Genomic DNA, 72,089 nt, shown 5'->3' with positions numbered 1-72,089 from the left:
TCTTTTAAAAATCTCAACATCTATGGCCAGCTTACACCATACTAAAAGTTAATTTAAAGGTGAACAACCCTATTGTTTGTTCATGGTTGCTTAAACTTGGTTGGGTCTTCAGCACAGATGTCGATTCCACTTGAGTTGAAGTGTATCAATATACAGTTATCTTCAATACTTTAGAAGCACGTGTGTTGCCTTTTTAATGTTTTCTCTCTTTTAATTCTGATCTTGCCAAGGCTGGGAGAGACAGTTTCTCTCTTCTCTTGTTAATGACATTAAATAACTTATGGAAAGCTCAAAGCCCTGTGGCTATTGAAAAGTACTGTACAAAAATGGCTGCATCTCAGTCTTCAGCCAACCGCTGGGGAGTTACAGTTCACAACATCTTGTGAGTCTTGCCGTGTGCTTGACGTTCATTCTTTGAGGCACGCGATGTTGAAAAGTGTGAATTTTACCAAATTAGTATTGAAATGGAAGGAGTGTTTTATTTGTTAACAGGCAACTTAAAGAGGTAACTTAAAGTATTCAACACACTAATCTAGCAGCCGGAAATGTGATGTTATATTCTCAGTTTTGCTTGGAAATAGTATTAGAATCTACACACTGTACATATACAATACTGCTGATTTTGTCAACTTCTTTGCACTCTTATTTTGACATTCATATACCAATCGCACATACACGTACCAAGTTTGTCATCCAAAATGTCTTTGCTAAAGTGCCTAAAGTGCTGTTGTTATTTTTATGTAAAATTGTTGGATTTTAAGAAATTTTTTATCTACTCTGATTCCAAAAAATCATGGCCCGGAGGTTCTATATGGTAAAAAAAATGCAGCAGAACTGTGGTGCTAAAATACTTCTGGGAAACAAGACTGTAAATGCTTTGTGGAAGACACGAGAGTGCTTAGATAAACCATAGCAAACAAAAACATAATACTTTAAAAATACATATATATCTAAATAGAACATCTGACGTGAACTTAAAACAATACAAAACTATTAAAGCTTGAATAAAAAAAATGCATAGGATTATAAAACTAGGATTATTGTGTGAGGACAGTATACCGTTAGGTAGATACGCTCAAGGATTTACTAGTGGGGAATATGTGAATTGTGTTAATCAAGGGTGATATCACATCTTTCCTAGAAAAATGGCTCCTTCTCTTGGTAAAATAATGTTTTGAAAACTGAAATACCTGCCTCACTTTAATAGATCACTCTAGGAGTGATAGTGAGTTAAGTTATTTATCTGAGCAGCGGAGGCTCCACCGAGGAGTGTTGAGTGGAATTATAATCCCAGGTACCAATTGCCTAGAAGTAGGGACTAAGTGTTAGTATATGCTCCACTTAGGGAAAGGCTGAAAGCTGGGAGTACCTTTGTAGATGCTGTGTACGCTATTGTCCCTGTGGGGACAACCACTGATACCAAACATTGATGCTGTGAATATATGCCTATCAACTGTTGTTCCATGTTCCTGTTTATCTCTTTTTGAACTCCCTTGTGGATTATTCTCTTCAATAAATAACTTCCATGTTTAAGTTGCAAGAACGAATAGTGCTCAATTATTGTGCATAGTATACAGTTACAGTTGCACAACACCCTGCCTCCACACCATTGCAAGGGCTCAACTCCTGAGGATTAAGGTCTCATCCGGAGCATATTATTGGGATAAAGCTCATAGTTAGAGAAACAGTGCCACTCAGTTTACTATAGCCTTACATAAGCATGGGGAGAACACATTCCTTGCAGATAGTGTCCTAGCTGGAAGTCTAATTGGGAAAGTTACCAAAATTGTGCCCCCGCCCCTTTAAAATCTTAAAACTCAATAACACTAAACTGCAGATCAAGTGCATGTGGATTTTTTTTTAGATTTCTATCTTTTCTTTTGCAATCCAGCAATTTCCCCTTGGTTTCCTAGGAAATTTGATTGATTGACAAGCTATTTCTCATTCCACAAGAACCCATTCAGGCCATTTCTTGCTCTGAGACTCTGGAATCTTTCTTCCAATTTCCAATATCTCTATGCCCAAAACCAACCTGCTAAAGGAAGTGTTTTTTCTAAAACTCTTAGTTTTTGTTAGCCAGTTCCGGCCAAAAATGATTTCTGTGTTTCTTTCCCCAGCTTTAATTAGATTGTAAACTATTTAGGACAGTGATATTTTTCTTTACTTAGTCTTCATCATTGCACTTATCCTTTTATTAAGAATCCTTTGTAAGAAACTCTTACCCTGGTGGTCTATTGGCCGGAGGAGACGACCCACCGTGCCTCCGGCGGGGATGCCCGCCACGTGCTTCTCTCTCTCTGAGTGCCGGTATTCCTATGGCGCGCAGCACTTCTGGGTTTTAAGCGCCGGCGTGATGCTGTCATCGCTCATTGGCGAGAAATTCAAATGTGTTTAAAGGGATTTCAATTCGAATTTGTTGCCGTTGTTGGGTCTAACTTGTTTCGTTCCTGGGTGCGTATTCTTTGTGAATCCAGCTTGTTATACTGATATTGACCCTTGCCTGCCTGCCTGACTACTCTGTACTCTGCAATCCTGACCCTAGTCTGCCTGACTATTCCAAACTCTCCAATACTGATCCTTGCCTGTCTGCCTGATTATTCTGAACTCTCCTATCCTGATCCTAGCCTGTCTGACCTTGCTTGAACTCTGCCTGCACCGACCCAGCCTGTCTGACCACGTTATTCTGTTTGGTTCTTCCTGAGTTGTGGCCTTCCGTCCAAAATCCTTGGTAAACAATCATGCCCTTTTGCTCGTCCAGAACTCTTGCCAGGCTCCTCTTTTATTAAGACCTGGCAGCATCCAATTAGCAGAGGGCTCCACCCGAAGTGAAAGGCGGCTGCTGGATTTAGGGTGCCGATCGTGACATCCTTTTTGTATTTAGAGATATATAAGCTCTATTTATACAGTTATATATATATTGACCTATTTTACATTGTCAACTTTCTGTCTAAGCTTAGTTTGATGGCAGTCATACATGGGCCAATAGCCATCATATTCGATAGATCACACCAGCAGTGACAGTGTTCAAGTGTATTGATGGCCAGTAGCTTTGGATCCCCTCACTTCTAGACCCAGGCTGGTTACATACTGTATACGATGAAAAGAGCAGATGAGATTCTACTGATCTGTCCAAACATCTACATTGTTCCAGCAATGGTAAGGCATTAAGGCCAAATTCTGGATGTAGCAAAGGACTCTACAATGGTATATAAACACTTAGACTGTAAGCTCTACAGGGCAGGGACCTCCTTCCTAGTGTCTCTCTTGCCACATGGCACTGAAGCAGCGTCGGACTGGAGGCCTGGAGGCCTGGAGGACTACTGGGGCTTCCGCCACGGGGCCTCCTGCCTCCTCCTCTGGGCTCCCTGCCCACCCTCTGGGCCCTCCTACCTCTGTGGCCACCCCCTTAGAGGCCTCCCGCCCAAACCACGACCCCCCTCAGGGATCAGGGAGGAGGGCAGGCTGTATGTGGGTGCAGTTCTGGGTCGATGGGGCCCCCCGGGTTTCTACCTGACACGTGCCCAGTCCGACCCTACACTGATGCTCTGTGTATTTATATATATTTATTGTATGTTACTTGTTCTCCTTGTCTGTGCTTTTATATACTGTAAGATTGCACAGCTCTGTTTTTCTTTACAGCTCTTTATAAATAATGTTAAACATACATACTGTACATACTCAAACTGATAAAAATATTAGTGTCACAGTTGTTGTTTTCTGAACTGAACTGATAGCATATTAAGCAATATTAAAGATAGTTTGCCTTCTGAGAAGACTGCTTGAAGGTTTCAGTAATTGGACAAATCATTTTACAAATATGAGTTGGTTTACTGGATCTTTAAAACTCTCAAATCTCACATTCTGCAATTAAATCACATCCAAAGGCATCATCCCTGCTCTTGCAGCACGGTAATTTACAGCAGACAAGAAACCTAAGTAGGGCCAGATCCACTTTTAACTAATGAATCAGTGAAATGTAGCTGTTAATTTGCCTAGCTGAAGGCATGATGCAGAAAAGGGCAAATGACACGTGCCAGAAACTGGTAACGCTTCCATTTCACACCATATTAAATATAAAAGAAAACAGACAATAAGGCAATAAAATGAGTCCATGTGTCCAAAATAATGAAACACAGGAGTACAGCACAACATAACATCTTCAAAGGGGACTGTAATTTCTCTATTAATAGAAAATGTTGAATATTTTGCTATGTACTAAAAAATGTCAGCAAGCACACGTGATTAAGAACAAAAAAGGAATTGTACCTGCTGGACTGTAATGTCTAATGTTGATGCTCCCACTCAATATCAGTAGTCAAACTCAGCACTATAAAAGATTGATAGGATGAGGGGCAATCTTGTGATTTAGGAACTGATGTGGATAAGTGCCTCTATATGTATACCGATATTCATAAGATTTTTGTATGTGGTTGCCTGGCAATCCTAATAGATATCATGTACTACAGATATCAATGGTTTCATGAATTGGGCATGTTTAGTAATGTATTGTGTCAGTGCTTCATATCTGCCAGTATAGGCTTCACTTGCAGATGAGGAAGTGAAGAATAGCCGTATAGAAAGGCAGATTGGTTGGCAGTGGTGTAACTTGACATTACTGGGCCCCACAGCAAATAACTTTGTAAAGTGCAAAATGTAAAGAGGTTGACATGTTGTATCAATATTTATTGGAATTGTATATGAATTAGTGCCTCATAGAGCCCCCTATACCTCCTGGGCCAACCTTGCAGCCGCAGGGTCTGCTTTCTTTTTAGTTACACTCCTGTTGGTTGGATATCATGCATGGTTGGCCCTTGTATAAACACTAGGGATGCACTGAATCCAGGATTCGGTTCGGGATTCGGCCAGGATTCGGCCTTTTCCAGCAGGATTCAGATTCGGCCGAATCCAAAATAGTGAATTTGGTGCATCCCTAATAAACACCTTCAGGTCCTTCTGTTTTGGAGATCAGCTTCACTCCATCTTTCAGCTAGCCACAAGCCCTCACACATTTTGGCATTTGGAGCACATTTTCATTAGAACTTGCATGTGGTTCCTGGGGCTCCAGGATGCAAAGAAGCCTGGATTGTAGGGTCTGCTGAATGGCAGTTCTCCATCTCCAGCCATTACAAACTTTTATGCTGCTGGAGATGGGTAGCGATGTAGTGGAAGGGCAAGGGGCTTCAGGCCTCCCTGTTGAAGATTTTTGAGGGGCTGGTGCGTTGAAGGAATGCCATGGTGTCCCCTGTCCACAGATTATTCAATGGAAAGTTCCCTGGTTGACGAATATTCTCAGCAATTTGACTTTCAAAATAAATGATCAAGAGAGAATTTTTGTGTGGGAGTTCAACTGGCATTGTTCTGTGTGCATCAGCCAGAGTTCTTTGCATTTAATAGCCTTAAGGTGGCCATACACGGACCTTGAGATGGGCAATATCGGGCTGAGCCGATCGTGGGCCCTAGGGCCCAACGATCGGATCCTACGGTGGCTTTACGGGCGGTTGGATCACAACAAACAGATGCAACAAACAGATGCGGCCGCGATCTGATGGGATTTTTAGTCCCATCCGATCAAGATCTGGCCGACTATCGGCCAGATCTTGATCGGGGAAGCACGTCACAGAGACACCTATGACTAAGCGCCGGAGGGTGCGAAACGCGTAAGGTGGGCCTTGTGGGGTCAGTATGTATCTGAGTTTTAATGCTAATTTAAATAAAAATATATTTTTTATATATATTTGCAGGGTGCAAATTCCAATTTCGTTCTCAAATCATCAAGTTTGTTTACATATTGTTGCCTAATTCAGGTGTAGTTGCTGGTTAGATTTGGATGCTAATCAGGTTGCGTCTAGTATTTCCAGGGGGGGGCGAGTTGCATTACTTTTGGATTACACAAAATAGTATTTGTATCCAATTCAGCAGTGTCAATAGACGCAGTTGTGCACTATTCATAAGAAACGGTAGGGAGGACACAAGGGAAGCCAAGCGCAGGAGCAGGTTTGGACACAAGTACCTGAATGAATTGTGTCAGTATCCAGTTTCCATTGCAATTCGTTTAGAGCCCTGGCACTTGTGCTACAAAACTCTTTGTCAGTAGCTCCAGGGATCCCCAGTGTCAGTGTTCGCAGTTGTGTAACATTCATCAGAAGAGGCAGGATGGGGGCAAGTGCAGCTGTGTGTTATGATGCAAATACTGTAATGAATTGCATCAATATGCATTCTCCGTTGCAGTTAATTTTATCTTCTTTTTATTACTACTATGAAGTGTGACTTTTATTCATATATAGTTTATAAATATAAATATCTGTGACTGTAGATAAGTTATACCCTGAAGCCAGTGGCATAACCGTGGGGGGCAGGTGAACAAGGAGCCCACGATGCATTACCATTACCTCACCATTACCTGCAATTTTGCATGTGATACGCAAGACATGCTAAATTCAATGTGACCCTTGATTTTGCACTTGTCATGGATCACTCCCAGTTTTTTTGCAAAAAAAAAAAACCCACTTTGCATGCCTGGGTGCCCAAATTATGCCACTGCCTGAGGCACATTGCCTCTATAGACTTCTTGAGGTCACAGCATGACAAGCGGAAGCTATGGAAGCAGTGTTGGACTGGGGTGTGCTAGGCCCATCAGGGCTGCAACTAGGGTTGTCAACCAGCCGGTATTGTTAAGGCCCCAAAATGTCTACAGGCTGACCTGTTTTACCAATATTTATTGAAATTGTAAATTAATTAAGGCCTCATGGGGCTCCTATACCTCTTGGGCCCCCATGTAGCCACAGGGTCTGCTTCCTCTGTAGTTACACCCCTGACCTTTCCCTCTTTCAGATTTCTTAACTTGTGACTGTAGACGAGCATCTACAGGGAGAGGATCTGGGTTGGCTGGAGCCCACCAGGTTTTTACCAAGTGTCCCGCAGGCCCAGTCCAACCATGTATGAAAGTAAAAAACACAGACCTAGCTGCTGTGCTTATAGACAATTGAACTACTGCCAAGGCAAGTCAGTCCCTTTCAGGCAAGAAATACAACTATTTAACCAGAAAAGCTGAGCTTTTATCTGTACAGGTATGGGATTTGTTCTATGGGATCTGGAAACTCCTTATCCAGAAAGTTCTGATGTACAGGAAGGCCTTCTCCCACTGACTCCATTTTAATCAAACAATTCAAAAATTTCCTTTTTCTCTGTAATAATAAAACAGTATCTTGTACTTGATCCCAACTAAAATATAATCAATCCTTATTGAAGGCAAAACAATCCCATTGGGATTTATTAATCTTTTAATGATTTTTTTTAGTAGAATCATGCATGGAGATCCAAATTATGGAAAGATACTTTTCTGAAAAGTATCCCACACAATTTGCCAGATATTTGTGCAGTGTGAAGCGGATTTTAAAATGTTTGGCTTGGGAGCATCCCTGCATTTTTTGTTTCCGATGCAAGCTATGAATCTTATACTGTCGCTTTAAGAAACGACCTCCACATCATGGGACCCAGTAAGTGCTTACCACGCCACAGAAATCATGAGGAACATGTAAGGAGCTTAAAAAGAATGAATATCCAGGACGATCAGTTGGATAACAAATGCACAGGAATCAGGGATATTCAAGGAATGAAACCTGGTACTAATCCTCTTTATTCCCTGATTTCTTAGGCCCTCGATGGCAGGAGTGGAGCAATTATAATTAAGCTAAACTACTGCACTTTGCTTTTAGAGAACAGCGGGATTGAACTGGAGAGATTTATGACATTGCTTTAAGTGCACCAAACATTTGAACTTGTAAAACTCATTTTAAAACGGCCATTCTAGGCGAGCCTTTGTGTTTTATTTCCATTGCCTTGTGTGATTTGACGTTAGTATTTTTGGTTGGATCTCGCTGAATGTACACGCTGGCTCCAGGCTTAGGTTTTCCTACGCACAGAAGAATCTAATAAGCGAATAAATCCAGAGAGAGGGGTTAGTGGCACAAAAGATCTGTTTGGTGTATTATAGAGAATACACGGTTTATCTTAATTTGTATACGTTACACAGAATTTGCATATATATCTAATTTTAGCAGGTAAATATAGCATAACTTTAAAAAATTGCCACGAAGTGAAGAAAAAGCTTTCTAAGCAATTCTATCGCTGTCTATTGTGTGTGTGTTGCAGTGGGGATATCATTCATTTCATGGTTAATGAGGTGGTGCCTCTTCATATTGCTTCATAGCGTTAGTAACAATTTTTTTTAAAAAAATGTAAAATTAAATAGCTCTAAGGGTCAGGCCACACTGGGCGTTTAGGGGAGATTTGGTCGCCTGGCGACTAATCGCCTCGTTTTTGCGGCGACCTAAAATGCCTTGAACATATTTCTGTGCTTGAACATATTTCTGTGCTTTTTTTCTGTTATTACAGTTTTGTTAATGAAGGTGAATTGCCCTTTAAGCTGTGAGTCTAACATTTCCCACGGGACCTTCTTATTAGTGATATGCGGGCCGGCCAGCTTTATAGCCACTCGCTTGCTTGCCCCGCCCCTTTTGTGTTGTCATCGGCGGGGTGGGTCTATAAAAGGAAGCCGGTAGGCGGGTGCGGGCAGGCACAGGTGGAGGGAGGTCGGGTTTCGGGCTGGCGTGGGTCGGAAAAAACCCCACCCACACATCACACATAAATTGTTACAATTACCTATTTGCTTATCTAAAAAGTATGTTAGTTGCACCTGGGCTCTCTGCCAAAAGCCAATTAAGTTAGAAACTTTTTTTCTATTTCTGGCTGTTCAGTGCAGAGAATGTCGGGACTTTTCAGTACAAACGCGGGACTGCAGGTTGAGCTGTCAAAAGCGGGACTGTCCCACTGAAAACGGGACAGTTGGGAAGTATGCGTTCATAATATAACAGGAAGAAGCGTGGGCACAGCTCTGTTCATTCATTGGCTCATGTAACCTAGCAAGCAGGCCCTATAAATTTTTCATAAAACAGCGCAACCTAATGGGGGCGGGTCCGTGATGCAGTGGGGACAGGCCATGACATCAGGGGCGGAGCTATGATGTGGCAATCGGCAATTGGATATCATAGGAAATCCTGGCCTGGTTTTCCTAATTTCCAGGCAGGCAGTTTTGACCCAGACAGCCCTTCAAAAAACCCTGCTCTCTAGGTAAAAACCAGACAGGTGGAAACCCTAGTACAGGGCTCCATTACAGCCTGCAGTGAAGAAGTGAAGTTTAGAAGTTGGGAGAGGGCCCCTGGTGACTCCCAGGAGGGCCCTTCCTGTCGCAGCCCCGTTGGGCCCCCAATGCTCCAGTCCGACCCCGGTCCTCCCAATTTTACTAGTCTTAAAGGAACAGTAACACCAAAAAATGTAAATGTTTTAAAGTAATGAAAATATCATGTAGTGTTGCCCTGCACTGGTAAACCTGATCTGTTTGCTTCAGAAACACTACTATTGTTCATATAAACAAGCTGCTGTGGAGCAATGACGGAAATTGAAAAATGGCTGTAAGCACAGGTTAACTAATGGATAACAGATAACACCATTAGACAGACACACACCAGTTATACCAGTGCAGGGCAACAGTACATGATATTGTAATTCCTTTAAGACATTTCATTTTTTGCTGTTACGGTTCCTTTAATGACATTTAAAGGAGAACTAAAGCTCAACTAAAGAAGTAGGCTAGAAATGTTGTACATTATGTTTTGGGCTTCTGCACCAGCCCAAGGGAACTAAAGCCCTTTAGCATTAAAGATCTGTGTCTCTAAAGATTCACTGCACTTGCTCTGTGCTGCTGTCAGTTACTGAGCTTTCGGGCCGATGCATAAGATACTGAATATATATGGTATAATAAAAATGTCACAAGCACAAGATACTGAATATATATAATATAAATGTCACAATATGAGGCTGATTAGTGAATAATTATTGGTACATGGCAGCTCAGAAACCAGCACAATTAGCATCAGATTTTAATAATCAGAGCTGTAGCATGAGCTTACATCACAGGCAAACCACATTTTCTGCTTAATTATTTGTGATGCCCCCTAAGCTTAGCGTCTCAACAGTTATTCAAAGCCCACTGAGCATGTGCGTGTCACTGACATTCCTGACAAAATCTAAGATGGGAAACTCATGTGACCACTTTAAATGCCTATAGTAGTAGCCTTTAATATATAAAATATGGCATTATAGCATTTATATTAATTTTTAGTGTTTAGTTCTCCTTTTAGTTAGGGGTTGGGTGCCTTTTTGCCTTCCCCTGCCTCTAATTAATACATTGGTGCCAAATACAGACACTGCTTTATTTATGGAGTGGACCCATGTTTGTCTACTTTGTCTTTTAACCCATCGGTCCCCAACCTTTTTTGCCCCAGAGACCTGTGTAAAGCCAGAATTTATGCCCAGGGGTGCGTCAACTGCACGTGCTGTGTAAAATTCGGGCGTGCCAGCGTCAAATTCGGTACATCCGCATAAAATTTGGTGCATCCTCGTCAAATTCGGTGCGTCCATGTCAAATGCGGACTCGGCTCGCTGGCCCAGTTCAGGCATGTCCGCAGCCTGGGGGTTGGGGCCCCCTGTTTTAACCTACAGGTCAGGTTGCAAACTGCAAAAAACATGGATGAATGGCCCGGTTTATATTTTTGCACCTAGCCCTGCACTTAGTAAATAACCACTAGAAGTTTATGCACTATAAAGTTTGCTACCGTTCTTATCACCTACAGCAACCAATCAGAAAGTAGCATTTTCTTATCTTATCGATTGCTATGGGTTACTGCCCCTGGGAAAATACTGTGCCTTTTATTACACATAGTATTTTCTATATGGGCTGTTTTATGTCATATATTTTATACAGACCTGCACTGCTCAGTGGTATAGCGGAAAGTCCACAAAATATAAAAAGGTTTAAACTCATGAATCCCTGCCTGCAATGGTAGATGCAATTCATAACAAGCACACGCAAGGTAGTACCCTGCTTGGACCTTGGAAATTAATTTTAATTTACAAAAATTGCCTCTGCTCTCAAAGTCCGACTGCATCAATCTTCCTACGGAGATAATAAAATGCCTCACTATATGGCAAAAGGTTACCGGCACTGACTGTGATTTTCAATTTTCAATGGAGCCATTTTAGCTGTTTGATAGTTGCCATCTTAGCAAGGTAAACACAGTCGGCGTGATGTCGATTCCCTCCCGCACCTAATATAAACTCTGCGAGCCGTCTGTATTTACTTTACTGTCTATAGCTGCCATTCTTTCAAACAAAAGCAGCATTCTTGCCTTTGCGCTCTTCATTAAGTGCATGTCAAGGTTGTGTGCTATGAATAGTTGGAGTTTCTATGGCAAACCAGTTTTTAATATCAGCGAGCACATCATATTTTCCACCGTTTCCGCGGCCATTTTGGCAAAAAGACAAAAGGTCAAGAATATTTTGACAACGGTTTATTGTGCATATCTTTAATAGACGCAGTCGGTTTTCACAGCCCGTAAGTATCTCAGGGAACAAATTTAATGTAAACCTCATCCGATCCGAGTCAAGGGAAGGCTGGAGCTAATTACGCCTTCTGCTGACACTCAAATTGTGACGCCTTTTTTTGTTTTTTTTTAAAGTAAATTTAACCATAAAAATAAAAGGATGTAAAGGTTTTGTATGATTTTTGTCTTCTTCTTCTCCACCCCCCTCTAGTTTTATGCCAAAAGAAATTGATTCTTGAATTCAGTCACGTCGCCACTGGGTAATTTTAAAGCTGAAATCTCTTGAAGTGGATGTAAAAGGCACTTATAGCAGAAACGCTGGCTTGCCGTTAATTGCATCATGAGGTGAGCACAAAGAGCTGATTTAGGATCTAAAGAGGAAATGTGTGTGCATGTGTTTTACCCAAACCTTGGTCACCTTGAGTGTGCATGTACATATCAATATAAACAGCAATATAAAGCCTACGGATACACAGAGGATGATAACATCTGCAGAACTAAAGTTGCCTACAGTAGGGACAGACATAACTAGTGATGAGATAACCAGCTTAAGGGGTTTCACTTTGTTTAAAGGTGGCCATAGACATAAAGATACAACATTGTCAAACGAGCGGATCTCTCCCTGATTTGCCCACATTGAAGTTGGTGATGTCTGGCAGATCCGATCATGGGCCCTAGGGCCCAATGATCGGATCATAATGGATCCGATACGGGCGGTCGGATCGCAGGACCGCATAAATGCAACCACAATCCGAAAGGATTTTTAACCTGCCTGATCGATATCGATTGGGGAAGCCCGTCGGATGGCCCCACACACACGGGCCATTAAACTGCCAACTCGGTCTGTCAGCAGCTTTTATCGGCCCATGTATGGGGGCCTTAAGAGTATGGAAAACTGGAGAAAATGTCAACAAAATGCATTAGAGTCACTGGGTAGCGATGAGCGATTTTTTACGCCAGCCATGGATTTGCAGAGAAATTCTGCATTTCACCATCTGCCAATTTTTTCACGAAACTGGCTTTTAAGTCGCCTTAAGAAAAAACGCCCAATGATTTTAATGCATTTGGACAAAAAAGTTGCCACAAGAAAAAACGCCGATGGACTTTAATGCATTTGGACAAAAATGTCGCCATAAGAAAAATGCCCATTGACTTTAATGCATTTGAACAAAAAAGTCGCAGAGACAAGAAAAACACTCCCATTGACATTAATGCATTTGGAGCAAAACAAAATTGTAAAACGCATAAGAAATGATCGTGTGTAAAAAAAAATTTGACTTCAATGTGTTCCAGAAATTTTTTGGCTAAGTGAAACGGAACAGATTCACTCATCACTATCACTGGGAAGGTGAAATTACATTGTAGTTAAATAACCTCTAATTTCAAATATGACTAGAATTGCTATATTTTATATATTGCGTTACTGCACCGGCCTAGAGATTTATCACTATAACTAACTAACTATATTAGAAACATTTTTTAGTTTGCACAGCCTATCTATTTACCCAGTTTTTATTTTTACACTGAACAATTCCTTTAAGCTTTGGTTCTTCTCTAATGAGCTTTAAAGGAATAGTTCAGTGTAAAAATAAAAACTGGGTAAATAGATAGGCTGTGCAAACTAAAAAATGTTTCTAATATAGTTAGTTAGCCAAAAATGTAATGTATAAAGGCTGGAGTGAACAGAAGTCTAATAAAACAGCCAGAATCCAACTTCCTGCTTTTCAGCTCTATAACTCTGAGTTAGTCAGCGACTTGAAGGGGGGCCACATGGTACATTTCTGTTCAGTGAGTTTGTAATTGATCCTCAGCATTCGGCTCAGGTTCAAAAGCAACAGATATGACCCATGTGCCCCCCCTCAAGTCTCTGATTGGTTACTGCCTGGTAACCAGGGTAACCAGTCTGTGTAAACCAAGAGAGCTGAAAAGCAGGAAGTAGTGATCTGACTGACAAGTTATACATCAAATCACTCCAGCCTTTATACATTACATTTTTGGATAACTGACTATATTAGAAACATTTTTTATTGTGCACAGCCTATCTATTTACCCAGTTTTTATTTTTACACTGAACAATTCCTTTAAAGTATGAAGATCCAAATTACAGAAAGATCCAAGTCCCAGGTTCCAATCATTCTGGATAACAGGCCCTATATCTGTACATTGTACATGCTTAACATTAAATCTTAACTGTGTAGGAAGCTCAAGCATGTCATTTATTTTGCTACAATTTTGTGGCTCACAATAAGGCAAATGCTATGATGTAGGAACCCTTTGGACAGTGTGCTATAGGGGCCCCATGAGGACCTTATTCATATACAATTTCAATAAATACTGGTTTAACAGGTCAACATCTAGACCTTTTGGGGGACTGAAAAATAATTTGCTCTGGGGCCCAGTAATATCTAATAACGCCACTGGACTCCCCTAAATCTACTGCCACCTGCATGTTTCCTAATCAGTGTAAGGACTATTGATTTAGCCCAATCCATACAGATAGGATGTCGAGTAATTTGTATAGTAACTGGAAACTGTCCTGGGGATATGTTATTTATTGTTTCAGCAGATAGCATCAAGCTTTACCATCATGTTTATATCAGAAGTGCAGTATTTTGGATCACTATCAAGATCCACTTTAGTGCACACATCATAGTAGTCAGTGTCGGACTGGCCCACAGGGAGACCAGGAAAAGTCCCGGTGGGCCCAGATGTCAGTGGACCCTCATGCTGCTAAACTTTTGGCCTATTTCATGACCATTCCCTATTTCTATGAGAACAAAGAGGCTAAATAGATGGAATAATAGATTATAGTATGTAAAAAAAAACAGACTAGGAGAATAGAGGTTGATTGAGGAGATAAAGAATATTAGTACTGAGAGTGGGCCCCTGGTGTCCCAGTCCAACACTGAAAGTAGTTCTTTATAATCATTCTATTATAATCATTCTATCTACTCTGGAAGAAAGGTCTGAGGGTGAAACAAATAGGGACACGATACAAAGAACGTATTTGAAATATTCTATATGTATGTGTGCCTTTGGAAAATGTCTCTGTTAATGGAACCATGACAGCAGGTCCAGCTCAGCAGTTATACCACTCTTTAGATTGTAAGCTCTTCTGTATCAATATGCAACCTTTATTGCTTTTTGTTTGCTACACAGGTATGGGTCATTTTATCCGGAATGCTTGGGACCTGGGGTTTTTTTTTTGGGTATGGGGTATTTCCATAATTTGGATCACCATACCTTAAAGGGGTGGTTCACCTTTAAGTTAATGTTTTTAGTATGTTATAGAATGACTAAATCTATCAAATTTTCAATTGGCCTTCATTTTTTTCTTTTTTTTCAAATCAATGCATGGCTGCTCGGGTAAATTTGATCCTAACAACCAGATTGATGAAGTGCCAAACTAGAGAGCTGCTAAATAAAAAGCTAAATAACTAAAAAAATAAATAAATAAATGAAGACCAATAGCAAATTGGCTCAAAATATCCCTCTCTGTGTCATATTAAAAGTTAATTTAAAGGTGAACAACCCCTTTAAGTCTATTAAAACACCAATGTTATTTAAACCCAATAGGATTGTTTTGCCTCCAATAAGGATTAATTATATCTTAGTTTGGATCAAGTACAAGGTACTGTTTTATTATTACAGGGAATTTTTTTTTAACTTATTTGATTAAAATTGAGTGTATTTCCATAATTCTGAGCTTTCTGGATAATAGTTTTTCCTGATAACAGATCCTATATCTGTATTATGATTGTAAAACTGTGTAAATTGCTGGCACCATATAAATAAATGATGATGGGAATATGCGTATAGGAAACTGTCATATCTTACCATTTATGGAAGTAGATTGGATTCACAGCCCATACGCACTTATTGGTTTTAGTTTGCCTTTTAGTTATCATGGTGGAAGCTCATTTTCCCCTCCAAGGTTTGTATCATTTTCACCTTTTATTGCTAACTGCACAATTGTTTTAGAACTGGGAGCAGTCGGATCTTTTCAAGTAATCTCGTCCTCTACCCTGAAATGAAACTGCCACAACGCTATGTGGTTTATACAGTCGGTTTTATAGCACTGCTGTCCAAGGCTGTTGGGGGCTGTAGATCAGCGTTGGAAGCACGTTGGATCCCATTGTCTTACAAAGAGCTAACCGCCATGCAGCTTTACTGCCTCTCTTTCCTAGCTATACAGCTGCTCTTTAGGGTGCTCCAAATGAAAAAAAATCCATATATATATATATATATATATATATATATATATATATATATATATATATATATATATATATATATATATATAAATAAAGATCAATTCAAAGCAGCTACAGCTGTTCGCTTTGCTACCAGCTATATCAGCATTTTTCCTTTTTATAAATAGCAAGCATTTTATATCTGAGATCTGAGCATCGCACCTCGGTATGAATCGAGGAAACGCGGAGAGGACTAAGGCTATACATTTAATGACTACCTCCTGCCTTCAGTGCCTGCAGCATTGCCAACCATTAACTAGAGAACCTCAAGTCTCTTTAGGGGATTTTTTTCCCCCTTACTGTAAGGGTGCTATATGCACTGGTCTATTTATGTAGGAATTCTACCCCTGCAACAAAGACATAAATTCATTTAGATACGGAATTCTACATGCAAAGAGGTTTTCTATTACAAAGTAAAATGGTTAAATGAATATGTTATCTTGTAGCAATGGGTTACTGCTGTGGAATGATCACCGGGGACACCTAGTGCTTTACAAAAGTAATGGAAGCAATAGGAACACAAATGGTTTCCCAAAATGTCATTGGAGGGCTCTACATTAAATTATAACAAACGGGTGGCCTTATAATAAATTATAATAAATTAAGAAAGAAAGGTTACAGAACAAAACAGTAAAATTAGAGCGACCTCTAGAGCGTTTTCACAGTCTAAAGGTGAGGGAACAATTAACTGGGGACTAGGGATAAAGGTATGGGACCTGTTATTCAGAATGTTTGGGACCTGGGATTTTCCAGATAAGGGAAATTTCCGTAATTTGAATATTCATACCTTAAAGGGGTTGTTCCCCTTTAAATGCACTAAGTATAATGCAGAGAGTGATATTCTGCAATTGTTTTTCATTTTCAATTATTTGTGATTTTTGAGTTTTTTTTATTCTGCAGCTCTACAGTTTGCAATTTCGGCAAGTCCAAAGTACCCTAATAACTATACATTGATTTGAATAAGAGACTGGAATATGAATAGGAGAGGTCTGACTAGAAAGATGAGTAATAAAAAGTAGTAATAACAATATACTGTATTTGTAGCCTTAAAGAACATTTGTTCTAAGATGGGGTCAGCGACCCCCATTAGAAAGTTGGAAAGAGTCAGAAGGTGGCAAATATTTAAAAAACTATAAAAAATTTAAGGCAGTTAAAAAGTTGCTTAGAATTGGCCATTCTATAACATACTAACAGTTAACTTAAAGGTAAACCACCCCTTTAAGACTATTAGGAAATCATATAAACATTAAATAAACCCAATAGGCTGGTTTTGCTTCCAATAAGGATTAATTATATCTTAATTTGGATTAAGTACAAGGTACTGTTAATTAGGAAATTATTTTGATAAAATGGAGTCTACGGGAGGTGGCCATAGCATCCTTTCTGGGTAAAGGGTTTATGGATAATGGATCCTATACCTGTAGTATGTTGACTTCTAATACAGCTATGTTTGTAAATCTGTTATGCTCTAATGTGCTTTGTTGTCTTTTGTCCAGACCTACAACTTAGTCTCTAATGTACTTTAGTGGATCCTCTGAGGCAAAAGGTAATTCGGGATGGATGGCCAACCTAAGGGCCTCTAAATGCTGCAACTCCCAACTCCCTTCTACGCAAAAGATGTGTAGAACTTACCCTTTTTACGTGCAGCAGCAGTTATTTTGTTCCTCTAGCATACCTCCCAACATTTGAAAAGTTTTGCTAATGAAGGTGAATTGTCCTTTAAGCTGTAAGTCTCAGTTCTCCCAAGAGACCTGTTTAACTTAAATAGTTACAACTGTTTCTTTGCTTATCTTAAATTGCTACAAATGTATCTAAGTGCAGCTGTCGAGTATTCCGGGCTCTCTGCCAAAAAAAGCCTCTTATTTAATGACATTTCAGAAACATTGTATATTTTTCTGGCTGTTCAGTGCAGGAGATCTAAGAGAAAGTTGGGATATTTCAGTAACAATCCAGGACTGCGAGCTGAGCTGTCAAAATCTAGACTGTCTGGAGAAAAACTGTCAGTTGGGTCGTATGCACTAGGGTGGTGTTAATTGACTTGTGAGTTTTAGATAAAGCAAAATTTGCTACTATTACGTTTAATCTGGTTACCAATATGAGATGCTACAAGGCTGCTGCAGTGTGTATCTGTACTCCAAGCAACCAAGGCAAACTAAAAACTGCTAATGGAAATGTTCCATAGCCATTTCTTAGCTCATTTTACCAAGAAGTAGAGGTAGAGAGCATTATTGTAAGCCACTGCTGGCATTCAAACCAGGGACCTTTTGGCTGACATTTCACCTGTCCCCTAAAATGGTTTCTCCCCCCATTCTGGGTATTGTAATGAATCCCAAAGGCCACAATGACTTATTAGAAACAGCAATTCAGCATTTGTCACTTGCCTTACCCTTGCTTGAACATTAGTCTGAATTATTTTAGCTCTAGCCCTTACCTGTGAATTCTTGACATTGGCCTGACTCATTTTTATTCCTTCACAGATTGTCCTGCAGGTTGCTTGCTCTGTTCTGTCCACCCTGTTCCCTATTCTTTCCTCTCTGGGCCTCTACTGTCCTATTGCCTAAAGGTCTTTAAAGGGCATGTAAAGGCAAACAAAATCCACTTTTACTATCTTTAATGAAAAAGAAACCTTTCTCCAATATACTTTAATTAAAAAATGAAATGTGTACTGTTTTTATAAGAAACCTGACTGAATGCAGTTAAAATCTCCCGTCATTTACTGCTGTGGATATGAAACTTCAGATGGTCCCTAACTGCTGAGCAGGGAAACAATCATACTTATGAACAGCAGGGGGAGCCCCCGCCTTACTTCCCAGCCATGCAGAACTCAAGCAGCTTTGTTTGTTTCCGTGTAGAGCAATCGGCGACTGTGTAGAGATTTGTATTGGATTTTAGTTTTGCCTTTACATCCCCTTTACTGTTTCAAACTCCAGCTGCAGGGAAAAGATCATAGAGCCATATTTAAACAGATAAACTGGGATTCTATTTGGAGGATTATTTTGCTGCAGCCACTGGTTGTGCAGAGTTGGAGAAAGTTTGTATAAAATAAAAAAACTATAACATCCACATTAGATTATATGACAACTCAGGACCCAGTGCAGTCTGTATATTCTGATTATTAATCAGTCTTGCTGTAACGGCTTCTGGCAGATATTATTTGACTTGTGTTGTTTTGATAATTTATGACGATCCCTAAGCAGCCCAGACCACACTGAGCTGAGTAATCACCCTGGCTATGGAAGGCAGGTAGAGTGTGATGGTAAGGTAGGGTTGCCACTTGCCCGGTTTTTAAATCTGCTGTGAAAATACCTGCCTGTCCACTGCTTTTATTATTATTATTTACAAGTATTTATATAGCACTAACATATTGCATAGCACTGTAAAGTAAATGTGATTACACAACTAAATCACATGAATTATATACATAGAACATACATCACAATCAATACCATTTCAAAAGGTGAGGAAGGCCCTATGCAAAGGAGCATACACTCTAAAGGGAAGGGAGTAATACACAAGGTGTGGGAGTGGGCAAGATCGAATTAAGTGGGTGAGAAATGTGGTACTGTACGTGGTGTTGCGTTTGGTAGTCTTGAAGTCTTGAAAGTAGAAAGGTTGGGAGAAATTCAGACAGACCGTGGGAGAGAGTTCCAGAGGAGGGGTGCAGCCCTTGCAAAGTCTTGAAAGCGAGCATGTGAGGAGGTAATGAGAGAAGAGTTGAGCAGCAGGTAAGTAGAGGAGCATAGCAAGCGGTTGGGTGAATATATAGAAATGAGTTCAGAGATGTAGGGATGCAGGGACTGCTTCCTGAGAGATATGGGCAATCACAGGCAGCCACGTCATCATCAGCCTGGCCCTTTGCATCCTGGCATCACTGGTGCCGCCCCACTATCTGGACTCCAAGGTAAGAAAATATGGCAACCCTATGGCCAGGCCTGGTTCAGGTAATATGAACAATAATCTAAGACAGTACTAGAAGATGCAACAACTTGAACTGCAAAAATGTATATTGTTCTGTAAGTATCGTTGACTGCACTGCCCTAGGAAATCAAGGTCCTTAGTCTATGGGAAATGTACCTTTGGCCTATACCAGCTCTGGTCTGGACATATCCTGTATCACAACTGAGTAGCACACGCAGAACACAAGTGTATGGGGAATTGTGACAAGTGCTGTGTAGATCCAGAAACTGCTCCATGAAGACCTAAAGACATTAAGAAACTAGGTTCAAACATGAAATGGAAGGAGAGGTCCTATTGAAGAACTAGGGATGCACAGAATCCAGGATACGGTTGGCCTTTTCCAGCAGGATTCCGATTCGGCCGAATCCTTCTGCCTGGCCGAACCAAATCTGAATCCTAATTTGCATATGTAAATTAGGGGTGGGTAGGGAAATCACATGACTGTCACAAAAGAAGATTTTTTTTCCACTTTTTCCTATCCTGGCCCTAATTTGCATATGCAAATTAGGATTCAGCTGAATCTTTCACCAAGGATTTGGTGCATCCTTATGAAGAACAAATTGACTTTACATAACCCCTTAGGTGAGTGCAAGTACAAGGCTAGATCCCTTTAAATGCACTTCTGTATCACTGTATGATTGTGTATATGTGGCTCTGGAGCGCCCTCCTGTGTTCTGAATGAACAACTTCAGAGGCATATTTTGATGCACAAAAACGTTTGCAAAACTGGCTTGCTGCAGAGGAAGGATGGATAATAAGCAGTCGTTTGGAAAGTGCATGCATTATGGATTTCATTAAGGATTGTCCTCTTTGCCGTGAGAGTCCATATATATGTATATTTACCCCTGTATATTCATTAATACTTCATACAAATTCTGTATCCACTGTGCTGAGAAGTGTATCTACTAACATTGGGCAAGTTTACCCAAGTGCAGTAACACGGGAGCTAATCACATTTCCTGCAGCTGCAAAGCACTAGTTATTTACGGTTTATTATGTTCTGTCCACCCTGCCCCCCATTCTCTCCTCTCTGGGCTGCTGCTGTCCAATTGCCTGAAGAACATTAAGCAATGTTAAAGGGCTGATTCACCTTTATTTTCTTTAAAGATCTTCTAGCAACTTTGCCATTGGTCATTTTTTTTTATAGTTTTTTTTTTATTATTTGCCTGATCTTTACAGCTTTCTCCTGTTTTTTTTTTTTAATATATACACATGGCACTTCGAACCACTCAATGACAGCAATACGCACTATTCATATACGCGTGTTAAACTTTGTAGCATTTTGTGAGGACCACACATCCATACAAGGGAATTCACTACAACTTCCAGAATTCCACTGGTTGTGCAGGCTGTAGTATGGAGACATCACACTACAGAGGAGAGCAATCTCAGCAGGTTACGGGATCATGACAAGCAGCAAACAAATTACAAGGAAAAAGCTAGGAGCCCCTCCTCCCGTAATACTCCTCAATATTGCCCTTTAAAGGAGAAGGAAAGGCTAAAATTAAGTAAGCTTTATTAGAAAGGTCTATATAAATACATCAGTAAACCCTCAATGTAATTCTGCGCCAAGTCCTCCGTCAAAAGAAACACAGCATTTCTTTCCTTCTATTGTGTAAACATGGGCTTCTGTATCAGACTTCCTGTTTTCAGCTTAAACCTCCAGGACATGGCCTTGAGCATGCTCAGTTTGCTCCTCTCCCCCTCCCTGCTGTAAACCGAGTCCAGAGCTATAGTGAGCAGGGAGAGACTGAGGCAGGAAGTGATGTCTCATAAAGCCAATATGGCAGCTGCTATCCTAAACAAACAGAAAGCTTCTAGAGCTGTTTACTCGGATATGGTAAAGCATTCTACAGAATAAATATAGTGTTATAGCTTGCACTATTGTGGCTAATCTATTGGCTTCAGTAACTTTCCTTCTCCTTTAATAGAAATCCGTAGTGATGCAGGGTGGGGCTGCCATTTCTGGGCACTTATTCCTGTCCCTAAATCTCTGGTGGCAACAGCACAACAAGTGAATGTGTAGCTGAAGTGATAACCAGATGATCAGCCATAAATACAGTCCCAGAGAATTAGGAAGCCAAGTGGCCAGCTCTGGAGGCCACCAACTGCACTCTGCCTTTTAGCACAGGTATGGGATCGGGTAACGAAAATGCTTGGGGCCTGGGGTTTTCCAGATAAGGGCTCTTTCTGTAATTTAAACATGAAACTCAAGATTGTTTTACCACCAGTAAGGATTAATTATATCTTAGTTAGGATCAAGTAGCTTTGTTCATACAGGGAAATAGGTTTTAATTTTTTTTAATTATTGAATTCAATTGGAGTCTTTGGGAGATAATCTTCCCATAACTTGGAGCTTTCTGGAGAAGGAGTTTCTGGATAACAGAGTGGGGTCATATTGGAAAGTGTGGGTGGTGTGGTATGAGAGGCATATGTAAACGTTCCTCGCCCTTTAACCAAAGCAATGCGCACATTTCCAGGATCCATTTACAACAAATTTCTGGATGAAGCGGAAATACAACACTGACAATAACAGATTTAAGAAAAGAAAAAAAAAAACTGGTTCTATTTTATCTTTTTTATTGATTTTTTTTTAATCTGCATAGTGATTTTTTATCATATAGTACAGACATGGTTACATTATTCAGAATGCACTTAAAGCATTTGTTAAATAGGTTAGAAAAACAAATGTCATTAAAAAAAATCTAATTGTCTTTAAACCTTTTTTATCATGATTTTCTTGTTTATTTTAGAAAAAAAAAAAAATAGGGCACGCGTTTGCTTTAACGGCATTGTCATGCATTTTAATTAATGGCCATATCCAGTGTTTTGAGGTAAATAGTTTTGGTTATAGACTCTATAGGTTTGATCTCTTTGCTTGAGCGGATGCTCCTAACGTTACCTCCGGATATTCTTCTGGGCTTGTTTCAATAACGTATCAAAATCTAGGCTTTCAAATTTGCTCCTAACGGGCGCTGGATCAAAGTCATCCTTGTTTGAATCTGGGACAAAAAAACATAGCATTTTTAATATAAATGCCGACTTACATTTTTTCAGCTTACAATAGTAACAGATGCAAAAGTTCCAGGTCCTTGCATACAACTGGCAGCTTCTCCTATTGGAGGTTGGGTTGCAGGGCATGCTGGGAGCAGCAGTTTAATAGCATGAGGACTGTAGGTTACAAATCAATTCTCTGTATATTATAACAGGCCGGGGACATCCCTCCAGTAAATCATGATGCTTCACAATAACAGACGGATATCTCTTACTTCATGGATCAATACCCAAGACTCTCCATTAGATGTAATGGATATTTAGAATTTATGGATCAGGAATGAATATTAAGTCACAGTGTGGAATTCTAACACGTGAATTGGTTTTCTAGTTGTTCAATACCCAAAACTAAATTTATTTTTTTAAAGGGGAAAAAACCCTGAATAAGATTGAGGAGAGGAAAAAGGAGAGGAAGGATCAGTCTAAATTACAAGCACCAAATACGGAGTAGCTTTAATTTCCCGGCTTGCCTTTTTCATCAAGAAATAAACCAGATTTCTTGCGCCAAACCTACTTTTTGAAAATTGTTCATAAGTCCTAGTCATTGTACAAGGGGGTGTACAGCCACTTTAAGTGTCCGATGCTTAAAGGGATTTGGTCATGATTTTTATGATGTTTTTATTTCTAAATTACACTGCAAATCTCTACCATATAAAATTTCATTCCTGAACCAGCAAGTGTTTTTTTTTTTTTAGTTGTAATATTGATGTGTAGGCAGCCAGCTTGGGTCATTTTGCCTGGGCATGTGCTTTCAGAAAGAGACAACACTTTAGGAAAGAACAGCTTTCTTCTGACAGGCTGTTGTTTCTCCTACTCAATGTAACTGAATATGTCGCAGGGGCACCTGGATTTTACTATTAAGGCTGTTATCTTGTGTTAGGGAGCTGCTATCTGGTTACCTTCCCATTGTTCTGTTAGGCTGCTGGGGGGGGAAGGGGGGTGATATCACTCCAACTTGCAGTACAGCAGTAAAGAGTGACAAGTTTATCAAAGCACAAGTCACATGACTGGGGCAGCTGCAAAATGGACAAAATGTCTAGCCCCGTGTCAGATTTCAAAATTAAATATAAAAATATCTGTTTGCTCTTTTGAGAAATGGATTTCAGTGCAGAAGTCTGCTGGAGCAGCACTATTAACGGATTGTAACAAATTATTTTTTCCCATGACGGTATCGCTTTAAGGATAGGGCACCACTAATGTGGATCTGCTCTCCCGCGGATCTTATGCTGCTCTGCCTGCACCTGGAAGTATAGTCTACGCTCGGGTGCAGATGTGGCCGATTTCAACAAAAAACTGCGAGCGTTCGCATTTCCCAGCAGATATCCACCACGTCTACCCGCACCTAAGCGGAGACTATTTCCAGGAGCAGGTCCTCCTAGTGTGGCCCTAGCCTAGTCTAGACTATTGACTAACAGGAATAAAAGTTATACAACAGAGTTTGGTATCATGTGTCTTCTTATACACCGCAGACGTTATACACCAGTCGAGTGTTTTGCATCTACAGGGCATCTGCCATCCAGCACAAAAGAAAAAGTTCGGCAGAAAAAACAAAAAACAAACCTGAAGCAATAGACACTTACCCAGATCAGCGTAAGTACTCTTACAGAATTGTCTCCTGCCACCAAAACAGAGGTCAAAGGGCAGCTCGTCTGGAAGTCGCAGCTTGTGGCCGTTTTCTATGGCAGCAAAGGCCTCACAAGTGTAACGATAGGTGACAAAGCCATAGTTATCACTAGATAATGAGATGCAAAAGTGGACAAAGGAGCAGGATTATATATAACATGCAATAGATTTAGTATGTGGACATATAGTTAACTTGTACATGCTTTGCATTCATGGCTACCCATCCCTGTTCCTATCCAATCTCTACTGAGTGCAGTTGGGTTCATTAACACCCAGAATATGCTTAGGAGTCAGCACTATTTATGCTGCTCGTAAAATAGCAAATGTGGGAAGAAAATAAAAAATACATTTTATATACAGCAACAGCATCACAAGAGATCAGTGGCAGCACTATTGTCTAATAGCATACCTTGCAGCAATGGAAACATCACTGCCCTTTTAATTTAAATATCCCGTCACATTTATCAGCAATTTTTCCGATACGTGACTTTCTTGGTTGGCAAGATATTCAACAAATGATAAGGGGGTGGGGAAATAATGTCTTACCCTTCCTCCCTGAAGTGAATGGTGCATTCCTCGATTTCCCCGAAAACAGAAAACCGGCTTTTGAGCTCAGATCTCGTCATGAGACTGTTAATTTTTCCGATGTAGACGACTCTCCTTTCCTCCTACAAGTCAGAATCATTATAACAGATCAATATCACTCTATTAAGATTCAAATTAGGCTTTTGTATGCCGGCAGTTTCTATGCATTAGTGTAGTATTGTTACAATAATGTAATTGCTCAGTTCTGCTTGTTCTTCTAGAATGCTCCAAGGCATGCATTTAGATTACTGGACCCCTTTTATAAATGTACTACAGATATGGGATCTGAAATACAGAATGCTCAGGACCCAGGGTTTTCCACATAAGGGATCTTTCCCTAATTTGGATCTCCATACCTCAAGTCTATTAAAAAAAATGTAAACATTAAACAGAATAGGATTGTTTTGCTTCCAATAAGGATTTAGTATATCTTAGTTGGCATGACAGTATTGTTTTATTATTATAGATAAATAGGACGCCAATTTTAAAATTTTTAATTATTTTATAAAAGGGGCTGTTCACCTTTAAAGTAACCGAGTATAACTTAGAGTGATATTCTGATATATTAAGCACTGCGTATCTTGACAGCGCTATATAAATAAATGATGATGATGATGATGATGATGATACAGAGAATGACATGAGACAATTTGCAATTAGTTTTCATTTTTGAGAGTTATTCAGCAGCTCTCCAGTTTGAGATTTCAGCAATCTGGTTGCAAGTGTCCAAATTAACCTAGTGACTGCATTTTTTTTTTTAAACAAGAGACTGGAATATGAATAGGAGAATGCTTAGAAATACGGGTAATACAAAATAGCAACACTACAATTGTAGCATTACAGAGCATTCTTTTTTTTTTTTAGATGAGGTCAGTAACCCCCCTTTTGAAGCCTAAAAAGTCAGAAAAAGGCAAATAATTTGAAAACTATAAAAGAAAAAATGAAGGCCAATTGCAATTGCTTAGAATTAGTCATTCTATAACATACTGAAAATTAACATAAAGGTGAATCACCCCTGTAAAGTAGAGTCTATGGGAGATGGCCTTCCTGTAACTTGGAGCTTTCTGAACAACTGGCTTCCGGATAACGGATCCAATACGTGTACTTAAAGTTAATTGAAGTCCATACAAGTTCCATCAAGATCAGAAACATGCCTATGACATGTCAATACCGTTGCATGGGCAGAGGGTGGATGCTTTGCTGACAGCACCCGTGAAACATCATTGGGTAAAGTAGATGAGCTTTTCATTATGAAAATGCCCAAACTATTTTTAGCCCAGAACTTACAGTAGCCATAGCTACTCTTCTCATAGAATAACTTGGCCAAACACCACAGTTACACATGAAAACCGTTTCTCTTTCAAAACTGGAAATAACTTAAGGAACAAAAACTATTGCCACTGCAAGTTGCATCAAGTGCATGGAAAAACTTACAATTGCCCGCTCCTTGTGCTGTATCTTCTGCCTGTTATAGCTCTCCCGAGACTCACATCTGACAAATTAAACAAACGTTAAGCCAGGAACAGAGAGAACTCTTAAGTACCATATGCATCCAAAATGGGCCAAAAGGAAAACTTACCTTCTACTTCTGCTCCTGTACCTCCGACGGCAGGGGGATCTAGAACGGGAGCGAGAGCAGCTTGAGAATGGAGAGCAGGAGCGGGAGGAATTAGAGGATGACCAAGATCTGCTGCTTGAGCCATTGTATCTAGATCGGGAGGAAGAGTGGGACCTGTGGCGACTCCTTGATCTGTAACTAAACAAAAAAACAAGGGCATGGATGAGAGGCAGGCATATGAATTTGATAGGGATGCACCGAATCCAGGATTCGGTTCAGGGTTAGGCTTTTTCAGCAGGATTCGGGCGAATCCTTCTGCCCAGCCGAACCGAGTCCAAATCCTAATTTGCATATGCAAATGAGGGGAGGGAAATCGCGTCATAAAACAAGAAAGGAAAAAATGTTTCCCCTTCCCACCCCTAATTTGCGTATGCAAGTTAGGATTTGATTCAGTTCGGTATTCGGCAGAATCCTTCGCAAAGGATTTGGGTGTAGGCCGAATCCAAAATAGTGGATTCGGTACATCACTAGAATTTGAAGTCAGCTGCATGGTGTCTGGGAACAGCAAGACTTATCTACATAAAGACAGTCACCTTTGCCTGGTACATCGCTACACACATTCAACATGTAATGGATATCAGTCTGTCCTCCAGATGAAGTTTCATGCACAAATGAACTCTAGCCCTCACTATTTGACATTTCACTAGTTACTTGACCATGCTAATTTTACTGTAAAACAAATATATATTTTATTTAATGGAAGGAAAGCCACTCAATTTTCTAATACAATACTATATGTACAATACACGTGCACTTTATGTGCCAAAACAGCTGCCCAACTGAAAGACCACAGGATTAATAGAACTAGACTGGCCATACGCCCAACATCAGAAAGCAAGATTGTGTACCTCTAATTGTGATTAGATATGAAAAACAGCCCGCACATATCACAACCATGTCAATATCCAAACTATGGATTTCCCACCAAATTCACAATCTCCACTTTTGTGAATTTGACTTTTAAACACAGTTTTCAAATTTTGTCTTTGGCACAACATTTTAAAGGGCACGTAAAGGCAAAAAAATAAAAACCCATGCTTACTTTTTTTAATGAAAAAGAAACCTCTCTCGAATAAACTTAAAAAAAAAAAAAAGTGTACTGTTTTTATAAGTAACCTGACTGTATGCAGTGAAATGCTCCCTTCATTTACTGCTGTGGATAGGAATTGTCAGACGGTCTCTTGGTAAAGCAGGGAAACAATCATACTTATGAACAGCAGGGGGAGCCCCAGTCTTACTTCCCAGCCATGCAGAACACAAGCAGCTTTGTTTGTTTCCCTGTAGAGCAGTCATTGACTGTGCAGAGATTTGTATTGGATTTCATTTTTGCCTTTACATCCCCTTTACCGTTTCTAACTCCAGCTGCAGGGACAAAGATCATGGAGCCAGATTTAAACAGATAAACTGGGATTCTATTTGGAGGATTATTTTGCTGCAGCCACTGGTTGTGCAGAGTTGGAGAAAGCTTGTATTAAACAATACAAAAACTATAAAATCAACTTTAGATTACATGACAACACAGGACCCAGTGCATATTCTGATTACTAATCAGTCTTGCTGTATCGGCTTCTGGCAGATATTTTACTTGTGCTGTTTTGATAATTTATGACGATCCTTAGGCAGCCTGGACCACACTGAGCATGTGCACAGTCTTGGTCTTGCAAAGATGTTTAACAAAGTTACAAGATGGTGACCCCCTGTGACATACATAATTTGTTTGATTAGGCTTCTGGCACAGTAAGTTTATGTTTAGTATACAAAATACAGCATTTCTAGCTTTATTCTATTTTAGGTTTTACTTCCCCTTTAAAGAAATTTTTCGGAATTTGTCTTTAGCTCTTACTACACCTGTCAATCAGCCATCAAACTTGAATTTTTGGGGGAGGGGGTTTATTTTACCTAGGAAAATTATACATCTTTTTTCAGGATAACCTGGGCTTTCTTAATCTGCCTACATGTTTGTGCAATTAAACTTCTGTAACCAGATAGAAGGGTCTAAATAGAAGAAATGCTATTTTGCATAATAAAGGGATTTGTATAGAAATATACTAATATCTTAGGTCATGTGTCTGCTGCTAAACCTTTAAAAAAATGTCTTGGAGGCTTTTCTTTTCCTATAGATAATATATTCACTCAAATTGCTATTATTGCCTCATTCATTAAGCTAAAACTAGTAAAATAATGCAAGTGTGAGTTTAAAAACTTTTTACATATCAAATTGTATAAAATACACTTTATTTTGATTAATAAGAGTTTTACTTGCTTTGTTAAGGAGGCTTTTATGCTTATATGGTTAGACAGAGACTATAAAATACTAATCCCTATTAATATGATAATAATTCCCCAATGGGACACCAACAAGAGGTGTGAAATGAAGATTGAATGAACCAAAGCAGAGCAGATTATTTTAGAATTGATCCGATACATGAGGAAGAGTTATTATACTAATCTTTACTCCATTTTTAAAATGTCAGGAGAAAATGTTTAAAATGTCATTCGAAAGACAAATTCATAAACGTGTCTGTAAACTTTCTCTTTCACTTAAATATGAAAAATGTCAGCGGAGTCGGAATTTAGGCGAATTTCTATTTGTGAATATGCAGTATTACTGCAGTTTACCATCACTTTTACTCCAAAAATAGGCTATTTATGGGCCACTTTTGTGAATTCCCCCCTAAGTGTCTCTCTGAACTTGGGTGCTGCACCGACTATAAGAATCAGGCTGCAATCAGGAAACTACCGACAAGACATGAAAACACAGGTGCAAAGAAAGCGAAAGGAAATGATTGAATGTGCACCTGTTCCATAGATGAAGCTTTCTAAAAAAAAATCTATTATTTTTCTATTGTTCTGCACTTCAGATCCCTTGGCCCTACCCCAAGAACTTATGCGACGTGTCGTTGACCGCGTTACCTTAGTAATAAGGGTTAAGCTGCAGAGACAGAACGGAGCAATGTATTTAAACACCCAGCCTGTATTTGATCTGGGATTTCTGTCGAAAACCTATTCACCTGTACAGTAACTGCAATGGGTTAGTATGAGCTCAGCTAAAGAAATGGAACAAGAAGAGGCTGAAAACCAAATATGCAAAGGGGAGAGAGTCTCTTATACAGAATGCTGCAAAGTAAACAAGGCGACAACACCTTAAATGAACTGCAATTTAAACAGAATACAGGGTATTACAGGTAAGGGGGCTGCAATATGGGGCACATGCCTTAAGACAGCAGTTTACCAAGCTGGTACTGGACTCCATCCCCACATGTGGCAATTTTTTTGGCCCCATACGCACAGATGTAAGTGTGCTGGATCGGATGCATAATGCAAGTGCATGGATTTCGGCCACACATCTACTTGCTGCAGGACCCATACGGTTTCAGCCAAGAGAGATGCAAAGCACACTGCTGTCCGGGGCCCCCTTTTCCCAGCCGCCTCTGCGACGTTTGCTTCCTCTATAAAGTTACGCCACTGTTTTAAGGTACTAAAGGTTACTGAAAAGTTAAAATGCAATGCTAAAATCCTTTTCAGCACTTCATTATACTAGGATAGCTACAATAAGCGGTTTTATTGTTACAGATAAAAAGGATTGTTTGTGGCCTAAAAACACGTCTGTTCCAATTAAAATTAGGGATGCACCGAATCCACTATACTGTAAAAGTCTGAATCTAATCCTGGATTCGGTGCGTCCCTAATTAAAATAAATGCAACGTGCATTGTAGAATCTATTGCTGGCAGTTAAGAGATTTTTGGATAACGCCTATAATTCACGGACATTATATAGAACTACATTCAGCAGCCTTGTGTTCTTATTGCTTCTTAAAGGGGAACTATGGCAAAAGTTTAAATTTAATATAACCATACTGAAATAAGAAACTTTCTGAATTCAATTAAATATTCTGCATTGTTTCTGAAATAATCAAGTTTATGTTCACTATTCTTTTCTCAGCATGTTTTTCTTCATTATGTCTTCATTCAGGAGCTGGGTGTCAGATATTCATTGACAGTTAGATCCAATACGGGGCTTACTTTCCCAGCAGATGTATTAAAGCTCACTCAAATAACGGATTCCAAAACAAACAAAATCAAATAACTGCCTTTTGCACAAATCCTGCATGTAGAGAGACATGATGTCTGGCAATTTTTTTTTAGTGAGCTCTAATATATCTTCAAGGCAAAAGAAGCCCCCCTAGAATATATATTGGATGTAACCGTCAATGTATATCTGACACCAAACTCCTGAATGAAGAGAAACAGATGCGGAGAGAGGGATATTGAAGATAAAATTGATTATTTCAGAAACGAGTCAATTTTTAATTAATTATATGGAAAATGTTTCTTATTTCAGTACGCTGAAGCTTATATTAAATTTAAATTTTCACGATAGATCCCCTAAATAAACTGGCAGCTCAATCGGTTTCAGATTCAGTTAACAGAGCTCCCAACCACGATGCGATAAAATGCCACCTTGAGTATATTCAACATCATATAGATATATATTGCACCATGTACAGGCTGATATGGTGTATGGGCACAAAACATTTTGTAAGCCTACCAGTGTATATGGGCAGCTTCAGTCTAGAATAGGATGCAGAGTAGGGAATTATTCAGTGTTTAAGGACTTTGCACCCTTATGTATTATATATTCCAGAGCAATATATAAAACTATAGGCATACAAAAAAAAAACAAAAAAAAACTGGGTGAATGCTTTCACCTTTAAATGGGAAGTTTGCCTTTCATAGATTTTTCTAAGCAACAACTCAGTGGCAGTCAGTTTCGGACTGGTACACCAGGGGCCCACCAAAAAAACCTTAAACCAGGGGCCCACTCAGTACTTTTATTCTTCCTCTTCTCACTCGGCCTCTGTTCTCCTAGTCGCTTTCCTTTACATACTATAATCGATTATTCTATCTATTTAGACTCTTTGTTCACATAGAAATAGGGAATAGTGGTGGAATAGGCCAAATTTTTAGCAGCAGGAGGGCCCACTGAGTTTTCCTGGTATCCCGGTGGGCAAGTCCGACACTGGCAGCAGTCTGAATACAATTGCAAATTGTCAGGACAGGCAATGACGAACTGATCAAACTGCTTAAAAACTACAGGTGAGTTTTTTTTTTTTTTTAAAGATCCTTTAAAGACATCAAATTGTCTTGATGTACTTAAAAATATAGGGGCATAAGCATGAAAGGGATTGTGTTTTTATCTTATTACATTGCTGACAAGTTAGAACAGATCCAATTGCCACCAGAGGGAGACATATCACTGCAAACATCCAGAGAACAAAGAGACCAAGAACTTCTTTTCTAGCAGGACCTCTAGGTAACAACACTAACCGCTGTGGCTCTATAATATGAGCAGTAAAGAGTCAACCAGCAAATTGAACAGTTTATATTTTGAACGGCATGGCTGTGGTAAGTATAATGCCAACTATAACCTGTGGCACGGCAGAACTCTTAGTAGCACATGAATGCTCAATTAACCGACAAAATATAACTAATTTTTACAGAAGATTCGATGAACAGAAATAAAAACGTAAAGGAAACACTTTCCCAACTACAACTGAGCGCCAAAGAGCCTGTGTTGCCACAAAGTGTCAGCTCACTAGTGCTATAAAGTCCCTTAATTAATAAATTAATTACTGTGCAACTAAAAAATAAGAACCTTAATTCCTTATCTGTACAATTATTTAAATTTTGTACAGGCTACAAGCTTCTCTCGATTAACGCTAAACATATTTGATCCTTAATAGCCACATGGCATTGGGAATGTGTAAATTCAATATGCAGGTATGGGAATCCGTTATCCGGAAGCCCGATATCCAGAAAGCTATAAATTACAGGAAGATCATCTCCCATAGACTCAAATAATTCAAAATTTTGAAACATTTTCTTTTTTTATCTAATATTAAAACAGCTTGTACTTGATCCCAACTAAGATATAATTAATCCTTATTGGATTATTGTTTAATGTTTAAATAATTTTATAGCAGACAGTGTAGAGATCCAGATTACGGAATTATCCCTTATCCGGAAAACTCCCACAACCCCCCCAGTTAGCTGCCTGCCAGTAGGCCAAAAGATGAAAAAAGTCTCATGGTGAAAGTGATTTGAGGAAAAAGTAAAAAAAATAAATAAAAATAAAGTGAAAACAGTTTTGCTGCTGTTTGAACACAATATGAAAGTATCGGCAGGAAGTGGAGTTGCCACACCAAGCTTTTACTTCCTTTAATATTTCCTTTTATCATAGGTACGTTTATAAGCAGTTAAAGTGATAAAAGGTTTTGTTTTCAGATTTTTCACCAGAAATAAAGCCTTTTTTCAATTACTTTCCATTTTTTTACCGGAATCCCAGAGTTGAGGTTTAAAGTTTAATGTTTCAGTCTGGCAGCTCAGTAATTCAGGTGCAAATTCTGAACGGTTACACTTTGCTACATTAGTTGATGCATTTCTCAACATCATCTTTGGAGTATTAGCAACTATTGTATCAATTCTAACAGCTGCCTTTAAAGGAGAACCAAACCCTTATTAAAATTCCCTAAACCCCTACCTTACATAGACCCCTACCCTGCTCCCTCCCAGCCTTGGTGTTATGTGAAAAGTGACGGAAATTGCCAAAGCACCAGAAGACGACCCAAAGATTACCGAAAAGAAGAAGATGGTGCCTGTGAACTCCGCTGCACAGAATCGGCACAGAGGGGTGAAGAGGTAGGGGCATTTACCGGGTGGTAACACCTAGGCTGGGGAGAGTATGTATGGTAGGGGTTTTTAGAATTAAGGGTTTGGTTCTCCTTTAAAGGGGTTGTTCACCATTAAATTAACTTTTAGAATGATGTAGTGATATTCTGACTATTTGCGACTGGTTTTCATTTTTTATTATTTGTGGTTTTTGAGTTATTTTTTATTCAGCAGCTCTTCAGTTTGCAATTTTAGCAATCTGACTGCTAGGACCTAAATTAGACTAGCAGCCATGCATTGATTTGAATGAGAGACTGGAATATACTGTAAATAGGAGAGGGTCTGAATAAAAACAAAAAAAAAAAAAAAAAAACACATTTGTAGCTTTAGGGTAAGGGCACACTGGGCAATTCGGGGAGATTTAGTCGCCTGGCGACAAATCGCCTCGACTTTGCGGCGACCAATCTCCCTGAACACTTTCCCTCACTCTGCGCTGGCTAAAATAAAAAATCGCCCGTGCTAATCACACGTGGCTATTCGTTTTTCGAAGTCGCCCAAAGCAACTGCAGAAAACTAAACGGCGCGTGTGATACGCGCCGGTGATTTTTCATTTTAGCCAGCGCAGTGAGGAAAGGCGTTCTGGGAGATTGCTCGCCACAAAGTCGAGGCGATTAGTCGCCAGGTGACTTAATCTCCCCGAATCGCCCAGTGTGCCCTTACACAGCATTTGTTTATTTGATGGGGTCAGTGATGCCCATTTGAAACCTGAAAAGAGTCAGAAAGCAGCAAATAATTCAAAAAGTATATATATATATATATATATATATATATATATATATATATATATATATATATATATATATATATATATATATATATATATATATATATATATATATATATATATATATATATATATATATATATATATATATATATATATATATATATATATATATATATATATATATATATATATATATATATATATAAAAAAACCATGAAGGCCAATCAAATAGTGGCTTAGATTGGTCATTCTATAACATACTAAAAGATAACTTGAAGATGAACCACCCTTTTAATAAAACTCAGGGATTCTGCTCAGCCGGGCCAAAGATACAAACATTTAAACATCTATCAACTAATGTATCATTTAGAACAACTTACAGTCAGTGACCCGCTTCCCAGAGCCGATTTAAAAAGACTTACAAAGGTCTTATGAAGTATTCTGAAATAGAAAGTAACTGGGAAAAGTCTATTTCTGGTGAACAATCTGAAACCAACTGAACTGAAAAAAAGTGTTGGAAGATAAACATCCCATTTAAGCCTGCATAATGGTTGCACCATGAAAAGCATTGATGGAGTTTCCAGATACATCCCAACCAGGGTGCTATGTGTGCAGAGCTATCATTACTTGATTTGTGTACCTTTCCTCCGACTAAACACATTGGTAGCTTACATTTGAAACAAACATATGAATGGTAGGGAAGTTACACTGCATGCTCCACTAAAGCAGGGGACAGATAGCACTTTCCAAGACATAAGCAGAACGAGGAACTGTTCCCATTAGGGTAAGGTCACACCTGGAGATTCGGGAAGATTAAGTCGCCCGGCGACTGATTGCCTCTTCTTTGGGGCAACTAATCTCCCCGAATGGCTTCCCCCTGTAAGAATGAGAAAACACCATGGCACTCACGGCGCTTAGTTTTCCCTAGTCACCTCACGAGGAAACTTTGGGCGACTTTGGAAAACGAAGCGATGCAAGTGACATGCCGCAGGCACGCTCATTGTTGCAGGCGGAAGACGAGGGAAGCCGTTCCGGGAGATTAGTCGCCCCAAAGAAGAGGCAATTAGTCACCGGGCGACTAAATCTCCAGGTGTGACCTTATCCTCAAGCACAGCAAGCTACATGGCAAACACGTTGAGACAACCCAAGCTGAATTCTTAATGTACCTAAGTAACACGGCAAGTTTCACAGCAGATATAAAACCCGACAGTCCCATAATAATTATTATTGACACCTAGTGACATTGTACCTAGGGACACATACGCGAGTGCTTTTTTTTGGAAATACTTATGACATTTGGAAACTTTTCCGATAAGTGAAACTTACGTTCTTCGCCTCTTTGATGGAGGAGATCTTGAGCGAGAGCTTGAGGAGGATGAAGAGCATGAAGAATCTGAGCTAGAAGAACGGCTACCGCTGGATTTCTGAGGGCTTGGAGAACTTCTGTACCTTCTGTAGCAGCGCAAAGATCTCCGGGAAACAGCACTATCTTCCCTTTTAACAGCAGTTCTCGTCTCCCAGTCTTCACTGTGGCAAGGGGATGCATCTGGAGACATTAACACTGAACCTGGGTGCTTTTCTGCCACAGCTTCCACTACATTAGTCCTATGATCTAGTGGATCATTAGTCATTTTCTGGTTATTACTAGAAGATAATATAGACTTGTCGGTTGCACAGGGAATACTTCGTTTGCACACATTTTTTACCTCAGGGGTCGCAGGCTGATTCGGACACAATTTGTTCTGAACCCTTTTATTAAACGGTACTATAGGCTTTATAGTAATATTTTGGTGATGCTTAACATTCCATCGGGAGCCTTCTTCACAATGGGAAGGCTGGGTTGGTGTGACAGTTTCTGACATGGATTGTGCAAGAGCAGATGAAGCAGTAACTGGACACTTGGAGGTGGCAAAAATACAATAGTCGTGATCACCCGATGCCACGTGGATAGGCGGTTGTGCGTAAACTGGAGGAATCGCCGAGCTTTTGTTGCGTAGTTTACTCTGTGGAAGAGGCTTTGCTTCAATTAACTTTGCAGCCTTTAGCGGAGAAGCACAAGCTCGGTCTTGGAAGTTTCCATGCAGTGGTTTTGCTTTTCCAGTCAGAGACGAGGCAATTGCTGGTTTCCACATCTGATGCGGTGGAGTTGCTGGTGGAGTTAACCCTGTAATAGGATTAGCAGTTAAGAAACCGTAGCATTTTGAATCGATTACAGTACCTTGTACAAACATCATTTGAGGTAGATAGCTTTTATCCGCCAGTTTATCATCAGGCAGGTTGATTATCAAGCTGATAAGACCAAGAAACATCTAGCTTAGAGAATTAAATATACACTCATATCCTTCTGAAACCATACAAAAGTGATAGGGCGTGGGAAAATGTGACCTTTAAATAAAAAAAAAAATAATAATCTTACCAGCAGTACTGGCCAACTCGGGGGCCAGAAGTCTATCCAGTGCCTTCTTCTCCACTGGTCTCTCTGACCTGAGAATAGAAATTACGCAAGTTTATGTGCAATGTCTACATTTTTATCAGTTATACATAGGGAGTAACAGTGGTTAAAATATTTATTTTGTGCGACACATACTCCAGGATATAAAAAGCTCAAAACAGAAGGAGCAGTCAACAACTAGCCTTTCTTTCTATAAAATGTATCCATGGAAGACTTGCTCTTTTATGTGGAATTTCTGGGGGGGGGCACATTATTGCATCTCATATACAGTATAAGGTCCCATGTAAATGAAAAAGGACACATCCAAGATGGTAGTACTGAATACATAAAACAGTTTGTTAAGTGATCTACTGAACCCAATTCTTAGGGGAGGGGTGTTAAAGCTTTAGAAAGCAGGTGGCTGCCTCACTAACAAACTATGCTCCACCTATACAATGTCTCTGCCAGCAGAAATCCAAGGTTCTTGCTGGACAAAATGCAGATTTCAAGCATATGGGGCACAAACTGATGTACAATCGTTGTTTCAAACCTGCTAGAGACACAAGTGTATAGCTGTAGGGTAACTCTCATACTTACCCAGAGTTTCCTACAGCCACTTTTAACTCAGGACTTTGTGTGTGTTGTTCCTCATTGTTAGCTGTAAAGAACCAAATCTGTTAAACTACTTTGCATATTTAACCTCCAAATAATCATAATTTTACATTGTTTAGATCTCTTTGTATCAATGGTTCAGCTGGCTAGCTCGTCATGTACACTATGCTAAATTTAACTGGCTGCGCTCAAATATAAGGTTGAAACACACTTTACTGCCTAACCCGCAGCTTCTTTGAAGGAGTAAACAGCAAAAAATGTAAGGTGCAAAGAATGAAACACCTTTGTGCCCTGTTATCTGGAAGGCAGTAAGGCCAGAATGAGTACATGATATGTACTTTAAGATAATAAGGCACAGAAGAGGGATTACTACAGTTTGCAAAATCATTGACCCAACCCGATGATAGGAGGGGCAGGCCCCATAAAATGCGTCTTGCTGACCAATGATTATGAAAACACTGGTGAAAAAAAATGTGTTAGGCCCTTTTGATAAATAATCTTTAAGATTCCTCCAACACAGAGAATGTTTATTTCATAGACAAGCCCAGGGGCGATCCTGGCCCCTCCGCTGCCTGAGGCAGCAGCAGTTGCTGCTGCCCCCCCTCCCCCAGAAATTTGCTCTTAAAGTACCAGGAGCAGCTTTTTTGCTGCCCCTGGTACCTAGTGGGGCACTGCCGCCTGAGGCGCCTCAACGGCGAAGCACCCCTGGACAAGCCATTAGCAAAATATAGGACTTCACTTTCTTACTCCAAGTCCTCCTCCCTTGTCAAGGTTGTCTAATCTGTCAAAATAAAACAAGGCCAAAGCCATAGAAAGGGACTTTCATCCTGCTAAAATCCTGAATATGCTGTAATCCTTTCCATTTTTTTTTTTTAACTCAAATACATATGAAGCATGTACCTTCAGACTTCTCAAACTGTTCCAGGAGACTGGTTAGATCAGTAGCTTCAATACCTTCAAAAACAACAATACTTATTTTACCACTCAGAATAAGAAAGAACACAATGCAAAAGGCAAAACCAAATACCACTTGCCTTCTTCACAAGGGAAGTTTTCCACAGAAGAATGGGCATCTTTTGCAACGGCGGAAATGATCTTGATGTTTCCATTAGCTCTAGTATCTAATGGGATGGGATCTATGGATACGGATAGCTGGACTGGCTGGTTATTGGGTACCTGAGAACTCTCTGCTGTCCCTTGTTTCTGCACTTCAGATGGTACATTTAAATTTTCACCCTTTGCCTGTTTCTCCAGGGCGGGATTTGTGTCAAAACTTTGTGTCAGTGTTGATGGTTTTACTTTCCCTTGTTCCTTGCAAGGCTTCTCATTTTGAACTGGTTGTAAGGGGGCACACAAAGCCAGTTTTGGACTGGAGAGAAGTACACCTGATTTAGCACTTCCAGATTCCAAAGTTTGTTGAGGGTTTATTTGGAAGCCAAGTTTTTGAGCTTTCTTTAGAATTTCCATGATCTTTAAGACCACCGGATTTGCAGACTTTGGATCCAGCAAATTTGCTTTTTGTGGCTCGGCTTTCATACTTTCCAGCTTCTTCTCCACCGATCCAGCAGATTTAGAAAGATCGGATTTCCTGAGGTCAAAGTGGCCCTGTGCAGATAGCTTTGTTGCTCTATTCTCAGACTGCTTAAGGGGTACTTTGCTTTGTTTAATCAATACTTTTGGAGGTTTCGCTACATCATTGGTATTTCCATCACTTGAAACTAAACCACTATGATCAGCTTTCTTTGAGGAACTTTTACCGGTGTGCAGCTGGTGTTTAACCGGTGCAACATAGGTCTCTTTAGACAAGTGAGGATCAATATTTTTATTAACTTCACTGGAGGCAACTGGAGGCATGGCAGTAGTTCCATCAGTGCTCAGTAATGGTGGCCCTCTTTCAGGCAAACCTTGCTGCACTGGTGGATGTGGCCAAAAAGGAAGTGGTGGAGGAGGTAATCCAGCACCCCAGAGAGACAGATCAGGAGATGGAACAGGACCCATTGCAAATGGTGGTGGTGGATATGGAGGCCAAGCCATAACAGGTGGTGGAGGCATAGGTAGTGTGTGCAAGGGATCATGTGTTACACCATTTGGAAATGTAACTGCAGGTGGAGGAGGTATACTTGGATAGTATGGAGGTTGCAAGGAAACAGAAGGCCATGTAGGTGTGAAAAAAGGGGGTGGCGGAACATTTGGTTGGGAAGCCACGCTGAAAGGAGTAAAGTCCATGGCAACAGTTTCTGCCTGTACATCAGGCTGTTTAGGTTGCAGAGCTTCTGCAATTGGTACTGACTCTACAGATGTTGCAGAAACAGAGCTAGAGGAGTTCTCCAAGCCAGATGGTTCTTCAGCTCTGAATAGAGCACATAATGACTTTTCCTCTAATGGCTTTACGTTGGATGGTTTTAAAGAGACCTGTTCCTTTCCAGGTACAACCAAACAAGGGATTTCTGCCAATTCAGTTGGTGGCTCAGGAATGGATGGCCATTTACTTTCAGATGTACTTTCATTGTCTCGCTGCTCTGCATTTGGTTTGCGCTGTTGCATTCTCATCCTGTATTCACTTAAACTGAGGGACTTTGGTTTGGCCTCTTTAGTCATCCTTACTTCATCATTTTGTATCTCCCCTTTCACTGGGCTTCTCTCATCCAAATTAAGACTCTCTTTGCACTGGGCATTTGGAAGGTAGTCTTTACCTTCACCCTCTTGTGGGTGGACTTGTTTGTCATCTAGAAATGTATTCACTTCAATGTGTTCAGCTGATTTGCCTTCAGCTTGCTCACACAAATTTTCAACATTGTTTTGAGCTAAACATTTTTCTGAAGCAGCATTTTCTGAACTTTTCTTTGCTTGCTTGGTTTCCATAGCAAGGGACTTCTCAATCTTTTTAGTCTTTTCATTTTGCAATTTCTTCCCTGGAGCACTGGAAGTATCAATGTTTAGCCTTGACCTTGCTTTTGCTCTGACCATTTTAGAAGACCTTAACTCCAGAGTCTCCCTTTTCACCTGCTCTAGTTGTTTTATTAGAAAATCGGACTCTTGAACTACCGGGTTACTCAGACACACAGGAGGCTGGTTGTTCTGTAGTGACATCTTCTCTGCTACATCCTGCTGTTTACATTCAGTTGTCTTCTTATTTTTCATTTTCATCTTAGATTTTTGGTTGTCGTAACTTGCTTTGTCAGATTTCTTCCCCTTCTGTGCCACATATTCATTAACAGTATCTTGAACAGATAATTCTGCTTCATTACCTTTCGTTACAGGACCAGGCTCTGCTGGCTCAAAATTCTGATCATTACTTTTTGTATCAAAGTCATTGCTTTGTTTGAAAATGGTTTCACTTAAACCATCATCTAACGTAGGCTTAGGTTCCACAATGTCCTTTTGCTGTGGTTCCAATGTGGGCTCCTCCTCCTGAGAGGATAGAACGGGCAACATTTCTTTGCAGTCCAGAAGTATTGGTTCCTGCAAGGGTTGTGTACATTCACCTGTACCCTTTTCTAAATGTTGATCACTATCCTGTAGAGATCCGCACTGTTCTTCAGAGAGTTTCTGCATTTCAACTTCAGAATTGTTTTCCCCCGAAAGACAGATTCTTTCTTCAAAGCCCTCGGATTCCGACATCTCCTCAGCCGGCTCAATCATCACTGGCAATTTAATACATTTTCCATTTGCTACAATTTCAAGAAATATACCTTCATTTAGGTTATCCTCTATCTCAGTCTCTTGAGAATCCATGCAAGCAGCAATTGATGGAAGGCAATATGGGTGCATATATTTCACAAGGTCATTAAGAGCAACATTTTCTGTATTAATTATACAAGGTGTTCTCTTCATAAACATCTCCTCCTCAAATGCATTTTCCCCGTTTACGGAATTAGCTGCAAATTCTGGTTCAAAATCTATTGTGGTGCTGTTTTCAGAGTTTTTTTCTGGGCTTGGGACATCTTCATCTTCCCCATCACTTCGCTGATGGGTAATCTCTGGCCTTAACCTCCGCATTAGACATCCCCTCATGTTTCTCTGTCTGTTGTGTCTCTTTGGTGTAGAACTGATGTTTTCTGGAAATAATTCCCAATTTTGACCTGATGTGTGAGAGTCAAACTGTGATAGAACACAAATAAAAAGGTATTAGAGAAAACATATGGTATAACTGTATATTTAAGATAAAAATTATGGCCAAAGAACATCTCATATCAATAATCAAAGACTCAATGATTGTGTGAGAAAGTTGTGGTTTACCACTACTCATAACTTAAAGGGATTGATTTGTCTCAGAGCACTTGTTCTCACAAGTTATGGGGATAGACATTTATTGCCCTGCCCTCTATCCTTAACCTGTGTGTACAGGCTAGAACACGAGTTGTGCACAGTGGTATAAATTAGTAATTTTTATCTGTTAAGCGAACAGCACTAACTCCGACAAAGACGCTGCTGAGTCACAGGGCCTAATCATTGCTGTGCATTTTAAAAATAAGTTGAAAGCAAAAAATAAACCTAGACTAAATATAGAGCATGTGGATGAAACGCAACTCTCCCTGTCTTAACTAGAGCAGCATACGATTCCACAGATAAAGCTAACAGGCAACTTCATGAACAACATACATAATATCTATAGCAGAAAATCACCATAAAACATCTGCTGGTGTAACAGGAGCAAGCACTTAAAACGTTCAGCCAATTTTATTGAGCCACAAATTTGTATGCATTTTAATTCAACATTTCAAAGATTCCTGACCAAGGGAGTGATTTACCAAAGAAGCTTGTGATGAAATTCAAACCGTCCAAGGTATATCCCTCCCTTGGTCAGGAATCTTTGAAATGTTGGATTTAGCCTCTAACCCTTAAAATTCTTACCTTGCCATTAATTCTGCGTTGATCATCCAATGGTGAAACCGCTCGATCAGGTGGTGTACGTGATAGACTTAGAAATCTCTGCAACTAGACAAAAGGTTTCAGAAATGAGGCACTTTTAGCTTTGCTGCGACTGTTCAAAAGTATACACATTTGAAAAACAAGCAAATATTTTAACTGGAAAGCCCTATTCAATTTAGAAATGGGTGTAATCTTATTTTACCGAAATTACCAGTGAAATACATTTCTCTTATTGATACAAGTAGTGCTTCCTCTGACGAGGAATTCAAATTGCTAGCCTGTGGGTCAGGGCGAGTTAGAGGGTGAAGCGAACAGTGAATGGATACTTGACCACACTATGATCCCTATCATTAACAAAGTGAATATTAAAGTTGGAGATGCGTACATATTTTACATATAATGGACAAAGCGGGAAAACAGACTGACCAATGACATCAGATGCAAATAAGCAATGGTTTAAAGAGCCTTCCGATATATATCCTTAATGAACATAATGCAGTTTCCTTGTAGCAGATGCATCAACTTGCCAAAACTTACTGTAGAATTTTCTTTGTCTTTTGGGGAAACAAGTAGTTCCGTGTCTGGGATTGTGTCAAAAGGAGACATATTCTCATCGTCTGCATTGTCCAAAATCTCTGTCAGAGCATTCAGAAGAGACAGCTCGTTCTCTTCATCAAAGTGGCCTTTGTTCTACAAAGAGGAAAAGGAACAGAATAGTCTTAGAGGGTTCGACAAAGTCTAAATCTTACGCTAATGTGGCTTCATCAGGTAGCATGCGATGTGGGGAAACCATTGTCACTATTAAAGACCTACCTCAGCCAGTGCACCAGTATCATCAATGATAGATATGATAGAGTGATCCACATAGCCCTGGAAAGTTCCCAGGAATCCACCTGCATCCAGGCTAAGGTCTGAAAGGCCGGAACAAGACTCATGATCCTCCAGGACATTGCACTGCAACATGTAAGAGAATTCAATCTTTAAACATTGGAAAAATACAACCATTGAACATTAAGAAAAATAATAAAAATTGTACATAATGGTAAGGTTATGGCAGGAGGTGTATTTTCACTTGAATGCGAAAAGCATTTAAACACTGGTATTGGTCTTTCAGGCTGAAAATACAGAACATTTTTGGGCAAAAGGCATCAGTATCAATGCTGTGAATAGGAGGCGACAGTGGCTGTTTTAGGAGCTGCTCTGCTGATGGTGGAGAATAATTCCCATGTGCCATCATCACTAAACTAAAATTAATTCACTTTTCATGGTGATGGCAGATGGGGTGGAAATATTATTCCTGCAGGTGACAAAACACCCAATATACTCTTGCCCCTGGAAAATTGGAAATTGTCAAATGAAACAGAGCAAAAATTCCTTCCACATTTTTGAGCCATTACTGCCCCATGTAATGAGTTCTTCCGTTCACCTGCCAACCCCCTTATAGCGAGAAAGTAGCACTAGAGAAGAATCTGTACCAGGCAAGAAACAAGTCCCCTTGATGTTTGTTACAAGTAAAAAGTCTACAAAATACCTCAAACATATCAAAATGTGATTAAGGGTCAATTTTTCACCACCATAAACTTTATTCAACCCATCTAGCCTGTATTCATTAGTTACTGCTGGACGGGAAGAACAGAAGAACGTGCAACTAACTGCACTTATCTCTATAGAGATCAGGGCACAGGAATTTTCCCCAGCAGCTCATTGTTTAGTAGTAAGGCAAAAAGTGTATGCTACAGCAAAGTGGATGATGGGAGAAACACTATACTCAGCAGTGTTCTGTGCATTCACTGCTATGGGATTTAGCCAATAAAAGAGTGTGCTATAGTCATTTGAGGGGGGTAGAATTATACTTATGGGGATTGTATTCATTGCACACAATAGATCAGTGTGCCACATTGCTTTACATGCTAAAACCCAGACAATAAAATTTAAATATCAATCAGAAAAAATGTCTTACACAGAATGTGTTAAGCAAATAGTATTCCAGTATTCTAAGTATTCTACTGTAGGCAAAACTTCCACGCAAAGAAAATATTTTACTTGTACAGGTATGGGATCAGTTATCCGGAAACCTGTTATACAGAATGCTGCGAATTACTGAAAGGCCGTTTCCCATACTCAACAAAATAATAATTTTCTAAAACGATTTTCTTTGTCTCTGTTATAAAAAAAAACTAACTTGTACTTGATCCAAACTAATATATAATTAATCCTTATTGGAAGAATAACCATTTGGGTCTATTGGGTTTAATGTTTACATGATTTTCTAGCAGACTTATGGTATAAAGATCCAAATCACAAAAATATCCATTATCTAGAAAGCCACAGGTCCCGAGTATTCTGGATAAGGTCCCATAACTTTATATGTGTGAAAGTGAAAGCACTCAGCCAAGTCATCTCAACAGGAAGCACGAAATTGTGTTATTCTATGGAGGTATATGACTATCTCTACTAAGGCAAACAAATCGGTAACTTCCAAGCAGAGTAAAGTTTGGAAAATTCAGGAGAAGACAATGCACAGCAGATGAGTCACAGGACTGACTCAGGGAGGTTTGGCTCAAACCATGACTCAAATTCTTAGAAGTTACTTCATTTTCTCTGCTTCTGATGTGCCTTACATAATGCAGAGCGAAGCGAGCGATTTCTGACCATTAGAGGGTGTTAAACACACGTACATTAAAGGTCCTTTGAGGTAAGCATCACATCAAGTCACTCGCAGAACGAGAAATACAGCGTTGGATCATTCTGCACAGACAATAACCTACGTCCTTATGTTTCACTGTTTATTTGCTAATTGCTGCTTGTTAAAATCAGGACACCCTACCAATTTTAATCATTAGGCTTTTGAATTAACGGGGCTACATTTTGAATCCGAGGTTAGTTTTTTTTTGGGGTGGAAAAAAGTAAAATCAGGATATCATCTTTCATATTTATTAATCGGAATATAGGGAAGGTTTTATTTTTGTAGTAAAAGTAGGCCACTATTATAAATAAGCTATTTTTTCAATAATCAATCGGTTTTGCTGAAAAGGTGACAAAGGAACAGTAACACCAAAAAAATTGGTGTTTTAAAGGAAAAGGAAAGGTTAAAACTAAGTAAGCTTTGTTAGAAAGGTCTATATAAAACCATCAAAGTAATGCTGCTCCGAGTCCTCCGTCAAAAGAAACGCTTTCTTTCCTTCTTTTGTGTATACATGGGCTTCTGCATCAGACTTGAATTCAGCAGAACCTCCAGGGCTAGCATGCTCAGTTTGCTCCTCTCCCTCTTGTAATCTGAGCCAGAGCTATGAGCAGCAGGGAGAGACCGAGGTAGGAAGTGATGTAAGACCAAGCTAATATGGCAGCTGCTATCCTAAACAGAAAAAGCATCTAGAGTGGTATGGTAAAGCATTCTAAAGAATAAATATAGTGTTGTAGCTTGCACCATTGTGGCTAATCTATATATATCAATAAACTATAGGTAGCTTTCCTTCTTTAATGGAATGAAAATATAATGTAGTGTTGCCCTGCACTGGTACAACTGGTGTTTACTTCAGAAAGACTACTATAGTTTATATAAAAATGCTACTGTGTAGCCATGGGGAAGCCATTCACATACAGGATAAGCTCTGCAGTATACAATGGAATTCTTCAGAACATATCTTATGTGCTGTATATCCTGTGCCTTTTTTCCAATTTCAGCTTTGAATGGCTGCCCCCATGGCTACACTGCAGCTTGTTTATATAAACTATAGTAGAGTATCTGAATCATACACATCAATTTTACCAGTGCAGGGCAACAGTACATTATATTTTCATTACTTTAAAACACTATTTTTTTGGTGTTATTGCTCCTTTAAAGAACCAGGTGTGTTAAAGATATGGCCTCAAAGATAAAGTCATCTTGGGACGAAGGTGAAATGATAGGAAACTAGCAATGTGGAGATACAGACAGCAATATTTACAATTTTTAACTGGCACAGTAATTCCATTCCCAGGACCATTTGTTTCCCTAACAGTGGTGTATTTTAAGAGCTGGAAAACACAATCCAACTATTCACAGAGAATCAAAAGTCCCATACAGAATAATTGCTTGCAGTGCTCTTGGAAGTGTTGGGGCTGTATATTTGTGTTGCTTTAGCTCTGACAATATGGTATTTCTGGCTAAACAAAATGCTACCTCGGAGGAACAATGGTTAATGTGTTTGGGGCACTGCACTAGAGGAAGTAAAAGCATTAGGTGTTCACATTTAAATTAAATTTTAGTATGATGTAGAGCATGATATGCAGAGACAACCTGCAGCTGGGTCTCTTTTTATTATTTGTGGTTTTAAGTTAGCTATTTATTCACCAGCTCTTCAGTTTGCAATTTCAGCACTATTTGCTAGGAACCAAATTACCCTAGCAACCATGCACCGACTTGAATAAGAGACTGAAATATGAATAGGAGAAAGAGGAGTAATACAAAGTAAATGTTTGTAGCCTTTCAGAGCATTTGTTTTTAGGTGGGGTCAGTGACCCCCATTTGAAAGCTGGAAAGAGTCAGAAGGTGGCAGCAAATAATTCAAAAGCAATAAGAAAAAATGAAGACCAGCATTCTAAAAGTTAAGTTAAAGGTGAACCACCCTTTTAAGTATAGTCCTTATTAGAATGCAGTAAACACGCCACATAAGTTTCATAATCATAGCCATAGAGAGGACACCCCCCCCAAACATAACATAATAGAACAGAACATTACTTCCTGCTTTTCAGCTCTCTTGGTTTCCACTGATTGGTTACCCTGGTGACCAATCAGTAGCCAATCAGTGACTTGAGGGGAGCCACATGGGCCATATCTGTTGTTTTTGAATCTGAGCTGCATGCTGAGGATCAATTGCAAACTCACTGAACAGTTATGTCCCATATGGTCGCCCTTCAAGTCGCTGACTCAAGCGTTAGAGAGTTGAAAGGAAGAAAGTTGGATTCTGGCTATTATATTAGAAATCCAGTCACTCCAGACTTTATAGATTACATTTTTGCTTGACTATATTAGAAACATTTTTTATTTTGCACAGCCTATTTATCCAGTTTTTATTTTTACACTGAAATGTTCCTTTAAGGGACAAAGCCAACTGAAGAGCAAAGCTAGGAAGTACATTTCAGCATTCATTCATCACATTTGTACAGCCAACAAACGCATCTCTGTTCATCTCTATGCATATGAGCTGTAGGGAAGTCACATCCATTGCTACAATGTACACAAATGATTTTATATAGGTTTCCGTTAAAAGAAAGACTAGCCGATGCTGGGAGTCTGACAGATGCAGCCTGAACAACGTCCACAGTGTGAATTGCAGCGACACCTTGGATACATTTTATCTATAGATTGCAATTTGGAGTGGAGGAAACAACTATCAAACCTGTGAATGAACAGGAAGCATGTGCTTAGTTTCCCAAGTAGCACAGTGAGGATATGATCGGATTCCTAAGCGCCGTTACAAGAATATTAGATATAAATACATGTTGTTACATTAACTGGACAAACAAAAGTTGAAACACCGTGGGAAGCCACCACAATAACCGCAGAGATGCCCATTTATCCTCCCACAACCTGAAATACAAAACGGAGACCTAAATAAAACTCCAAGGAGATCACGTGACTAAAGCGGAGGCTGAGCAACACATGGAGGGATGCAGATTTCATTCCACACACTACAGTGAGAAACCTTAACAAAACGCAGGCATTTTCATTGAAACAAACGGTCACCTCGGTTCCTTCCTCGTCATTTGCATGCACAGTTCTCAACAGTTGCAAAGGTGATGGGTTTCACACTTGCTTATGTGCTGGATTGTCTCTGCCATTTGATCACTCCATTGCATCCACAACCAGAACCCAAACAACTGAAGTCATACTCCGAACAGTACAAGGAGCACACAGAGGAAGAATACCATAGATAACTTACAAAAGGACATTGTGCTTGTGATTTAATTTATACTCTATACATATAGGCTCACTCATTTTAAAGGGGTGGTTCACCTTTAAGGTAGTTCTAAGCAACTTTTTAATTGGTTTTCATTTTTTTTTTTTTTATAGTTTTATAGTTATTTGCCTTTTTTCCTGACCCTTTGCAGCTTTCAAATGGGCGTCGCTGACCCTTTCTAAAAAGTAAATGCTCTGTAAGGCTATAAATGTATTGTTACTGCAATTACTCATCTTTCTATTGAGGCGTCTCCTATTCATATTCATAGTCTCTTATTCAAATCAATGCATGGTTGCTAGGGTAATTTAGACCCTAAATTCCAGATTGCTTAAAATGCAAATTGAAGAGTTGCTGAATAAAAAGCTAAATAACTCAAAAACCTTAAATAAAATTAAAAAATTCCAAATTGTGTCAGAATATCTCTCTCTACATCAACAAGTCCTTTAAAGGAGAACTAAACCTTAAAAATGAATAGGGCTAAAAATTCAATTTTTTATATACTGAACTTGTTGCACCAGCCTAAAATTTCAGCTTCTCGATAGCAGCAATGATCCAGGACTTCAAACTTGTCACAGGGGGTCACCATCTTGGAAAGTGTCTGTGACACTCACATGCTCAGTGGACTCTGAGCAGCTGTTGAGAAGCTAAATTTAGGGGTCATCACTAATTATCAAGCAGAAAATGAGGTTGGCCTGTAATATAAGCTGATGCTACAGGGCTGATTTTTAAATTCTGATGCTAATTGCACTGGTTTCTGTGCTACCATGTAGTAAATATCTGTATTAATTAGTAAGCCTTATCATTTATTCTTATATTGTAACATTTCTATTCTATGTGTACTGTATATTGTGAGTGGGTCCCTAAGCTCAGTAAGTGACAGCAGCACAGAGCATGTGCAGCGAATCAGTTGAAACGAAGATGGGGAGCTATTGGGGCATCTTTGGAGACAGATCTTTACTGCTAAAGGGCTGTGGGTGCCTTGGGCTGGTAGAGAAGCACAAAACAGAATGTACAACATTTCTAGCTACTTCTTTAGTTTAACTTTCCTTGTCCTTTTATGCTCTCTGATCATATAGAACTGCTCGGCCTGCCCATTCATTAGAGACACTACTGCTTGTAAGTTGATCTGTAGCCCTGTAGTAGTGATGTGCGGGCCAACCTGATAGCCGCAGGGTGGGGGGTTCGGGACGACTTCGCACACTCCTTTCCGGGTCGCAGGTTGAGCTCTTACAGCTGTGCCTGACTGCGACCTTCCAAATGCTGGCTTCCGGGTTGATTTTACTTTTATAGACGCGCCTTTGCCCCTTTTGTGACATCATTGGCGGGCAGTCTATAAAAGAGACCCGGAAGTTGGGCGCACGGGCAGGAGGAATAGTAACACCAAAACAATTAAAGTGTTTTAATGAAATTAAAATATAATGTACAGTTGCCCCACACTGGTAGAACAGACATCTTTGCTTCAGAAACACTACTATAGTTATACAGTAGTATATAAATAAGCGAATGTGTAGCTGTGGGGGCAGCCCTTCAAAAAACAAAATTTAAAAAAAAAACAATTTAAAAAAAAAAAAAGCCTGCGGTTACAGAGCTTATCTGCCATTTACTCACAATTGCCTCCATTGCTACACAGCAACTTGTTTATATAGACAATATTAGTGTTACTGAAGCAAACAGACCAGTTTGGCATTTTTATTTTGATGCTACTGGTACTTAAAATATCCAACACTCATACTTGTTATTAGACTCTGCCACCACTTGTGAGTTGATCTAATTGTAGACTAACATTTTGTATACCAATTTGTATATTTGTACAAGATAGTTTGTATAGCAAGCATGCTTTTTAATGGCATATTTTCAATGGGGACTAAATAGGTGCTAGTGCTGTGTGGACCATTAGTCCCAGAAAACCGCCTGCTCAACATTGGGTTAGACTTGGCCACACACAGCAATTTGGAGTGGAGATCACATGTCTATATTGGTTCAGATATAAGTCATAACTAAAACTTTCCCGTCTACATACTATACCTGGAAAACAAACATTCAGCAGCCAGGGATACATACATAACTGCTGTACATGTAGGAAAGTGTTGCTACTTCTTTAGTGTTAATAGAACACATGGGAACACAAATATCAGCCTTAGCATCCTGCTCACCGACAAAAAAAACCTTCTAAAAGCCAAAACTATTTTTTGCACATAATGAATCAACATTTAAGAAATATTCCAGTTTACACACATTAAATAATTCAAGTTAGGTATGGGATCTATTATCCAAAAACAGATTACCCAGAAAGCTCCAAAGTTACGGAAAGACGTATCCCATAGACTCCTTTTTACCCAAATAGTAAAGCTTTTTAAAAATTATTTAATTTATTTGTAATAATAAAACAGTAGCTTGTACTTGATCCAAACCAAGATAGAATTTAGTTTAAGATTTACATGATTTTATTAAGATGCAAATTACGGAAAGACCCATTATCTGGAAAACCCCAGGTCCCAAGCATTCTAGTTAACAGGTCCCTTACATGTAAAATGTAAATGCAACTGATAGCATGATGTGTGTATCCCTTTTGTTTCTGCGGGGACACATGGTCGTGACTCTTTATACAATGTAGCAGAAATCAGTTCTGCTCCGGGATTTTGCTATATTGTTTTAGGAGACAGATGCAGTAGTCCAGAGACTTATCACATTCACAATTTACTAACCATTGCTACATATTTAAATTAGATAAGTATATCTTTATCCTGCAAAACAAAAAAAGTTTTGGGGTGCAGATGCCATTTTAGCAAGTTAGCTCCTCAGCAGTACTTACAATCCAAGGTCCTTATCACAAACAAATACTTTGGTCACACTTATCAATAGCCAATGGATGTGTGTGTGTGTGTGTTTTTTTAATTTATATATATTAGGGATGCACCGAATACAGGATTCGGCCGAATCCTTCTGCCCGGCCGAACCCGCATATGCAAATTAGGGGTGGGGAGGGAAATCTAATGACTAAAAAATGTTTTCCCCTTCCCACCCCTAATTTGCATTCTGTTCAGTATTCGCCCAAGTCTTTCGCTTTGGATTCCGGCCGAATCCAAAATAGTGGATTTGGTGAAAATAGATTTTTTTTTTTTATATATAGATAGATAGATAGATTTATTTTGGACAGATATCAGAACTGTTGGAAAGACATGCTTGCAAACCCCAGAACGATTATGCATCTCTATAATATGGGCGTGTAGTCTATAACTACATGTACTAATTTGTACATTTATGCTAATTTTTGCACTAATTTTGCTACATATTTTGAGAATCTCAGGAAGGTACAATAAAAGCACACCTTCACATTCAGTGGTTAACTAAACCTGAAATTAAACCCAATTATCCAATCAATTATTAATCTTAAAAAAAAATTCAACAAACTCCATATATTTATTATAAACCCTTTATGCCCCAAACCCTACAACATCCTGCTGTCTACAGATTTCTCCCCTGAATGCCCATCTTAAGATCAGGACACACTTCCATGTGCATTTTACACTTCCATGTGCCTCTATGGACTGCATGGGTGCTGCTGCCTATCCAACACATGGAGCACCCTTCCTGGTCCCACTCGTATGTATGTATGTATGTATGTATGTATGTATGTATGTATGTATGTATGTATATGATGGCAAGTAAAAGGAAGAAAGAACATGTGCGACGTGCTTAAAGCACACAGGTAAAGTCGCACTCATACATTACAAACAGATTAGCCCGTAAAAGGAAGTTACACAGTGAAACTAATAAAAACATGTCAATGGAAACTTTGTATCCTTAGTATACACTATGAGAAATGCGGAAAAGCCACACGTTCAACAATAGTTCCGACCACTGCGCAGACCCAAATGCTTTAATTAAAGTACAACTCCCTGCAACCCTAGCCAGACAAAGTTGTGTCGTGTCGGTGCGAGCGACAGCTGGAGTGCCACAAGTTGCATGCGAGTGTTGCACACGGAGTGCTGCACAGGGTGTGATGTACAGCAGCGGCAAACAGCAAGACTGCCTCCATGACTGCACGTGTCAGGCTTGCCGGCTCACCAGGAAAGCCCTGAGAGGCACATGTAGCCACTGCCACGCAGCCAGAGAGGTGTTACTAATGGATGACACGCTGCACTATACTGAAACAGCGGCCTTGCTCGGGCGGATCCTACAGACACGAGTATCTCCCATCCACGTGTCACCGGCAGCCGGGAAATACGGGCCCCCTAAGCGCAGACAAGCACCGCTAAGGGACGGACTGGGTTCGGGCTTCCTTCCAAGTAACATTAGCGTACCTGGAGAGGACCTCCGGCGGTGAAGAGCTCCATTCCTCCGATGGCTAAGGTCTCCTCTCCTGCTCCCCACCGCGCCGCCATCTTGGCCCTTCAACTCCTATGCTTTGCCGGCAGCTCAGTGCTAGAACATGTGGTACTTGCCGCATGGGAGGGGGCGGAGCTTCATGCCGAGTCATTGCTAAAATAGTCAGCAAGCGTGGGTGGAGGCTTGCAGCCATCTTTGTGGTGGCAAGTCATATTTTCTCAGAGTAATGATATGAGGCAGCGTTTTACCGTAACCGGCGAATTTGTTATTAATGGTTTGGAGACAGACATTTGGATAAATAAGCAAATCTCTTATAGGTGTTTAACATTAGCTTATTTGAACCTATGACTGGCATATGGTTTGTCTGACAAGGCCTAAAATCTAGTGTATACAGACAGCAGGGCTCTAAAACTCAGCTGACCAAATTAATAAAGCATTTTTTTAATGTTGCTATTAAACTGCTGCTTTCCTAGTTCAACCTGCACTGCTCTCTAAAGTAAAAACTTAATTGCCCCGATATGTAACAAAATGCAAGAAGTTTGCCCAGTAACCCTTAGCAACCACAAAGTTTGCCTTAATAAAGCCCCATTTCATGGGCAGCGTCCACATCAGTTATAGACACAAATCACGAGGCAACATTGCTCATGCCTCATGAAATTGTTAGGGCTGGACTCCACAATCGTATTTCATTGGATCAACACCCGCCAACAAAACGCACGCAACAAGTCGGATGGAGACGCACAAGCCCAGACTGGCAATCTGTGGGTTCTGGCAAATGCCAGAGGCGCTGTTATAAGGTCCCATAGAAAGTCAGTATTTAGTGGGCTGGTGGGGGCTGTTTGGGCCTCTATGTGGGCTAATTGGGCCTCTGTGTACCTGAAAGGCCAGGGCCTATTTCAATTCTCAGTCCGGACCTGCACACGTGTGAAGATATAATTGCATTGAATGAAAAGTTGGAGTAACTACATTACATCCGACGCGACACGACTGTCGGATATGGACGCAGAAAGCAGCGTCTTTATCCCACAGTCCGACCGTGTAGTTCAGTGATCCCAACCAGTAGCTCGTGAGTAACATGTTGCTCTCCAACCCCTTGGATGTTGCTCCCAGTGGCCTCAAAACAGGTGCTTATTTTTGAATTCCAGGCTTGGAGGTAAGTTTTGGTGCATAAAAACCAGGAGCACTGCCCACCAGAGCCTCAATGTAGGTTGACAACCCACATAGGAGCTACCAAATGGCCAACCACAGCCCTTATTTGGCACCCCAAGAACATTTTTCATGCTAGTGTTGCTCCCCAACACCTTTTACTTCTGAATGTTGCTCACAGGGTCAAAAGGTTGGGGACCCCCTGTAGTTGACGTTTCATTTAGTCCAATTATATCTTCACACGTGCGACTACATCCGACTTGTCGCGTGCGTTTTGTCGGCAGGTGTCGATCCGACCCAAAATGCTTGTGGAGTCCAGCCCTAAAATGTTGTGCTGATTATGTGTTAATATTAATGTCATGCACCCAGGGCTGCCATCAATAATCAAAGGGCCCTCCCACTGCCAACTGGGTGCTGTAATTATTAAAGGGGTTGTTCACCTTTGAGTTAACTTTTAGTATGATGTAGAGAGTTATATTCTGAGACAATTTGCAATTTGGTTTTCATTTTTTTATTATTTGTAGTTTTTGGGCTACTTAACTTTTTATTCAGTAGCTCTCCAGTTTTCAATATCAGCATTCTGTTTGCTAGGGTCCAAATTACCCTAGCAACCATGCATTGATTTGAATAAGAGACTGGAATATGAACAGGAGAGGGCCTAATAAGGGGTGTGATTTGGAACAATGTAGACAATCATAAGCTCTGGAATAATTATCCACTATATCTTGTCAAAGATATATATATATATATATATATTTTTTTTATATATATATATATAATATAATTATTTATTTATGTATTTAAAGCTTTTATTGTATACATATGCAGACAAAGACAATAGCTTAAAAAATGCATTGAAAAATGCTGTAACGTCCAATCACCCTATCATTTATTAGCAACAATGAACCGTTTCTGTTTAAAATGTTTTTTTTCATATTTAATCAATAGCTTAATCAGTGGGTTAAATTCTCCTGTCCCATTTATGTAAACAACTGAGCAGTTCACTAGGAGCTTTAGTTAAAGGGATTATTCTTGGTCAATTTACAGTTGGTTTTCATTTTTTTATTTGTGGTTTTTGAGGTATTGAGCAACTCTGCAGTTTGCAATTTCATCCATCTGGTTGCTAAGGTCCAACTTACCCTAGCAACCATGCATTGGGTTGAATAAGAGACTGAAATAGGAAAGACCCAAATAAAACAGGTGAGTAATAAAAAGTAGCAATAACAATACATCTGTAGCCTTACATTGGATTTGTTTTTTAGATGAGGTCACCAGTGATCCCCATTTGAAAGCTGGAAAGAGGAAGACAAAAAGAAATAAAAGAAGGGCCGTTATTGATTTTGTGAAGCATTAATATACCACGTGACCTGCAGTTTATTTTGATCACAGAGCCCAGCAGCACTTATGGTTCTTGGCTGACCTGTTAGCAAACCAAGTCTACCCATATCAGTATCATATAACGCAGGCTTTATTCTTTATACAGTGGAGTCTTTTATTTGTTTTCAATGTGACTACTACTTTCACTAGCCGAGTTTTTCCCCGGTGTCCCGCTTTGCACATTCCGCCTCACTTTCATTTCTGGAAACAGGCGCTGTCTGACATCACTACTCCATTTTTAGTCCTGGCAAACCGCTAATGGCGCGAAAATGAGTCAGAGGGTGTTGCCCGGAATGCTGTTTACTGTACGCTGATTGGCTGAGACGGAAGCGTGACCTGCGGATGCTTTTTCCCGCGAATTGTCATGAGGTTGCCATCAGGTTACACGTGGATTAATGGTGGGGCGGAGGCTGTGCGGGTTATTCAGGGTGTTCCGGTCAGTAGAAGGTGTAGATTATTAATGCTGGAGAGCTCTGTCACTTTTAAAGGGGCAGTATATACGTATCTACTGATCTCAATAAATCGGGATTATGATGAAAATATATTATGCCTGTTCATTTAACTCGAAATTACTTCAATTAGGGAAGTCATTGTTTTGGATAAGAAAAAACGGTTTCTTTTTCCTAAACGCATTTCATTTTGTAATGAGCTCTGTATAAACAAGGCAACGTTTGTCCCACTTTCAGATAAGGAACAGCTAATTATGGCAAAAAGCTTGTCTGTAGATACAGGGACTTGGCAGAACCCAGAAGTGGTATGGTACAAACAGTTTTATTTTCTTGTTTAGTACACAAAATAACAAATTTAAAGAAATAGGTAGAAAATATGTTAAACGTCATTCATTGTTACTACGCCTTTAAGGGCAGAGACACGCTGCTATTTCGGGAGTTTAGTCGCCCAGTGATAAATCGCTTCTTCGGGGCAACTAATCTCACCGAACTGCCTTCCTGCCGGTAGAATGTAAATTGCCGGTGGGATGGCACTTGGATCGCTTTGGCTTTCCAAAGTCGCCGCAGATTCCTCGTGAGGCAACTTTGGAAAAGTTTCCGTGACCAATCTCCCCGACCTTCCTTCCCGCTGGCTAGAATGTAAATCACTGGTGGGAAGGCAGGTCAGGGAGATTAGTCGCCAGAAAAAGAATCGATTTGTCACGAAATAGCAGCGTGTGTCTCTGCCCTTAGGCACTGTGGTTACAATGTAATTTCTCCTACCGCACACCTGTAGTTCACCCTAATGAAGGTTGGGTGTTCCCCCCCCGGGTGGGTGTTCCCTCCCCCGAAACGTTGAATGTTTGGTGGCTGACTAAAAGGGGATACTCCCCGACTGCATTAACTAGTGTGTGTGTGGATCCGTTTTCTATACACATTCGTTGCTTAGGCACTGTGGTGCAGTGTGGATGTGTGTATAGATAAATCTTTAGTTGTTTCTCCTACTCAATGTAACTGAATTTGTCGCAGTGGGTTGGAGTGATATCAATCGTAAAACCTGGATTTTACGATTGAGTGCTGTTCTAAAGCTGGCCATAGATGTAAAGATCTTTAAAAGATCTTTTCTTTATTGTGAGACCACGATTATCTCGAAACGATCGTTTAAAAGTACGATGTGTCCATCAACTAAAAAGACAATTTCAGGCGATATTGCCAGCAAAACTGAGGGTAGCTGCCTGCTTGGCCCTGCAAATATAGATAGATTGCACTGGGGCCGATAAAGATTTTTTAACCTGGCCGATCAATTTTCTGACTGATGTCGGACGAAAAATCGTAAGACGTACGATCATTCGAATCCCACTAACTTCATGATAATTTGACGAATTGGTTGGATTTTGCATCTATGGGGACCTTTAGATCTACCAGGGAGCTGTTATCTTGTGTTAGGGAGCTGCTATCTGCTTACCTTCTTATTGTTTTGCTAATGGGCTGCCGGGGTGGGAGGGAGGGAAGGGAGGTGGTGATATCACTCCAACCTGCAGTAAAGAGTGACCGAAGTTTATCAGAGCACAAGTCACATGACTGGGGGAAGCTGGGAAACTGATAATATGTCTAGCCAAAATTAAAAATAAAAAAATCTGTTTGCTCTTTTGAAAAACACATTTCAGTGCAGAAGTCTGCTGGAGCAGCACTATTAACTAATAGTTGGCTGTATGTACAGAGCAGCAGGGGGGCTGAAGTTGGGCATCTATGGGTTAAATATTTTGCTCTCTGCACAACTCTCAGGTTTGTAATTCAGTTAGCCGCTGATCACTGTAAGGCCTATAATTCCCAAGGGGTTCCAGTGTGGTTGAATGAGGGTGTGGCATGGACAGAGCAGGACCAGAGTTTGGGTGGGAGGGGTTGGGTACAGTTTAAAGGAACTTTAATACCACTGTACACTATTATAACAATCATAGCTGATGGGGGAGGGGATCTCTGGATAGTAGTTTTAACAGAATAGTAATCATCAGTTGTGTAGTATCTAGTAGGAATGTCAGGCATTCATATGTGTACACGTGCAATAAAAGGTTGATATGGAAAGCAGTACACGCGACTCTGTAAACTCTAAATGGCAGAGACTTTCTTCATGTTTTATCCCCTTTTTACTATGTATGATATTGTTATTGTGCATATTTAATTGTATTTATTAGGATATTTGTTATATTACTGACTTGTAAATATGTACAGCAGGACATGCACATTAGCATTATATAAATAAAGATATACATTCATATATCACGTGCCACCTGTACTCCTTATTCTTTGGGTAACATTCAGTTCCCCTAACCTAGTAAACAGGTTAACTAGTAAACAGGTTAAACTTTAAATGAGAAGTAGTTCACTTTTAAGTTAACTCTTATTATATGTGCAGTGAAATACTGATACATTTTTTTTATTTATTATTTGTGGTTATTGAATTGTTACTGTTTTTGGACACAAGTTTGGAATGGAATAACATAGCCTCATCAGCTGGAAAGAGGCATAAGAGGAAGAGGAATGACTAAAAATGAAGACCAATTAAACAGTTGCTAAGAACATGACATTCTGTAACATACTAAAAATTAACTTAAACGGATTCTGTCATGATTTATGATGTAGTTTTTATTTCTAAATTACACGGTTTACACTGCAAATAATTCACTTTACAATATACAATTCCATTCCTGAACCAGCAAGTGTATTTTTCTAGTTGTGATATTGGTGTGTAGGCAGCCATCTCAGTTTATTTTGCCTGGTCATGTGCTTTCAGAAAGAGTCAGCACTTTAGGATGGAACTGCTTTCTGTCAGGCTGTTGTTTTTCCTACTCAATGTTACTGAATGTGTCACAGTAGGACCTGGATTTTAATATTTAGTGCTGTTCTTAGACCTACCAGGCAGCTGTTATCTTGTGTTAGGGAGCTGTTATCTAGTTTACATCCTGGGGGGGTGACATCACTCCAACTTGCAGTAAAGAGTGACTGAAGTTTATCAGAGCACAAGTCACATGACTGAGGCAGCTGGGAAACTGACAATATGTCTAGCCCCATGTCAGATTTCCAAATTAAGTATAAAAAAAATCTGTTTGCTCTTTTGAGAAATGGATTCAGTGCTGAAGTCTGCTGGAGCAGCACTATTAACTGATGCTTTTTGAGAGAAAATATTTCCCATGACAGTATCCCTTTAAAGCTGAGTTAACCCTTAAATATGATAAATGAAGGGGCATTGTCCTAGCACCCCCTCTTTTATTCCAAGTCATTATTGTGGTGAGTGTTTTGCAAGGAGTGTTAGGAGTGTTGTTTGGAGTTCATTAAATGTTTTTTTTTTTTCATTATTTAAAAAATGTATAAGGGGGATGTTGATTTCATATGACCCAGGATGAGGAACCACTTGTATATTAGACAATATTTGATCACAATTTACATAACCATATTATAAGAGAGGGTCATTGAAATAGTAGGCATGCTGCTTACCTATCTCGGACAGAATGTGTTAATAAAATCCTTTTTTTAATTATTATTTTGCACATATAAACAAAACAGAAGGGGCTAATATTTTTAATGCTGTATTACATATACAAATGTACAGGGGTCTGTGCACTAGAATATTTTTGCTTGTTTTAAAGTTTTGCTTTTTTGATTCTTAAAGGGTAAGTAGCTGTGCAGTGCAGGACTCTGTAAGAGTGGTTACCCAGTGGGCATGCAGTCTCAACGACAAGACCATGTTTGTGATTTCTGGAGTGGAAAGTAAACCTGCTCCGTAGGAATCTCCCCACTGGTGTAAAAGTTGGGATTGAATTAGCAAATGTTGAGCTATAATATGTACTTTGATATAGCAGAGAATTCTACATAAAACACCGGGGAGTATCTGTCTGTCTATCTAGCATCTATCTATCTACTCTGTGTATCTTTTTATCTATCTATCATCTTTCTGTCTGTCTGTCTATCTATCTACTCTATCTGTCTATCTTTTAATCTGTCTATCACCAAGGATTCTGCAGAATACCAAATCGAATCGTAATTTGCATATGCAAGGATGGGAAGGGGAAAACATTTTTTATATCCTTCTTTTGTGATAAAAAGTTACCATCTCCGCCCTAATTTGCAGGTGCAAATTCGGATTCGGTTCAGCCAGGCGGAAGGATTCGGCCGAATCCTGCTGAAAAAGGCAGAATCCCGAACCTAATTCTGGATTCAGTGCATCCCTATTGTAGAATATGGTGTCAACGAGTGGATCAGAGGAAGTTTGGCCCAGTGTATAGATGTCAAATCAGAGACCTCGCTAAACTGATCTTAACTCAGACAATTTTTTTTCGAATTTTGATTTTATGTGCGGGTGGAGTCTGGAGTGTATTTGCCATGGTGCAGTACTGGATTATCTTGCTTGGCATATTGGGGGTGTGAGTAGAATTTGGCTTGGGCATTTGATTCATACTAAGACTGTTCCAACATGCTACATCTTGAAACGTCGTTCTTTCCTGTTTATTGTATGATTTATTTTATAATGTTGCAATTATGTCTGTAGCTTGACTTGTTGGTGTTTTTTCTTTTTCCAATTGTTACTTCACTTTTATATTGATATACTTTCTCTGCTGTTTTGTGGTGCTGCTTGGTCACATTTTTGTGGTTGTTGCAGCATAGGGATTTTTGCAGGATCACGCCAGGTGTCCCTTATATTTGTCTGTTTTTCTGCATGAAGTAAAACTTGCACATGGCAGGTTAAAAATCAGGTGGGAAAAACTAGGTCTGGCTATATGTTAATATTGTAGCCTGTATCTTCATGATAGATGATGCCCTTTAAATTGAAGATGTCGTCTTATTTATGAGGAAGTTCAGTGCGACACAATTCTGTTTTAACAGCAGGAGCAAGGTACTTGCAAGGATAGTTGTATAACAGTTAGGAGCTGATTTATTAAGGGTCGAATTGAAAATTCAAATTACATTTTTTTATAGTCAAAACTCTCAAATTCGAATTGTGAATTATCCAAACTCGATTTGAATTTCAAGATTTATCAAACTGTGGCCCTTTAAAAATTAAAATTTGACTATTCACCACCTAAAACCTGCCGAGTTCATGTATAAATCGATGGGAAAATTCCAGGGACCAATTTGGACATGTGACTAGCCTTCCTAACATTCGTTTTTATCAGAGAAAAAAACTCAAATCGAGTTTAGTCAAATTTGATTCAGATTAGATTTGAGTTTTCGAGTCGGTATTCAGAATTTGTTTATGGTTAAAACTGTCAAATTCGACTAGGGAATTATCCAAACTCAATTCGAGTTTTTTAAAAAATATGAATTTGATTTTCGAGATTTATCTGCCTATTGTCCCTTGTTAAACCCGACCCGCAACCCGGACCCGCATACTTACGCGCTTGGACCCGCTACCCCGATCTGCAAGTACCTTGTCAGCAACCGGATCTGCTGACCATCAAGAAACAGGAAGTGCTGTCATTGTAAACCGGACGTGACATCATTAGAAGTAGACGTCATCCGAAAAAAAGGAATAAAACAGGAAGTCCTCAGAGAAGACCCGCGACCAGACCCGCAAACCAGGAGAACCACCGACCCGTGTCTATACCCGCTACCGAAACTTCTACCTGCAACCCGCAAGGTACCACAGGTTTTTGTGGGTACATCATTAGAAGTAGGCGTGATCAGAAAAAAAGCAGTACAACAGGAAGTGCTCAAAAAAAAGGAGTAAAACTCCCGCAACCCGACCCACGTCCCGCAAACCCGGAGAACTGCCGACCCCTGTCTATACCCACTCCTGAAAGGGTACCGCAGGTTTTTGTGGGTACCAGACCCGCTACAGGACTCGTGGTAACAAAGGCCAACTTGCATTTTCAAAAGCACCGTTCTTCATCCTGTTGAAACCCAAACTACACATACATATACTAATGCAATTGAAATTATTCAGTCAGCAGGTCCAACGCAGCCTTGCCTTAACATATTTATGACATAAATGCAAAAGTCAAAGCACATCGTTGGGGGTTTCCCCTTTGCTCAATTTTACAAGAGACCCACATTGTGGGTGCTGCACTCGTTTTTCTATCATTTATTTTTGTGTAATTATTCCTTACAGGCAAAGCAGATCCTTTTTACATCTTTTTGTGGTTAGCCTCAAACAACTGCAATCAAGCGCACAGATAGGGCCAACACAGCTGTATTTCCTGAATTCTAGATGTTTACCAGATAAACTGAGATCAGCAAAATAGTAGGTGTTATGTATTCATTCATTTATTACTACTGACCCCATCTGTGGCGTTACCCCTCACTTGAGCATTTTCTGTGTCAAAGTTCATTTGCCATTGCACTGCATGCCTCATCCAGGGTTCTTTCCAACATCAAGAGAAATAAAGAGCATTACGATTGCAACTGTTTTCTGCAACTGCAAGATGGCAGTGCTAGGCAGGTACCGCATGTGCTTCTGGCCTTAGAGTAACTATATTGGCAATACAAGGGCTAAAACAATAATCTAAACATATATGATGCCACCAGACCTGTAAATCTGAACATGAATAAAGTGGAATTCATAAATGGCTGCTACACCACATTGATTATTTTCACCATACCTGTATCATGGAAAAATAAATGATGTGTAATTATTTTCCTTTTAGTTTGTTTTTTCTATAAAGGAATTAATGAATGTGGTGTCATATTTAGCCCTTTCCCTACTGCCTTATCCAAACTTTCCTTATTACTTTCTCTAGTGTCAATCCTAGCAAGGTCAAAGAGCATACTCTGTTCAGAACAGATGTCGGTCAAGCATGGCCAAAACACAATTAATTTAAGTACCAACATGCAGAATCTGCTAAACCTTTAAGCTAGTTGCTAGTCTACAGCATTCAACAAATGCTGCAGTTTTGTATGGAAAAAAAAAAATCCTATCTGGAAACATGTTATCCAGAAACCTCCTAATTATGGGAGGGCTATTTGCTATAGACTCCATTTTAAACAAATACAGTAATTCAACATTTTTTAAATGTTATCAATTTTTCTGTAATAATAAAACAGTACCTTGTACTTGATCCCAAATAATCCTTATGGAGGCAGAACAATCTTATTTGGTTTATTTAATGTTTGAATTCTTTTTTAGTAGGCTTAAGGTATGAAAATACAAATTATAGAAAGATCCGTTATCTGGAAACTCCAGGTTCTGAGCGTTCTGGATAACAGTCCCATACCTCTAATTAAAACACTTAGATTGAAAGGGATTTTTATGGTGTAGTTTTTATTTCTAAATTACACTGTTTACACTGCAAATAATTCACTCTACAATATAAAATTTAATGAAACTGAAGGTGTTGCAGTGTCATCTGGATTTTTACTATTGGGTGCTGTTCTTAGCTCTACCACGGAGCTGTTATCTGGTTACCTTCCCATTGTTCTGTTGTTCTTGAGTGGAAAAAACTAAATTCAGCGAGTTGGGGTCAACAACCCAAAAATTTGAATTAACCGAGTTTTCGGCGAAAAAAATCTTGAATCGCTCGAACTGATCGAGTTTTTGGTGCAAAACACTGAAAAAAACTGGAACATCGTGAAGATTTTCAAATGGTTTAAGGAATCTCTGCTACTGACTTCTTCATGACCTCAGCAGATTTTAGATGGTGTATTTTCATATTAGAGTTTTTTTCCATTGTCGGGGTAGTTTTTTTTTCATTCGAAAACCTGAATTTTCTTGGAAAACACAACTCGATCCTTAATAAATCTGTCCCTAAAAGTTAGTGAACAAACAGTGTGAATTTTATCAAGGATATGCCAAAGTATGCATTTTTGCACCACAACATGCCCCGGCCGGCCACCTCTCCCCGTGCGTGTGCGCATAAGTGAGCGAGAAGGAGGGGTGAGCGACGGTGGGGTGAGAGACAGAGGGGTGAGCGACAGCGGGGTGATTGATGGAGGGGTGATTGACGGAGGGGTGATTGATGGAGGGGTGAGCGACGAAGGGACGATCGATGGAAGGGTGAACGATGGAAGGGTGAACGACGGAGGGGTGAGCGACGGAGGGGTGAGCGACAGAGGGGTGATGGGAGGGAAGGGGAGAGTGACAGGAGGGAGGGGAGAGTGACGGAGGGGAGGGGTGGGTGACAGAGGGAAGGAAGGGAAGTAAGACTGAGGGGTGCGAATATGGACTGGGGTAGGCAGAATGTTAGTGCCCTAGGCAGCTGCCTCTTCTGCCTATCCCTAGATCCGGCCCTGCCGTCAGTGTACTAAGAGGCTGATGCAGTGCCTGTCAATGCACAGTGATGTCCAGGGGGTAGGGAAGGAATCATCATTTTGTCTCCCAGTGTAGATATGGCCGAGAAAAAACGTCATGAGAGGCCAAGCCTCATGCTCAAACATGAACATTTTATTAAGGTATGGAAAGGGTTAAGGAAAGGAAGGCATCTCAAAGTTTCAAATTGCTCCATGTGCAGTGTGCTGGGTGTTTACTTGCAGAATTTGTAAATCACTGGTTCTAATGGGCCTGTTCAGGCCGTCATCATGATGTTGCTAACGTCACCAAGCTTCACTGGCTCAGGGACATTATTGATGTGCTCTCGACTGATGCAGTTCCAATTATATTGCTAAATCCAATCAAATCATACCAACAATGTTCCAAGCTGAGTAGGAGGGGAAGACAAATTTATATTATTATCTACAATTTCATAATGAGCCACTGAGGCTAAAAGGTATTTCTTTAGGCATATTGCCTGCATATCTGCTGAGGCGGAAAAAGAGAGGAGACCAAATCTAAATCTAACTAATCTACTGAGATTACATTTCGAAATTACAGCCATAGGTAAATAATTTTATGAAATTAGCACTGACAATGACTAGTTTGGTTTGCTTGTATGCTGAGACTGTTTCTGTAGACAACTGCTGAAAGGATTACTTGTCTGCTTTGTAGTGTATTTGTTTCAGACATTCTAAAAGCACATCAAGATCAAGTGAAGATTCCTGGGCAGAGGCTGGGAATTACTGGTTAATCAATTAACATGCTAACAAATTGCATAAATCTAAATGAATCACAAATTATGTTTGGAAACAGTAATGTTTTACTTTTCCTAATAAAATATATAACTGTGACATTTATGCATCTTGCTACTGTATGCAACTGAATCTTCAGTAGTCTCTTCCAATTAAACTTATTGTCTAAAAACAGCTCTGGTGTTAAGACAAGGCTTACAGACCAAATGATCAAAATTCAAGTTTGCGGATTTTTTTCACGATTTTAGGAAAAACACGCCAAAGAAATGTGAGTGCAAATATACTTGAAAATATTCTCCTGATCCTTGAATAAAAGCATAGAACCTGCCGGAAAAACTTGGCAAGTAAAAGCAGGCAAGGTTCAATAGATGTCAATGAGAATAGTCTCTTAACAACTTTATTTTCCAGACACTTTTTTCAGTTGAGTTGTTTTCAGATTGTTCATCAGAAATTAAGACTTTTGTCAATTTTTCTTTTATTTCTTACAGTTTTTCCAAAATTGAAGTTTAAAGTTGAATGTTCCTGTTTCTGATTTTTCAGTCTGGCTGCTCAGTAATCCAGATGCAGATTCTGAACTGTTACGATTTGCTACATTTATTGATGCATTTCTCTGCAGTATCTTTGGAGTATTAGTAACAATTAGGATCAATTGTAACAGCTGCCTTTAATGCGACAAATCTCTACTGCGGGGCTGTTAATTGTCCCACTGGCAAGAATACGCATAGCCAGCGAGATGCCATACAAATCGCTTTGGATTTCCAAAATCGCCCAAGTTTTCCTCGTGAGGCAACTTCGTCTGGTTTGTGGTGTATTTGTTTCCTTGGGAGGCAACTTGGGGGACTTCAGAAATCCGAAGCAATTCATATGCCATCCTGTCGGCTATTCATATTCTTGACGGCGGAAACATATTTGGGGAGATTAGTCGCCCGCAGTAGAAAAGATTTGTCGCTGGGTGACTAATCTCCCCGTCTGACACCACCCTTAGAAAGACATAAGAAGGTGAAAAATGAAATATTCGAAAAACGGTCACAAACCGAAAAATTACTGGAAAAAATCGTTATTTCTGGTAAACTATATGAAAACAACTTAATTGGAAAAAGTGTTTGAAGTTGAACAACCCCTTTAATATCTTGGGCACACAGGCTTAAGCTACACTGCTCTGTCTGTGTATTATTTTCAGGCTGAGGATCTGCTCCATGGATTTGAATACGATCAATCTGAGTGTGCACACAAACTGCGGAGGTCAGCAGAGACGTAACTAGAGGGGGCGGGCCCTGGTGCGGGACATGCAGCCGGGCCCCGCCCCCCTCCATACGGCCGGAAACGGCCGCAGAACAGAGTGGCGCGCGAGCTGCCGGGGGGCCCTGAGGGGGTGCAGGCCCTGGCCCAATTGCACCCCTGCTCCCCCGGTAGTTACGCCACTGGAGGTCAGCCCAAATGGGTAAAAGGAGGCATCTCTGGGCTGACCGACAATGCGATTTGCTGTGGGTTCACATGCAGGCTGATTGGATTCAAATCAGTGGAGCAGATCTGCTTCTGTCAGCCTGCAAAAAATATACCGACTGAGAGCAGCAGCTCCTTACAGAGTTTTTTTTGCCTTATTGAAAATGAATGTAAGGAATGTAAAAAAAAGTGCTCACAGGAATATTCTGTCGTGTTTTTCTTATAAATAAGATAGTGTTTGAGTGAAAACTTTCCCAACATTTTGTTGTGCACATTTCCCCCCCCACCTATATTAATAGGCCACATTGTCTAGTGGTTGAAGATGTGACAGGGTAAAAGGAATTGGGGGAACAGAACATTCGCTGAAAAGCACCAGCGGTTTTCAGTGTAGTCTAAACTAAGCTTATTACCTCCTCCAGTGATCTAGTTATCTATCTAGGTGATGTATGTATGTATGTATAACTTTTTTTTAAAGCGCTGTTAAGGAGCCGCAGCGCTGTACACTGCATAAAAGTACAATATATATATAAAAGTATACATGGGGGAGACAAATCACATAATAAATATATACAGAATCATAGGACAAAGAGCTTAAGTGCTATGTGGTAAGAGACGTAGTGGGAAGGTGGTCCCTGCCCCGTAGAGCTTACATTCTAAGTGGATGGGAGGCTAACATACAGATGCAAATTGGAGATGTGCACAAGGTAAGGCATAGTCAGTAGGGACAGGACTAGGCTAATGTTCTAGTGCTCCAAAAGGTAGGCTCTTAGCTTGTTCTTGAAGAGATTAAGAGAGGATTCCTTACGGAGGAATTCAGGGATGGAATTCCAGAGGAGAAGCAGCAAGATAGAAGGGTTTGAGAAGAGAAGTGGCAGTGGATGTGGATGGTGTGAAGAGAAGGCGACTCTGAGAAGAACAGAGGAGACGACCAGGAACATATAGTGAGACAAGAGAAGAAATGTAGTGAGGAACAGAGGAGTGAAGGGCTTTGCATGTTAGTAGAAGGGTTTTATAAACTACCCTTTGCTTAACAGGCAGCCACGCTAAGGATTTTAGTTGGGGTTGAGCAGGTTCCCTTTTAGGAGAGAGAGCAGAAGGATCCTGGTAGCAGAGTTAAAGATTGATTGGAGGGTAGAGAGATGGGAGTCAGGAAGACCAGTTAGGAGGAGATTGCAATAGTCTAAACGGGATAAGACAAGGGCATGGATTAGTGTTTTGGCTGTTGTTTGTGAAAGAAATGGGTGTATCTTGGCTATATTGCAGTTTTTGGCAGTATTATTAATATGATTAGAGAAGGAGAGGGACTCCTCAAAGCCAGGACCCTTCTATTGATCAGGCTTGTGAGTTAAAGCAAGAAACACTTCCTTAGGGAACTCATTTATAATTTGGCCTTATTCCTGAACTAACTCTTTGGCATTACAGTTTAGTGAGAAATTCACTTTAATTCACAAGTAAAGTTAATTTATTGAATGTTAATTATAGTGCATGGATCATGTGCTCTTCTCCAATGAATATTTAGCTTATTGTATTGCTGATGAATGGAGTGGGGCAGTGCTTTCTTTCATTATTAATACTAATCCGTGAAGCTGAAGCTCCTGCTACTTAGGGCTATTCCACACGGGGAGATAGCGACGCGTTTGCGGTCGCGGCGACAAAGCACCGCGACAGTCGCCGCGACCGGCGCAGGCGACAGTTTTGTATGGGCGCCTATGTAAAAACGCCTGTGCTAACCACACGAGGCGATGCGCTTTTCAACAGTCGCCTGAAAAAGCCTGGCGAGGCATTTTCAGGCGACTGTTGAAAAGCGCATCGCCTCGTGTGGTTAGCACAGGCGTTTTTACATAGGCGCCCATACAAAACTATCGCCTGCGCCGGTCGCGGCGACTGTCGCGGCGCTTTGTCGCCGCGACCGCAAACGCGTCGCTATCTCCCCGTGTGGACTAGCCCTTAAAGTTCCATAAGATAGGGATAGGGGATAAGTATTCTGCTGGTGGCAATGAGATTCTCCCTGGAATTTGGCACCTGAGGCTATATGCTTACCTCAGCTTATTAGCAGGGTCATTCATGTATACTTGATGCAACACCTTGCTTATAGCTTACACTGGTATTTATGGCTCTTCTGTTTTGCTTTGCAGGTTAAACCAATGTAAATGACATATTACATTTTCAGAACAGTTCAGATTTTTATATGTCAACGATGACCCAAATTAGAGAAAGATCCCTTATCTGGAAAACCCCAGGTCCTGAGCATTCAGGATAACAGGTCTGAATAACCCCAAGAATAGGGTTTATCATGTTTGATTTTCTTTGTGAATAAGGTGGGGATTTTCAGCCTCTATCTGCAAAATGAGGTTATCTGTATTTGAGTATTTTTATAAATGTATTTTTTACAGAGATTTACATGATTTCACAGATTGAAAGGGAGCCAGGGACCGACTCCCCACTCTCTTTTGGCTCACAATGAAATCAAACCCTCCCTCACTTTCTTCCAACTGAATGAGCTCATGTTAAAAGGTGGCATATATTTTTTTATATAAATTGGTAGCAAAATCATATGATTATGAACTCTTCCAATGTAAGGTATATAGTAAAATATTGAAATGAATCCCCATCTTTACCAAAGATGATTTAAAGTTTGTAATATCAGCAGCAACATTTTATTATTATGGTTCAGTTGCCTACTGTAATGAAACTAAAGTGTGTCCACTAGGTGGCAGTATGCACATGACTCAGGTATATGTTCGCATTGAAGTTACTATTAAATGTATCATGATTAAAACCATCTCCCTGTAGTCTATGTAGTACTGGTATAAAATATAAAACCATATTTCATTTAATGTATGACATCTGAGACCAGGCCAGAAGGTACTGTGAAACACAGAGAAACACAAAGCTAAGCAACTAATAAGTATTATTAAACAAGTTGTGAATGAACTTTCAAATTTATACTTGTTGCATTTATCTCTAGTAATGGGATCAATAAGAGAAAGACCTAAGGTACGCATTAATATTTTAGCTGTGAGTGGAGAGGGTGGAGTAGGTTGCAGGAATATTAAACGGTTGTTCACCTACCAAACGCTTTTTTCAGTTCAATTGTTTTCAAACAGTTCACCAGAAATAAAGACTTTTTTCAACCACTTTTCATTTATTTATTACAGTTTTTCCAAAATCCAAGTCTCTGGTATTTCAATCTGCCACCTCAGTAATTCAGGTGCAGACTTTAAAATGTTACAATTTTGCTACATTTAGTTGATACATTTTCAGCAGTATCTGGAGAATATTAACAACTTGTATCAATTCTAACAGCTGCCTTTAATGAAACCCAGGGATTCTGCTCAGCATGGACAAAGATAAGAAATAAATCAACTAAATGTATCAATTTAGAACAGTTTACAGGGTCGGCGACCCCCCCCCAAGCTGATTAAGAAGGTGAAAAAGGACATTTTACACTTCAGTATTAGAAAAACAGTCACACATAGAAAATAGAAAGTAATTGGAAAAATAATTTATTTCTGGTGACCTATCTGAAACCAACTGAACTGAAAAGAAGTGTTGGAAGGTGAACATCCCCTTTAATAGAGGGTAAGGCAACAAGATCGCTTGGGTGGAAGCCTTAATGTCAGATTCAAATACGTCTTTGTCTAATCAGCATAAAGCTAGCAGCTGAGTAAGATCTAAGAGGATATGTTGATATATTCTGTCAGGGTATTCGATAAAGACAAAGGAGAGGTTGACTGAGTTAAACTGACAAAGAGCTATAGGCAAGTGACTGTGGCAAAGAGAATTAGCTGAAAATATCCAAATTATGCTTATTTGGGACAAAGGGCTTTTAGTTTTCTATACTATGCATTTAAGAGAGCGATTAGACACCAATTGAATTCAGTGATGACAGAAGTAAGGAAAGGGTACTCCTTCTGAGTATGTGAGACATGCTAAAATTCTAAGTTACTGATTGGCACAGCTTAGCATGTTTGAGCCTGCCAGCTAGTAAAGTTATGGGACTTGTTATCCAGAATTCTCTGTACCTGGAGTTTTCTGGATAAGGAATCTTTCTGTAATTTAGTTCTCCATACTTTGTCAATGAAAAATCATTTAAACATTAAATAAACCCTATATGATTGCTTTGCCTCCAACAAACATTCATTATATCTTAGTCAGGATCAAGTACAATGTACTGTACTTTTTAACAGAGAAAAAGGAAACTTGTTTGGATAAAATGGAATCTATGGGAGATGGGCTTTCACAAATCTGGAGCTTTCTGGATAACAGATCCCATACCTGTCAAATGTGTCTACAGCATAGAAGAAAGAAGCAACAGTGTAAAGATGGTCATATTAGAAAGATGTGCTGGTTTCTCAACATTATCCACAGTGGTCCAATGTAGGCAAAGGTCCTCTGGCACTTTACCAAGATTCCCAGCTACCTCACTGTCAGGGGGCCTATTGGTTCCCAGTGGGAGAACTCCGGACCAAGGAGGAAGCCCAGGATCAGAAGTCCAGGTCGCGGTAGCCAAGGAGTTAAGCAGAAATCATGGTCAGGAAACAGGCAAGAATTCACAAGGCAGGCAGCAAAGGGTCAAAGTCAGGATCAAGCAAGGGTCAAAGTCCAGGAATCAATATTAATATATATATATATAATATCAATATATAATAGAACAGCACCCAGGTACTCACAGGAAACAAGACCTATAATTGGGCAAGGATTCTGCGTCCTGGGTGCCATTTTATTTAGAATTTTGGCGCCGGCAGTGTGACATCATCACTCTGGTGTCACTGCGATGGCTCCGCAGTACCCATGTGTCATGTATGGGTGCCGCCATCTTGGATCCTGACCGATGGGAAGGTAAGATGCACCGAAGGGCGATCCCGGTGGTCCTGACACTCACTGATTAAGCCCCAATCAGATAATGATCAAGAAGTTCATACTTTTCGCCAGTAGGCTTCTGACTTGGTCAAGACCAAGCATTAGCATTAGTCCAGCATTAGTAAAATATGGCACTTGCAATCACAAGTTTAGAACTGATGGTAACTGGTGCATTAATAGCTGTGTGCTAAAGGGAAAAACTGAATTTGTACAGTGGGCTTTCTTAGATGCCCCAACTGAGCACAGAGGGGAGACAACTAAATATGAAAGAAGTGTGCATGTGTTTACTGGTGGGATCCACAAAAGGTAATCATAACTCTGGCATACTTGGAAGGAGGTGACCTTTTTAATAAAAAATAGACTTTTCCTTTCCTTTAAAAGACCTCATAAGTATAACCTTAACGGTTTGAGTGCATTTGGTAGAAAGTACAACTCAATAAAATCTTAAAGACGGTAGATGTTGAAAGGACTTTATTTGCTATTTGTCTCAGTGTTTATCTACAAATAAAGATGAATTAGTCCAAAACTCACCACAGGGAGAAGGCCCAGATGCACAGCCCTGAGCCTTTACTCCCATATACAGTATTGTATGGTTGTTTCCATTCGTCTACTCAGACACTCAATGAGCAGTCCCTGAAGCAAGCGTAAAAAGTCAGGTTAAAACATTCAGAGATTAATTAAAGTACCTGCCTTGAGGACTGCTCATTGAGTGACTGCTCTCATACATACATTATCTCTCAACGTTTATTCCTTAGGAATAGGTACCAAGGCAAAATGCCAGAAAGTGCTCTTGGTGGTATACACTTTGGTATTGTGATTTGTTAGAATAGTCGAAGTGCCACATTGGAGGAAATAGCATATTTTGTCTTGGTGTTTTTTTTGCTTTAGCTGAAATTTTAAAGTTCAAGACACAGACTGGAGTCAAATGCAACCCCAAGGAAAAACTATAGGAATATTAGAAAGAAGTTTTCATTTTCAGGACTACACATTATGTACACATATTTATAAGTAAAGATTCATTAATACCTTTTTTATTGCCTTGGATGTATGTTTAATAAACATAACTTGGGTTGCATATTTTATTTGAAAAGGCCTTTTATTATACAGATTTTTATGTTTGGGTGACAGTTCCCCTTTAAAGGAAAGCTATAACCCTCGAACAATGTAGGTTTTTATAAAAATATATTGCATAAAACCGCTGTAAAACCCTGCTTCATGTAAATAAACCATTATCATAATAATATACTTTTTTAGTAGTTTGTACTATTGGGTAATCATAAATACAAAATTGCCATTTTAAAAAATAACAGTCACCCCCTGGGGTCGTAGGGTTGACGGTGCACACAAACAAACCATACATGTTAGGTCACATGAGCCAATTAACAGACAGAGTTATGTCTTTTTGCTTCCTGTTACAGATAGAGCTGTAGTATTTCTGGTCAGGTGATCTCTGAGGCAGCACACAGACCATTAAGAAAAAGGTGGTTCAAGGCAAGAGATGTAAAAGGGCAATATTTACTTAAATATATATACAAGTTTGTTAAGATTCTTTAATACGCCACTTAATATGATAATAAGTGTTGCTTAAGTATAATTATGGGGGTATAGTTTTCCTTTAAGTTAGTTTCTAATTTGTTAAAGAATGGCCAAATGTAAGCAACTTTTCAA

At 39.8% G+C, this 72,089-nt stretch overlaps 1 protein-coding gene across 1 annotated transcript; it reads right to left on the bottom strand.

The window, feature by feature from the left end:
- Positions 1–22,214: 22,214 nt before the first annotated feature.
- On the bottom strand, positions 22,215–52,307 carry pprc1.L (peroxisome proliferator-activated receptor gamma, coactivator-related 1 L homeolog). Its single transcript, XM_018225253.2, has 14 exons — positions 52,149–52,307; positions 42,716–42,856; positions 42,440–42,592; positions 41,885–41,968; positions 38,065–41,131; positions 37,931–37,984; positions 37,016–37,076; positions 36,404–36,471; positions 35,314–36,151; positions 26,493–26,669; positions 26,348–26,405; positions 24,875–24,996; positions 24,286–24,437; positions 22,215–22,653 (listed from the first exon to the last, which is right to left on the bottom strand). The coding sequence occupies exons 1-14, from the start codon at positions 52,227–52,229 to the stop codon at positions 22,550–22,552; spliced, it is 5,160 nt and encodes a 1,719-aa protein (XP_018080742.1). The 5' UTR covers positions 52,230–52,307; the 3' UTR covers positions 22,215–22,549.
- Positions 52,308–72,089: the final 19,782 nt, after the last annotated feature.

This window comes from Xenopus laevis, chromosome 7L, assembly GCF_017654675.1.
Source record: "Xenopus laevis strain J_2021 chromosome 7L, Xenopus_laevis_v10.1, whole genome shotgun sequence".
Classification (NCBI taxonomy): Eukaryota; Metazoa; Chordata; class Amphibia; order Anura; family Pipidae; genus Xenopus; species Xenopus laevis.
The sequence above is the reverse complement of the archived record's forward strand: the minus strand, read 5'-3'. Positions and strand labels throughout refer to the sequence as shown.

Excerpts from the sequence above, each read along its gene's own strand:
- pprc1.L (XM_018225253.2), bottom strand. The coding sequence starts at position 52,229 with ATGGCGGCGCGGTGGGGAGCAGGAGAGGAGACCTTAGCCATCGGAGGA. Across the intron at positions 41,969-42,439 it reads AAGACAAAGAAAATTCTACA|TTGCAGAGATTTCTAAGTCT; the intron begins GTAAGTTTTGGC and ends CCTTTTGTCTAG. Across the intron at positions 24,438-24,874 it reads ATTCACTTCAGGGAGGAAGG|TGATAACTATGGCTTTGTCA; the intron begins GTAAGACATTAT and ends CTCATTATCTAG.